This window comes from Euphorbia lathyris, chromosome 10, assembly GCF_963576675.1.
Source record: "Euphorbia lathyris chromosome 10, ddEupLath1.1, whole genome shotgun sequence".
Classification (NCBI taxonomy): domain Eukaryota; kingdom Viridiplantae; phylum Streptophyta; class Magnoliopsida; order Malpighiales; family Euphorbiaceae; genus Euphorbia; species Euphorbia lathyris.
The window spans coordinates 8,944,641-9,016,729 of NC_088919.1; the positions used below are offsets into that span (position 1 = coordinate 8,944,641).

Below are 72,089 nucleotides of genomic sequence, written 5' to 3' on the forward strand. Positions count from 1 at the left end.
AAAATTTTCCTTGGCTGAAAAACCAGGTAAATAAAATTTTCCTAATTGATTTTCCATGAGAGGAAGCTTCTGTGAATTAATTAAGAACTATATCTAATACCCTAACATATAAAACTTCAAATATAACACAGAACATATAAAACTTCAAATCTACACAATGTACACAACACAGAGTTTAGAAATTGAAATATAAAAGTTCAGAGTTTAGAAAACTTACCAGAGTTTAGATCGGTAAAAGGTGGAGGTGGCGCTGTGCAAGGTGGAGGTGGCGGCGTGCGAGGTGGTAGCAGCGGTGTGCGAGGTGGTAGCGGCGATGGAGTGCAGTGGAGGAGATAGAACCCTAGAAAAAAATCGAAGCAGAGAGAATAGGTAAAAGAAGCACGAGATTCTATTTTATAAAATGTTTAAAAATTTTAATATTTAAAACTTCTAATCTTTGTTACTTAATTAAATTAAATGGTTAACAAGAAGTAGAATTGGTTCAGATGGTTAAGGCGATTAACAATATTTCATTTGGTTAGGTGTTGATTCTCTATGTCTACATTTTTAGGTAAATATTTTTTATTTCATTTTATAAACGGGAATTAATCGGGATAATTTATATGACTATATAATAATGTTATACCTTATTAATAAATTATAAATTTATATTATTGTAATTAGTTTACCAAACCTTACAAAATATATAACTATATATTATATAATATTTCTCTTTATATAAAGTTAATGTATGAAATATACATTTATTATTGCTAAACTTTCGGTTATTTCAGTTCGGTCCAATCCAATCCAATCCAATCCGGTTATCGGTTCGGTCCTGGATAAATTTCGATCCAGTTCGGTCCAGTTCTTTGACGAAAAGTCAACGGTCCAATCAAGTTCGGTTCTCCAAAAAAAGTCAACGGTCCGGTCCAATTCCGGAGTTTTTTCCTCGGATATTCGGTCCGGTCCAGTATCTGCACCCAGCCCTACATCCAACACCTGTAACAAGAAATAATAACTTCCGTATATAAAAATTACAAATACCTTCATTCAGGAGGACAAAAGAAGAATATATATAATCAACCAATTCAATATAAGACAATGTCGAAAACCTAATTAAAACTTGGGAACTTCTATTCTATTAATCAACCAATCCCGGCATTACAAATCCCTTCATTCAGGAAGTCAAAAGAAGAATATATATAATCAACCAATCCCTGCATTAATGGAGGTAATTTAAGTTCATTTTGAATTCACGTATTTATATTGAGGCTCTAATTTTGAATTTGGAGACGATGATCTAACAACATTGTGGTTATCGTCGGGTTATGATCAACTCAACATCACAGGTATTTAGCACCTTATTAATTTTTACTCCTCTTTAATAGTGTTTCTGCATTTTATGTTTGTGTTTATTTTCATTTGAAACTATTTTATGAAGGTTATATTTTAGAAAGATTGTTTCCCTTTCTAGATTTGTGTCGGTGTTTGTACAATATATAATTTTTATTTTTGTTTCTCTAATCAATTAATATGCTTATATATTTCTAATTTATTTTTCTTAATTTTACTATTTGTCCTTTAATTTATTCTTTCTTTACATTCGTTGAGATGAAGATCACGACGATCTGGCAATAGCGACGAGTGAGACTGTGGATGATCTAACAACATTATCAGAGTATGACCAGCTATGCTTACAAGGTAATTTATTCATGTTAGAAATGGAAGATCGAAGTTGAATTTAATTTGTTAAATTACAAGTATTTATCCAATATCAGTCATTTAAATTTAATATCGTACCCAATTTTATCCAAAGTTAACATATTTCATATAAAGTGAAACTGGGATTAGTGTGCAATTGTAATTAGTTAATCTTTTATTTAATTTTTAATTTTTAATTTTTTTCTCAAAAAAATCTTAAATCAGAATGCATTACAAGTAATAAAAAATAGTTGATATTCATGGAAAATTTATAGTTTCTTATATGGGGTAATAAAAAGAAGGTTTAATATATTGGTTGCCACGTATATTTGATCTAAAATTTCAACTGTCTCATTAATTTTTAATAGTTGCAAATAACTTTATATTTTTGTCTCTAATAACGTTCAATAGCCTCTTATTCTTATCTAATTACTTCAATAACCCTCTATATTTACCGAGTGACATTTAATAACCCTTAATTTGTCTAATTACATTCAATAACTCAAAAACTAATCTTAAAACATTACTTGTATGAAATTAAAAAGGATTACACGACTTGAATTATCGACTTGCAATGGAAAGACTAATTCATTACATTTTTGCACTTACTAGGACACTGATACTCGTACTAGCTATATTTTCTAAAAATAAACTAAATTCTTACAGATTGGAGGGAATATTCTCACGAGAGAAAAAACTATTTACGCTGAATACAATCGGTAAACCGCTGCAAGATCAATTATCACATTAAATACGAATAGAGTACTTTGTCATTATAACAAAACTAAGGTGGAATTTAGTTTTAGCTACGTATCCGAGACAACATAACATAATTGAGTACTCAAGTCCAGGAATAAGCTAACATAGCATAGGATTGTTCCCTTTTTCTTTTCTATCAATTTTCAAGAGTTGATCTCGACTGAATTTAACACCAGCGGCTGATTCTTCGTTCCTCTAGATCGATAACCTGTAACCTAAGAAATAACTGGTCATACTTCCACTGGTAAAAAGACAATGCATCATCATTATCTCGTCAAACTAAGAGATAACTAAAGAAGCCGAGGCCTGACAGCGCCCGCCTCTGTCATCCAATACAGTGGTGCGTCTTTAATAACTATGATTAGTACGGATCTTAGTTTACCAAATGCAAATTACAAATAAGTTCCCAAATTGGCTGAAAGTAGTTTCCAAATGCAAAACAACTTCAGATAGGAGAAATAGAAAACCATAATACAGCTATAAATAATCGTAGTCTCATAGAAATTTCAGGAACAAAGTACAAACAAAGTACAAACCAGACCATCGAGGTCAGCAATAAAGTCCACATATAAAAGAGAGAGGTAGGAGATTTATTCAAATTAGCTACAAGCCTATGTCTGGTTTAAAACGAATGGCAATTTATTCTCTAGGGTGCCGCCGTGGAAGGCTCCAGATGCATCAGTTTCTCCAGGGTGCCGTTGTGGAAGGCTCTACTTGCAGGTTTCTCTAGGTGCCGCCGTCGAAAGCTTCCAAGTAGTCCAGGAAGAGGCAGAGAGTTAAGAGAAGGATGAGATGGTTTTGCTCCTCGGATATTGGTATTGTTGGGGTTTATGAACAAGTCTTCTTCAGTTTAGGTTCTGTGGTTGCAAGAGAGGAACAGAGAAAAAGTTTAGGATCAACTTAGTTAGGCTAATATAGAATCCATTTAATCTAAAATGAAACATAGTTATTATTTAGAAGCAAATCGGTACATAATATAAAAAATTATATTTTGGGCAGCATCATGGGTTCTCTATCCAAGAGAGAAACCAACTTTCAAGATAGAAAGAAAGTTCTGTATTCTCCATAAATTCAATACAATCAAATTTTTCTCCATTTGACCTCAAAAGCTTTGAACTAAGGTTTTTATTTCTAGTTTATGGAAATGGTGATTAAAAGCATTCACATTGCTTTTAAAATGATCTAATTTTTTATAAACTAAAAATAAAAATTCATTAGTTCCTAGCTCATCTAAATGTTTTTACTTACTGCAATACAAATATGTGCTACTAATTATTCACTAACCTTACTAACATTAAACGCATATTATTTGCTTACTATTGTGTTTCATATTTTCTTTTTTAAAATTTTTACTAACCATTTCAGTTCTAACTTTGTATATCTATTCTAACAAATTACATAAGTTGACATTTTGTAAATTCTGAATTCTCCATTCAAATTGAACCTAACAAACATATGTAATTACTTTATGAAAATTGTCTATAAAGTTTCATTTCTTTCCCAAACTTTCTTCAAGCCTAACTGAACTTAATGGACTTCCTTTTATATAGATTAAACCAATGTAAAGTAAACAAAAACATCAAAGAAAAGACAAAAAAAAAATGAACAAATGAAAAGACAATAGCCATACATGAATAGCATGTCAATTACAATGTAAAAAGTCTTTTAAAAAAATGTACAGTATTTAGAAGAATAAAAGACCCATAAAAATAGGATACTTTAGGAATATCTAATAGGGAAAATTACACAGAAATTCATTTTTTAAAAACTATTTACAACTATGTCAAGTTATAATTTTGGATTATGTCAAACTAGTAAAATTAGTGCGTTTAATATATTTTAAGGATTATAATTTATAAATTAATAAAAATCTAAAATATATTTTCTAGGGTTTATAATTTATGAATTGGAGTCTAGAATTTTTAAGTTATGATATAAAATCATAATATATAGAGAATAATGACATATTAAGAATTAAGTTTGATGATATGACTTAGTTGTAATTTTGTATTTAATTATGATATTCATGTATTTGACCCTATCCAATACATATAAGTATGATTATGAATTTTATGAACGAAGCCCAATCCATAGGCTTTGAATACTTAATTGGGCTTTTTTCTTCTTCTAAAAATGTAAATAAATTTTAAAATGTGAATTTCTGTGTAAATTCCCCTTCTGAAAATGCTTAATCGGGCCTTGAAACATAAGTGTATGTTTTTATGGGCTTTTATGTAAATATCATAATTAATTATAAAATTACAATTAGATCAGATGATAAAAGTACACATGATCCGATTACATGATATGAAATCGACACACAATTTTAATATTTGGATTTAGCTTAATAAGTAATATGTCATTTTTGGATTGACACGAATATTTAAAATTATTGTTATATTTTCTCATGTTTTTACATGTCACTTTATTAATAAAAATAATAAAATTATAATTCTTATTTGTAAATATAATTCGAACCTTCTAAATTGTTACAAACACATTATATGACCCCTTAACATGATATTAGCAGACTTTTGGATAATTAGTGTTGACATATTAATCTAAAATACCATAAAGTATTTAAAAATATTACCATATCTTTTTATATTTTTAAAATTCATCATTAATATATGCATAACATAATTATATAACCCAAAAACATGACATGAAATCGACACTAATCCAAACAGGGTTAACACGATCGTGACGCAAATTGGGAAGAAAGTTTGTTAAATAATTTCTCAAATTTATCTAATTTGTCAATGTTAGGGGTAAATTGCTCTTAGCTGCCAATGTTAGGGGTAAAATTGTAGCATTTAAGGCGTTAGGGATAAAATTGCTCCTGACTATAAATATTATAGAGTATTTTTGCACTTTATCCTCTTAATTTATAAACATAGGTCCTTTAAAATATATTGACAATAACGTAAATGACCTCAAAATTAAAAAGTTGGAGAATTAAAATGGATTAAAATATACTTTATTTTTGAAAATTTTTAGTTTTGATATCATCAACGGTCAAATTGGTAGTATCAATCCAAAAGTTTTTTATTTTACAAACGGCGACAAGTATATAGTAGTCATTTCGATAAAAAAAACTAATAGTCATTAATCTGCAAATTAACCACAATAGTTTTTTTTGGAATTAACTCATGTTCAAATTGAGTTACAGTAAATCCTGGATAAATAAATATTCGAGTAATAATGTTCTCTGGTCTCACTGGGGCCAGTGGGATAAAATAATAACCTTGCTAAATGCATAAGCTGATAATTTAAAAAAATCCTTGAAGCCCAGTGAAAATATAGAATAATAATTCATTAAATAGGTATAAAAATTACATCTATAATTCATAAAATAAAGCACTTGCTTGATAAATTTTATTTTATGTTTTCCTAAAATATGTATCTATAATCAATTGATTTTCTTTTCATACGAAATGAATTCAATTTCATCTTTAACTTTTTGGAGGGCATAAATTACATTTAACATATTCTTCCCATTTTGAAGTAAGTAATTTTTCAAAATCTTTACGACAACAAAAACTTCTTTTGGAGAAACATGTGATATTTTGATTATATTCATCTTCCATAACCGTAAGTGATTATATTAAAGCTTCATTTTCACTAGAATAATTTAGAGTCTACTCTATATTCATGTCCTTTTTATCACGTAGATTAGAAATAATTTGAGAAATATAAAATATGGACTAAAAATTATTCTATAAAATAATAAAATATTTATTTTTCGAAAAATTAATAACCTCATATAAGATAATAATTTTCAGATTCAAAAATATTTATTTATAGAGGTTTTACTGTATATCTCAACTTATTCCAAACCAATTTTATTCTATTACATAATTTAAAAAATTAATCATGTGACAATAAAACAAAATAAAAGAAATTTCAAATTCAATGTTATTGATATATTAAGGGAATAAAGTGCAAATGGTGTAATTTTACTTTTAACGTTGGCAGTTAATAACAATTTTATTCTTAATATTATCAAATTAGGTCAATTTCAAATATTATTATAAAACACATATATTTTATTCCTCATTCTGTACCAATTGCATATCAATTTGTTTTAAAAAAAAAATCATATTTCCCGTAATTTTATAATAAAATTGGAGATTAATATTTATAAATTCGGTGAAATATTTTAATTTTTTTTGCCCAACTCGTACAAAAAGACAATATATTTTTTTTAAAAAAATCATGTCTAATCATGTAATTATGATCTGTTACTAATTAGTGATAAAATGACTCACATGTGAAGTGTAGATGACAAGATTCATAGCCGAGGAGATAGTTTGATAAATTATTTTTTAAATTGATACAATTTGACAATGTTATGAGTAAAATTACTACTCACTACTAATATTAGAAATAAAATTGCACCTCATAATAAACATTAGAGGTATTTTTATACCTCATACTTTTATTAAGCTAAAAATAATTTGCTCAATAACAACAAAAATGTAATCTTGCCGATGAAGCTAAGTAGCCACCGGTTTTAAAAAGTGTAAAGTTCAGTGGTCATACCGTTAAAATTGAAGTTTAATGACCATAATGTTAAAAAAGAGTAAAGTTTAGTGGCCATAGGTGTAAGTTATCCAACCAAAATGTAATCTTGACGGTGAAACTGAAAATGCTTTTGTCACGTAAGAATCCAATCAAACGGTCTCAACGGTCCAAGCTCGTCGATCGAGGAGGTCCAATGGCATTATGGTAATTTTACATTAAAACATTTCCTTTTCCTTAACTTATTTTTGCCACTTCTCTTACATGCAGCCTAGGTTGTTGGTGTGGCTTAGGGTGAGCAGAATAACCGGTAACCATTAATCGAACCAAAATTTTAATTTGATTTGGTTATTTTCACATTCTGGTTTGGTTCGGTTTTAATTTTAGTTTAGTTTGGTAATCAGCTATCGGTTCGGTTATTGAAAAAATATATCGGTATAACCAATAACCGAACCGAACTTATTATATAAATATAAAAAATATAATTTTATTTTTATATATATAAATAACTTATAAAATATAAAATCCAACCCCTAAAAAAATATTTTTATCTTTATATATAAAAATTTTGGTTCATTAGTATTTAATTTCTTCAATTGTAACTTTTATACGAGAGCATTATTTGAAAACCAATTAAACAAACATTAAATATTATGAGTTTTCGGTTATTTAGTCGGTAACCGAACCGAATTGAAAATTTTCGGTTAAATAAAATTCGATTACCAATCTTATTCGGTTCAGTTCGGTTATGAAAATAGCACGAACTTCGGTTCGGTTAACCGAAAATTTGATTCGGTTAGTAACCAAACCGAACCGATGCTCACCCCTAGTGTGGCTTTCCTGAGCATATCATATTTCCTCTTTGGACCTAAATACCCCTCTTTCACATATCATATGGTCCTAATCGCAATATTCTATAGAAAGAAATAGAAGAATTTATCTTAGTGATTAAAGATTGGTTGAGTCCCGTTTTTATTATGAATTACAGGCTTAAATCACTATTTGGACATCGATTAATCCAAGAAATCTTATCATTTGGCGCTTGATCTATCCAAAATTTTATCATCTTGCAACTAAACTATCCCAATTGGTAACATTTCATCCAATTTGGATGAACTTAATAGAATTATTGACATATGATGATATTTTGATAACTAGACTTGATAAATTTTAGTTTAGAGATTTATTTTCTTATTTTAACCTCATTGATTATTTGGGTAAATAAATTTTAAAACGTACGGAATGTCAAGTCCATATGTCAAAATATCACCAATATCATAAGGAAAAGATTTTATCAAGACTTCGTCAAAATTAAGTGAAATTTCATCAATTTGAATAGTTTATGGTCTAAATGTGACCAAGTAATAAATTAGTAGCCAAATATTAAAATTTTAAATAAATCAGAGTCTAAATAACATTTTACACCAAATTACAAATTGTAATTCATAAGTGCATTTGGTCTTGTAATTTATAAAAAATAAAAAATATAAAAATCACTATAATAACAAAATAATAGTTTATACATGGTTTCCGATTTCCAAATATGAAAAAAAGTTCAGAAAAAATCAGTACAAGTGTTGTCAAAAGAAAAAAAAGAAGAAATAAGAGAAAATGCGAACAAAAAAAACACTGATCCAAGGAATCGTCAAAATTGAGTGAAATTTCATCAATTTAAATAGTTTATGGTCTAAATGTAACCAAATAATAAATTAATGGTCAAATATTAAAATTTTAAATAAATCAGAGTCTAAATAACATTTTACACCAAATTACAAATTGTAAATCATAAGTGAATTTCGTCTTATAATTTATAAAAAATTAAAAAAATTAAAAATCACTAAAAATAAGAGAAAATATGCAAATGCTAATCAGAGTCTAATTTATAATTTGAATAATTTATGGTCTAAATGTGACCAAATACTCTCTCTGGTCCACAATAGAAGTTTTTTAAGGTTAATGCACACTAATTAAGAAATGCAATTAATTTTAAGTAAAAGACTTTGTTACCCTTGTAATAATTGCATCCACTAGTAACTTTATCTATTCCCAAGATAAAAAGTCAACTTAAATAGGGGTGTATTTGGTAAAAGTAAATTAATGTGCATAGATTTAAGACTCTCTAGAAAGACTTCTATTGTGGACCAGAGGGAGTAATAAATTAGCGGCCAAATATTAAAATTTTAAATAAATCAGAGTCTAAATAACATTTTACATCAAATTACAAATTGAATTCATAAATGCATTTCGTCTTTGTAATTTATAAAAAATAAAAAATTTAAAAATCACTATAGTAACAAAATAATAGTTTATACATAGTTTCCAATTTTCAAATATGAAAAAAAGTTCAGAAAAAATCAGTACAAGTGTTGTCAAAAGAAAGAAAGAAGAAATAAGAGAAAATGTGAACAAAAAAATACTGATCCAAGGAATAGTCAAAATTGAGTGAAATTTCATCAATTTAAATAGTTTATGGTCTAAATGTGATCAAATAATAAATAAGTGGTCAAATATTAAAATTTTAAATAAATCAAAGTCTAAATAACATTTTACACCAAAATACAAATTGTAAATCATAAGTGAATTTCGTCTTATAATTTATAAAAAATAAAAAAATTACAAATCACTAAAAATAAGAGAAAAAATGCACAAAAAAGTGCTAATCTAAGGAACTGAACTCTCACCCTTACAAACACATTCACTATACCTTTACCATCCAACCTATCACTATTTTTTGTTATAAATTTAAGTCTATATACTTTTTAACCATAGAAATATTAATAATTATCAAATTTAAAATAAATTACGATTGGAGACCCCCGTAAATCGGAGGCCCTAGGCGGCCGCCTGTGCAGCCTCCCCCTAGAGTCGGCTCTGACGGTCAAATTGGTAGTGTCAATCCAAAAGTCTTTGATTTTACAAATGGTGACAAGTATAGTCCTTGTTTCGACAAAAAAAAAAAAAAAACTAGCAGTCATTAATCTGCAAACCAGTGTAACCACAAGAGTTTTTTTTTGGATTTAATTCACGTTCAAATTGAATTATAGTAAAACTTGGATAAATGAATATTCGATAAATTAATAACATCATTAAATGATATATATTTTTCCAACCCTGATTTAGGCCAGTTAAATACATATGAAAATTACATATGTAATTCATAAAATAAAGCACTTCCCAAATAATTTTTGTTTCAAATTTTATATATTTTTAAAACATGTATCTATAGTCAATTGTCTTTTCTTTTTATGCGAAACGAACTCAATTTCATCTTCAATTTGTTGGAGGGCATAAAATACATCAACATATTCTTCTCATTTTGAAGTAAGTAATTTATCGATAAATTAATAAAATATTTATTTATCGAAAAATTCATAACCCGTATAAGATAATATTTTCCATATCCTAAAGATATTTATTTATAGAGGTTTTACTGTATATTTAATTTATCCAAAACCAATTTTATTATATTACATGAATTATATTACATGAATTTAGAAAATTAATCATGTGAAAATAAAATAAATTTCAAATTCAATGTTATTAATTTATGGAATAAAGTGTAAAAATACCCTTAATATTTACACCAAGAGCGATTTTACCATTAACGTCTAAAATGGTGAAATTTTATCCCTAACGTTAGCATCCGAGAGTAATGTTATACCTAATATTGGCAAGTTGGGTCAATGCCGGACATTATTATAAAACAAATATATTTTGTTTCTTATTCTGCACCAATTGCATATCAATTTATCTTTTAAAAAATTCATATTTTCAATGATTTAATAATAGAATTGGAGATTAATATTTATAAATTCGGTGAAATATTTTGAATTTTTTTTGTCCAACTCGTATAAAAGACAATATATTTTTAATTCTTTTTCTAAGTCTAATCATATATTTATGATATGTTACTAATGAGTGATAAAATGACTCATATGTGAAGTGTAAATGAAAAGATTCGTGATCGAAAAGATAATTTGATGAACTATTTGTCAAATTGATCCAACTTGATAATATTAAGGGTAAAATTGCTATTGATTATCAATGTTAAGGATAAAATTGCTCCTAACGGTAAACATTAGGGATATTTTTGCACCTTATCCTTTTATTAAGCTAAAATAACAAAAAAAAATGTAATCTTGCCGATGAAGCTAAATGGCAACCGGTTTTGAAAACTGTAAAGTTCAGTAGTTATATCGTTAAGAATTGAAGTTTAGTGGCCACAATATTAAAAAGGCAAAGTTTAGTGGCCATGGGTGTAATTTACCCAACAAAAATGTAATCTTGACGGTGAAGCTGAAAATGCTTTTGTCACGTAAGAATCCAATCCAACGGTCTCAACGGTCCAAGCTCGTCAATCGAGGAGTTCAAGGGCATTCTCGTAATTTTACATTAATACATTTCCTTTTTCTTAACTTCTTTTTGCCACTTCTCTTACATGCGGACTAGGTTGTTTGTGTGGCTTTCGTGAGCATATCATATTTCCTTTTTGGACCTAAATACCCCTCTCTCACTTATCATATGCTTTTATAATCTCACGTAGTTTAGGGGCTCAAATAAGGGCATTTTGGTCAATATTTAATCCAATGGCATAATTGGCATTTTGTTGTGTTGTGGTCAAATTGTGAAGTAAGAAGAAGAGTGAGTCCAAAATAATAGAGTGACGATATGCATGCATTATATTATCAATTTATGATAGAAAAAAAAACATTTTTAGCTCCATAATCTTTCATTGTTTCATGTATTAAGTCCGTGATTTTTTATTTTGATACATTAAGTCTCTGATCTTTTATTTACTGTCACATTAAACTCATGATTAAGAATGAGCATAATTCAATTCGGGGGATTTGTAAATTTCTAGAATTGTATCTAATAAAGTCAATGATACAAGAATAAGCAACATGGCGATGGTAGAAAAACAGAGGAATACCCAATAAAGAAGAAGGTGAGTTAAACAATTTTGATTAAAAGAGTAATTTGAAGTTCTCTCATCTCTACTGTTGTTCAACGGATACGAGTCTTGTTATCTGACAAGCTTGATTTTGTCTTATCCTTTGACAAGTTTCTTTTTTTCTTTTCAATTATAGTATCAAAAGTTCTTTTTCCATCTATGACATCATCAAGAAATCACTCTAGATAATGCATTCTAGTTAAGATGAGAGCTTTTCAAGAAAATCTCACTCCTCAGCTAGCCGAGGTCGTAACTATCAAATAAGCTTTAAGTTAGATTAAGATGCATCGCTCACTCCAGTGAGAAAATTCAAATTCAATCGAATTGTCTCATCACAATCAAGGCAATTCAAATGGGTTTAGAAGGTATTTCGTATGTAGTTGACATTATTTCTGATTGTATTAATTTATTACGAGATTTAGAGATATGCTCTATCTCCTTTATTAAGCGTTCAGTGAATTGGGTTGCCCATACTCTAGCAAAATCGGTCAATTCTGTGTCTGTTCGGGCGAGTGATTATGTCCACCACCATTTCTTATGATTTAAGTTAATAAAATTTTGTATTATTTCAAAAAAAAAAAAAGTTAATGATACAATTTGGTTTTGTCCTAAAGAAAAAAATCAACGGTTCAATCAGATTTCAGATCCTTTTTTTCAGATATCCGATCTGATTCTAAAATCTCAAACATATTTACTTAATAATATTAGAAATTTGAAAATCTCCAGAATCATACATAATTAAGTCAACGGTACAATTTGATTCAATCCTAAAAAAATTCTCCAATTATGGATCTTTTTATTCAGACATTTGGTCTAATGGATCTCCAAGATCCAAACTTAGCCCTACTCATGATTACCATAAAAGTTAGCTTTAAATATAAAACTCGGTTAATATAGTGTTATTAATTTTAACTGCATTCAAATTTTTTATTTTTAACAGGCCAAAACATAGAAACTCTAAAAACTTTATTTCGAATTATAAAAAATATAATTTCAAACACAAATGAAATGAATAATGTTTTGTAATGGAATTGGATATTCACAACTACTTCCTCTATCCCATTATATAAGTCGTTTTAGAAAGTGATTTTTTTTGTAAAATATAAGTCGTTTTGGTTTTCCAATAACTTTTAGTTTGTTTTTTTGGTCCAAACATTAAATATTTTATCTTGATCTATGTGTTTTTTAACATTCCAATGTTTATTGCCCAATAATTACATCAGAGAGATTTTTTTAAGTTAACCAATGCAAATTTATTAATTTGACTCAACATTAATTGTATTTCTTAATTTGTGTGAAAATCTCTAGAATGACTTATATTATGGGATGGAGGTAGTAACTAATTTGACAAATAATCGTTTAATATTACAAAAAAATAAACGACGACCATATACTTAATGTGTTTAAATAAAAAATCAATGGTTCAATTTACTAAAAAATTAAAGATCGAGAGTCCTATGATGTTTTTTCTTTTAACATAGACAAACATTTTTTAATTCTAGGTTCTCATTTTTTTTATCGATACTTTGAGGTGAATTCTTTTCTAATTTTTTTTTTGTTGTGTTGCTTTTAAAAAAAAAGTTTTTTTCATACATTAAAATTCAAACTCTTTACTTAAACGACTTGAGATTCTTAATATTCAAACTAACATTAGTTGTTCTAAGATTTTCTTCTAAAACTTAGCTCAAATAAATGAATAGCTTAAATAGAATATTAGGTATGAGTCTTTAAAATTATAAATAATAGGGATAAGATATAAAAATATCTCTAATGTTGACAACTATGAGCAATTTTACCTATAACGTCTAAAATGATACGATTTTTCCCTTTATATTGGCAAGTTGAGTCAATGAATTCAAGAGAAACTTACCATGAGTCGCTAAAGCATAATCATTGGCATGATTTATCAATCTGATAACTGAGGGACTTGGTTCTGGTGTACCCCAGTTTCAGTCGATTCCTCCTCTTACTTCCCTTATCTCTCCTCATGTCTCCTCTTCTCCCGGTTAAACAAAAAAGATAAATTGGATGTGTAGCCTGTAAATATGTCTTATTATATAATCATTGATTAGAGGCGTTTATCGTCTCAAATTAAACAGTAATAAACTACTAATAATAATGTGCAAATATGTTACTAAATAAGAGAGTGAATGAAAAGAGAATAAAAATCATATAAGTATTGATTAATTAGAGGCGTTTATTAACTCAAATTAAACAGTTTAAAGTACTAACAATATAGAGCAGGTTACAAAATGTCAAAGTAAATGAAAAGAGAACAAAAACTATATAAGCATTGATCGGAAGCGTTTATTAATCTCAAATTAAACAGTAATAAATTACTAATACTGTGCGAATATGTTACTGGATAAGTGAGTGGATGAAAAGAGAATAAAAATTATATAAGGCGTTTATTAACTCAAATTAAACAGTTTAAAGAATAATAATATAGAATATGTTATGAAATGTCAGAGTAAATGAAAACAGAATAAAAACTATATAAGCATTATCAGTTTATTTGCTCAAATTAAATACTAATAAAGTTTTAATAATGTCAAAATAGGTTATGAAATTGAAGAGTAAATGAAAAAAGAATAAAAATTGTACATGCTAAAAAAAGAGAGAAAACATTCTTATGTTTAGTAACGATGTTTGAGTTAAGTTATCGTAAATAATCTATTATCCTTTACATTTTTATCGAACACATTGTTTAATCCTCGTATTTTAGTAATACACTGCTTAATCTTTAATTTTTATTCTATTCAATAATTTAATCCTTTATAGATGAACTAAAATGCTTAACAGTTCAAATATTCGATGAACTAAACTGTTAATACATCATTAAAATACAAATACTAAAGAGTTTGTTATATTTACCTTTTATACATATAACTTACAAAAAAAACTTAAAATGCTTATAAATCAACCTAATTCAAATATAACAAATGCTTAAATTTCAAAGTCAATTAAGACTTTAAACTATCAAAATTATCAATCAAGTCTTTAAATTAAGTAAAAATGATCAATTGAGTCTCTATTCTGCGCAAAAATCATCAATTCAGTCATCATCGAGAATAATTCGATTGAACAGTTTCATACCCTTTTCCTCAAATCCATTTTAAGCTAACACATAGATCATTATAGTTCATATCGAATAGTCACATTTTACGATTTTAGGATAGAATGACAATTCAATTAATGATTTTTGCTTAGTTCATAGATTTACTTGATAAATTTAATAGTTTAAGATCCTAATTGAAGAAATTTTAATTTCAAACTAATGCCTAGATTTAACTTAAAAAACCTTAAATGCTTATAAATAATATACTTCCTTCGTTCCACAATACATGTTTTTCTAGAGAAGTTTTTTTTTGTTCCATAATACATGACATTTTGCTTCAATCTATGCACATTAATTTACTTTTACCAAATATATCCCTATTTAAGTTGACAGTTTGCATTGGGAATAGATAAAGTTACTAGTGGATGCAATTAATACAAGAGTAATAAAGTTTTTTACTTAAAATTAATTGCATTTCTCAATTAGTGTACATTATCTTAAAAGACATATATTGCGGAACAAATGAAGTAATAAATAAGAGTAAATAAATTCATAACACGGGTCTATTCGAACTTCAAAGAAGCATTAATAGGATAAAGACGTAATTGATGATTAACATGCTTGATGAATTTAATAGTTTAAGATCGTAGTTGACTTTTAAGCTTTAGTTCGGATACCCAAATAAATGTAATGCCTAGATTTAACTTAAAAACCCTTAAATGCTTATAAATAATCTAATAAATAAGAGTAAATAAATTCATAATACCGGTCAAACTTCAAAGAAGCATTGAATTAGTTATAGTTTTCAAACTAGTTTCTCATCCATATTCGTCATCAAATGTTTTTATTAAAAAACCCCCAAAAAAATATTTAAAAAGTGGCCTTTATAAATTAAATCCAAATAAAAAAATTACTCAATTTGGGTTGGCTGGACTCTGCAATTCTCAGCAGTAAAAAACAAATAAAAAGAATAAAAACCTCATGCAAACTTCTTAATTTTGCCTCCACCAATTCAATTTTCTCCATCTACCCATTTTCCCCATTTCTTCTATTTCTTCTTCAATCATGATTTCTTCTCCACCATGGATTTCTCTGATCACCATCATCAAGAATACCCTTTAACAGCTCTCTGGGTTTTTGAAAACACCATTAACAAAGGTACTCTTTTTACACTGTTCTTCATTGAAAAAGGTGAAATCTTTATCAAAATTTGGGGTTGATTTACCTGTTTTTGAGGTGGGTTTTTGTTGTTTTTTTGGGGGGTTTTTGTTGCAGAGTTGATTAGGAGTTTGCATGTGTATAGATTGAAAAATGGGGAGGTTAAGGAAGTTGAAAGAGAGTTCCTTTTCTCTTTGGATTTTTCTTATGTTGAACTGCCTGCAAACCCAGTTTTGAAGATTGGAAAATTTGGGGGTTTTGTTGAAGGAAAAGTGTTTGGTTTATGGAGATGTGTTTTTGCATTTTGTTCTGGGAATTCTTCTGTTTTCACTCAGTTTCCTTGTTTACTTGAGATTTCTAGGTACCCCTTTTGTCTCTGATCTTTTCTTTTCCCCCAAATGGTGTTTTGTTGATCATAGAAAGTATCAAAATGGGTAATGTGTTTGAGAAATGTCAATTTAACCCCGGTTTAATGTTTGTTTGTGAAATGGTACTAATTTAGTCGCGGATAATATAACTTGATGGTGACCCAATGTTTGTGAAATTGTACCAAGCTACGGTATAGTTCCGTTGTCTACAGCTAAATTGATACAAATGGTGTTATTTGGTAAGTTAAGGTTAAATTGGTAATTTTCAAAAAAATTGAGGCCATTTTGATACCTTATTTGTCCTAAAAAGAAAATTGGGGTCTGAGAGAGCGTGATGGAATGAATTAGGCTAAAGTTCTGTTATCTAGAACTAAATTGGTACACAAATGGTGTTATTTTGTAAGTTAAGGTTAAATTGGTAATTTTCAAAAACTTTAAGGTCATTTTGGTACTTTATTCATAGTAAAAGAAGTAAAAAAATGGGGTCAGAGAGAGTGATGGAATGAGTTGGTAGCTAAACTTTACTTATTTTGAGGGGGATGAGGTACAAAAATACCCCTAACGTTTACTAGCAAGAGCAATCTTATCATTTAACGTTTAAAATGATATAATTTTACCCCTAATATTAATAGGCAAAAACAATTTTACCCATAATGTTGGCAAGTTGGGTGAATTTCAAACACTAGAAGTAAAATTGACCCAACTTGTCAACGTTAGGAGTGAAATTGCTCTTGTCGGCCAACTTTAAGAGTAAAATTGCTTTTAGGCCTAAATATTGAGGGTATTTTTGCACCATATCCCTATTTTTACGGTATGATAACTAAACTTCAAAATACAACACAAAAATCAACATTATGGTCATTAAACTTTAATTAACGGCTTAAAATGACATGACAGTTGATGATCTCAAATAAACATTTTAAGAATTGACTATACTCTAATCAACTTTAAATCTTCAAAATTTCCATTTTGAGGCCTTCAACCGTCATTTTGAAGCGTTAATTCAAATTTAGTGGTCCTAATGTTAAAATGTGTAAATTTAAGTGACTTTTATGTTACATTTCAGTGGCCGCCTGTTTTACCTTTGAACAATAACAGCAGATTAATAAGCAACTTTTAATGATTTCAAATGGTTTCTTTTGTGACTAAGAATTTTCAAATCCCAAAGGACTGAAAAGGGTATTTTAGAATTTGCATTTGTCAATGACACAATACCTTATTTCTCAATGATTGTTGAAAAAATTGAGTTGATTAGGATTTTTTTCTAGTAGCAGAATTATATTATATAGAGGGCGAGCCTTGGCACAACAGTAAACACTGTTGTCGTATGACCGAGAGGTCACGAGTTCAAGTCTTCGGAACGGCCTCTTGTCAAAAAATTGATAGGGGAACGCTTGCCTCCTATACACCCTCCCTGGACCCTCGCTTAGCAGGGACGCATAGCGCATCTTTTTTTTAGCAGAATTGTCTTATATCATAGATTTTCTGACTCTGATTTTACTTTGTCATCTTCAGTAACCCCAAACTGATGTCTATCCCAAGTTTGAGCTATGATCTCCAAATGATGTATAAGCTAAGTTGCAGAACATCAGAACCAGAAGAAAAGCAATTTTTATTTGGAGAAAAAGGTGAAAGTGAAAGAAAGGATTTGAATCAATCTAAGAGAAGTGTTCAACATGTGTTGGATCAAGATCTAAATTGTCTTCCTTTTTCAGTTGCTTCATCCAACAACAATCAAACAAAAGAATTCACTGCACCTCGAGGTACGAGTTCTACTTCGAGTTCGAGTTCAATCTGCTTTTGACGGATCCAGTATTCACTTTCTTGCTTGATTTATAGATGCTAAATTTATATTTTTGGTGTTTTTACATAAAAATTAAAGGACTAATTATAAGTAGATACCTTGTGGTTATACCGATTTGCAGATGGGTACTTGTGGTATTTTGTTTTACAAACACCACCCGGTGGGTTTGCAAAATTTTGTATTTGGGTTCAGTTTGCCATAATTTGGTCGATAACGACCTCAAAATTAAATTTTCAAGAGTTAAAGTTGTTTAGTATCATATTTACTATGCAAACAGGTTGCGTTTGCAAAACAAAATAACACAGATACCCATCTGCAAATCGGCAAACCCATAGGGCATCTATATGTAATTAACCCAAAATTAAAAACCCATACTCAATTTTCATAGAATTTTGGCAAAAAGCATGATTAGGCTTTGATCTTTCATTCTTTGGTTCATTAAGCTCTTGATTTTTATTTGGATACATTAAGCTCGTGATCTTTTATTTTTGATCTCGTTAAGCACTTGATGACCAAATTAGTATGTAATTCAGTTAAAAAGACATTATTAACTTCATATGTATTTGAAATTATTAAAAAAAAGTACTTTACAGTTTGAACTAAGGTTTTTACGGTTTTCATTGAACATTCAAAACTGCTTTCAAACAGTGAAAAAATACAAATTTCGAATGCAGTTGCAATGAATAACAGTCTGTCTGTTAACCGAATTTTATGTTCAAAATTACTTTTTTAAGGGCTTAATGAACCAAAAAATGAAAGATCATGGCCTAATCATGTTTTTTGCCTTGGAATTTTTAACGTTTTCTGGCAACCAGCGAGCGCTCAAACCCCCCTTTGGATCCGTCCATGCGCTTTTTAATCATATAGGAATGAGGAAGATGAAAACTCAAAGACATTTGATTTCTCAAATGAATATGTGTTTGTTTGTTTCTAAGAATTGTTCTTTTGTTTAGTAGATTGGACTGAACTGTTGGAGAATCCGAACAAGAGAAAAAGAGCGGCGACGGAAGACATAGCTAGAATTGCTAAGGAAGATCTTGTTAAATACTTTGATCTTCCAATTGCTGAAGCTTCAAAGAATCTGAAAGTTGGAGTTACAGTGTTGAAGAGGAAATGTAGAGAATTCGGGATTCCTCGTTGGCCGCATAGGAAGATCAAATCTCTCGACAATCTTATTCGTAACCTCCAGGTCATTTCTAGTCCCTTATGATTGAATCTCATCATTTGAATATCCTACATAATATTGCATAAGAGTTTAGGATCATTGCATATTTTGATTCGGTGCGCCTTTCGTTATTTGAAAACGGAATAAAGCATCTTGAGGGTTTCAACATATAAGTTTATAAATGATCAATGACTCAATATGTAAGAATACTGAAGTTCAGTAATATCAAGATGCTTTAATCTCGATGAATGGTTGATTATATGTGTAAATTTGTGAAAGACACATATATATGCTAGGTTGTCGGTTTCAACGAATAAGTTTATAAATGATAAACGACTTGGGTCTGTTTGGCTACTTGCTGTTTGCTGTTTGCCTTTTGAAAAAGCTGTTTTTCTAGAAAGCAGAGATTCCTGTGTTTGTAGAAAATTACCTTTTACAAAGTCTAACCAAACACCTAAAACTCTGTCTTTTAAAGTGAAAAGGCAAACTGGAGGTGAAAAGTAGGTAAGCAAACACCCTCTTAATGTGTAAGAATAGCAAAGTTTAGAGACATCACGATGCTTTAATCTCGACGAATGGTTGATTATACGTGTAAATTTGATATGCTTGGTTGCCGGTTTCAACGAATAAGTTTATAAATGATGAACGACTTAATGTGTAAGAATAACAAAGTTCACGGACATCAGGATGCTTTAATCTTGATGAATGGTTGATTATACGTCTCAATTTGTTCGAGTGAAAAACACACACACATATATATATATATGCTTGGTTGTTAATTTCAATATATAATCAATGGCTCAATGTGTAAGAGTAGTAAATTTCACGGACATAAAGATGCTTTAATCTGGATGAATTGTTGATTGTACATGTAAATTCGTGAAAGAAGCATATATATGCTTCATTGTTGGTTTCAACATATAAGTTTATAAATGATCAACGACTCAATATGTAAGAATAGCAACGTTCACGGACATAAAGATGCTTTGATCTCGATGGAAGACACATATATATGCTTCGTTGTTGGTTTCAACATATAAGTTTATAAATGGTCAACGAATCAATGTGTAAGAATAGCAAAGTTCACGGACATCATGATGCTTTAATCTCGATGAATGATTGATTGTTCGTGTAAATTCGTGAAAGACATATATATATGCTTGGTTGTTGGTTTCAACATATACGCTCAATGTGTAAGAATAGCAAAGTTCACCGACATAAAAACCCTTTAATCTCGATGAATGCTTGATTATACTTCTCAATTCGCTCGAGTAAAAGATATATATATAGTCAAACCTTCATAAATTAATACTCGATAAATTAATAACTTCTTTAAAATAATAATTTCGTCTGGTCCCAACTTGGACCAGATCACTAATTTTATACTCGATAAATTAATAACCTCTATAAATTAATAAAATTTCATGTTCCCAACATTATTAATTTATAGAGGTTTTACTGTATATATACATGCTTTATTGTTGACAGAATAAATTGTTACATATACAGGAAGAGGCAGAATGCCAAAAGCAAGAGAATGAAGAAGCAGCAAAAGCAGTAGCAAAGAGGCAGAAAATGTTGGAGAGAGAAAAGGAGAGTATAGAGAGAAAACCATTCATGGAATTACAAAGTGAAACTAAGAGATTCAGGCAAGATGTTTTCAAGAGAAGGCATAGAGCTAAAGTATTTAAAAAACAAGCACCCGAGCCCAACTGCTGACGTGTCATCATCTGAGTGGTTTATGATTAGTTGATCTCAGGCCATTCTAGAAATTTTGGACTATGCTAAAGCTTATAGAAACCAAGCCTGCGTGACTCAACTGCTGACGTGTCACCATCTGAGTGGTTCAGGACCAGTTGATTGATCTCGGACCATTCTAGAAATTTTGGAGCATAGGCAAGCATAATATTAGAAGCTTTTGAACAATCAATATAATACCTAATCTTATACATATATGAAAGTGTGCTTCTAATTATAAGAGTTATGGATATTTTGTGGGTTTAATCAATGTTTTAAAAACCGGACCGGATGTCGAGCCGGATTGACAACTGGGTCAATGGTTAATTGGTTCAACCGATTAACTCGGATTGGGTGAACCGGATGACATCATAAATAATATATATTAATTTTATTTGAATTATAAAATTTATTAAGAGTTTAAAATTTTATTTTATGTATATTTAAAATTTAAATACTAAATTAACTTTGTTATTATTGCAAAGATTAATTAAGTTTTTAATAATATTTATCAAAATATATAAAAAGTAAATACTAAGTAAAATTTTAAATTTTAAGTATCAATATAATATGTAAGTATATAGTGTTGTTTTAATCACAATTGACTGCTAGCTTAATGATAAGATACACCTAGTGGTTCCTAAGGGCTTAAGTTTGAATCCCACCTTCAACATATTCATTTTTTTTAAGTTAAACATGTGTGAAAGGATAATCGGACCAAACTGCTCAACCGGACCGGTTTGTTGAACATAATAAGAACCAGCATCGACTGGTCCGATCCGGTTTTCATAACATTGGGTTTAATACATCATGCATCCTCTGAACTTGTTCCAAAACGCTAACTGAATTTTGAACTTTAAAAATGTTCTATTGACCTTTTATATTTATTTAAAGTGAACAGTTAACCTCTTAAAATTCATGTGCCGCTTATGGATTATTTCTACAGGTTGAATCAGGTCCGAAGTTTAGACTTGTTCATGATTGGATGGAGTTTGGGCCGAACTTAATTGGATTTTATACTAAACTATTTTGTTCAAACTCAACTCAACCTGCATTATATTTATATTGGGTTCGACTCGGGTTGAGTTAAAGTAAGAAAATTAATTCTCAAACCCAATCCATCCAACTAATATATATTTATGTTGGCTAGTTAGTCTGAGAGTTAGGCGAACTTGGAATAGGCTATGAACCCGTTAGAAAAAACAGTAGCAGCAAAAAATTAATTAAAAATTAAGATAAAATTTAAATATGGATAATGACTATACAACAAATTAAAATTTTAGTTAATTAATTCAAGAAAACTCAACAAATATAATTTTATGTAAGTAAAAAAATCAAATAGAGGTAATAAAAATATTTAATAAAGTAATAAAAATCAAATAGAGATTATATATATATATGGGTGGGGCGGGCTGAGTTTGAGTTCGAATTCGGGCTTGGCAAATTCTAAATTCAATCCATATGTGGGTTTGAACGGGTTCAGACTGGATCGGACCAATTTTCAAATATAAATGTCCAAACCTAATATATGAGAGACGGATTTGGGCGAGCTAAACGGGCAAACTGACTCTTAAACATGTCTAGAGTTATGTAATACAGGCTGAAACATTAGAAAATGAATATTGGGCTAAAACTGGCCTAGTAAATAGCATAATCCTCTAGTAGATTAATCCAAGGGTTTGAGACACATACATTTTTTTATGGGTAAATTTCAAATAAAACCCATATGGTTTCATTAATTTTCAGATAAAATACTGTGGTTTACTTTTTTTATCAAAACGAGGATTGAGGTTTCGCATTTGGATTAATGCTATTAAAACCATCTTTAACGTCCTGAAAATGAAAAATTTCAAGAATTAAAGTTGTTTAATGTCATTTTTTATGGAACTACATTTTCGATTTTTGAAAATGATCTTTTTTTGGAACTTTCTCTCTCGAAACATTAACTTTCTCTCTCTTTATCAAACATCATCTAAATAATCTTAAAATAAAAAAGTTGAAGAATTAAAGTTTCTTACAATATCATTAGTTCTTAAAATATATCATTTTTGAAGTCGTCAAGGGTGATTTTAATAGTATCAATCGAAAAAGTCCTTATTTTGCTAAAGTAGAAAACCTCAATCCTCGTTTTGACAAAAAGTAAACCACAGTCTTTTATCTGAAAATTAGTGAAACCACTGAGGTTTTATTTGAAATTTACCCTTTTTTATTATATTATGCTACTACATTTGGAAGGTAATTATGAAAATAATGGAAACGTTTTCTAAAAAATATGATTTTATGGATTTATAAGTATAAAAAATTGATGTTTTTGTTGTAAAAAAGTTATAGGTTACCGTTAGTAAAAAAATCACTAATATTTTTTTTTTTTTTTTTTTTTTTTTTGTAATAGAGGAGGGTTAAAACCTGAGAACAAAGCAATTAAATCAGTCTATCAAAGTTAATCCTATATAAATCGTTGTGTAATATGTCCTGCATGCTTGCAGGAGGCACATCACACTCCTGATGATCCAAGTGAAGTTTTCCTACAAATCTCGCAATCCAATATGCCGCTCGATTATCTTCTTTGTAGGTGTATACAAACTTCAATCTCCATCCTTGATCCCGTAATTTCTAGCATTGCATGGTTATCCAAGAGAGGGGGTGGCAAGGGGATACGAGTTTACTTATAAGCATAAGGGCTGCTTGTGAATCCATCTTGACAACAACCTGTCCGAGTCCTCTCTTTTAGGACAATTCTAAACCAAACATGAGACCCCAAAGTTCTCCTAGGAGCGGTGAACAAATCCTCACATTTGCCGCAAAACCTCCTATCCAACTGTCTTCTGGTCACGAATTAAACCGCTTGCTGAGGCCGCACCTCAGCCAGTGCATGCACCGTCTGTATTTAGTTTTGACCAGTTCCGTTCTGGAGGCAGCCACCGAATCCAATTGGTCTAGTAATAGCTATCAGCCTCATCATTTCCGTCGAAGATCTTGAAGTTAGCTATGGAAATGAGGCTTACTAGGTAAATAAAGGAAATTAAAAGTGCGATATTAACACGAGATTTAGTAAAAATTGGTATTTATTGATATAAATGTTGATGAGTACATGTGTTTAAAGGAAATAATAAAATTGATTACAATTGAATTAATTTTATATTAACATGTAGCTAAATTAATTGAATTGAGAAAAATATATCAATACATATGAATTGAAATGCAATAATAAGAAAAAGTTGAAATTCAACGACAAACTCGGAGCCACAATAGCTATCTCGGCGAGGCGTTGAATTTGGTGTCGGCTTGAGATCCACGAGCACCGCAGTCGGTTGGCAAGGATGTAATTGATCTAGCAAATTTCTGATTGTAGTAGGCAAGTATTGGACAGATTTGATCTTGACTTTGGAGGACTCGTATGAGAGCTCATAAACACGGAATCAAGTAAAGTAAAAGGCTAAAATCAAGTTCATGGAATTTAGAATAAGGTCATGTAAAAATCTGGGACAAAAACGCGCATGAGGTGCTTAGGAATGTGAAAATGAAAAACGGGACAGATTGTATGGAAAGCTGGAAACAGAAACTATAAAAAAAATTAGGTGCAAAGATTGGTACGTAAAATTGGGTTTCGGGACACGAAATTAAGAAAAACAAAAGGCTAAATTTAACTTCAGGAAGTCAGAAACAAATGTTTAGAAGGGATCAAACCAAAACGGGCTTGGAAAATAAATACGCAGATTATGGTAAAAGCTGGAAAAATTAATTTGGAATGTGATTCTAGCTAATGAATTCATCATTATAGGCTTAGAAATGATAAATTAAATGGAAAGAACTTAAAAAGAGACTACTAAGAACTTGAATTGAAACTAAAATAAGGTAGAAAAAGGAAATTGGAATTAAGAACTAGGAAGAACAACTAAGAGCTAAGAACAAAGCATTGGAAGAGAACTTTTGGGAAGGAGGTTTTGATGTGTTGAATGAGTGAGTTAGAATGAAGAATTAGAGTTCTATTTATAGCATTTTGGTGAAAGTAAGTTGAGTAATTAGACACCTGTTGCAGAAACGACTAGCAAATTCAAAGCTAAAACATAAAACAAATAGAAAAGACACCAGAATTTTAATGAGGTTTTGCCAATATTTCCTACGTCCTCGGACACTACTAAATAATATTTCAAATGAGCAAATATTATTGGGCTGGTTACATGAAAATCACATTGGGTATAAAAATTACAATTACAATATATCACAAAACTTAATTGTTAATATGTCATTATTTATTATATATTTCACAAAATAAATATGATTTTATACTCTTATTTGTAAATTTTAGACCCCAATCATAAATTGTAATCCTAAAAAATATATCCTAGACTCGTAGTTTATAAATCTTAGTCCTTAAAATATATTAAAAATGATGATTTTCTTAGTTTGACATCATTTAAATAATCATTTGACATAATTGTAAATAATTTTTGAAAAATGTATTTCTATGTAAATTTCTCAATATTATAATAGAGAAAGGAGAAGAAAACAACTAAGCCTTAGAAATTAGAGGAGGCTAGTTGTGGGGTTCCTTAAGCCTAAAACCCAAGCCCAAATATACAGCCTTTCAAACTCCCCCAAAAAGTCTAGCTTTCAAATGTGGAATTTTGAACAACTAATATACACTTTTTCCTCTTCTTCCCTTTTGACATATTAGATTCTTAAAAAGAGAGTCATATTTCTACAACACCCCACTACCCCTTATTTTTCTCTCGGACTTTAATCACAAGTTGACACCTCATTAACTTCGCTAATCTCCATAACTTCCCCTAACTCCTTTCTAACTTCCCTAACTTCCATACCACCTCATCCAACCAATTTGTGGTTAGAGATAGTTTAGAGTTAGACAAGAGTGTGAGTAGGGCGTTAGGTTTTGATACCGTTCGGTGTGCATTGAAGAAGTCGGGTGAGTTGAACCGAACTCCTGGAAAATAGTTCCAGGAGTAGTAGGTCTTGGCGAGACGTGTATAGGTCTCGCTGAGACCTACATGAAATTAATTTTTTTTATTGTATTTATTATTTACAATCTTACTCTAAAACTTAACTATATGCTTTTTATTTACATAAAAATAAAATTTATTTATTTTGGATCAACAATTATGTCCTTATTTGTCATTTTACACAAATAAATATTAACAATCAGCTAAGTTTTACCAAACAAATTCGCACAATAAGCTAGTCAAATCAGCTAAAAAGATAGATAATAAGCTAACAATTAATGTAGGGTCCGTTTGACTACTTGCTATTTACTGTTCCTATGTTGTTTGCTTTTACGATTTGCTGTTTACCTTTCAAAAAAAGCTGCTTTTTTTTTCCAAAAAGCAGAGATTCTTTGCTTTTATAAAAAACTACTTATCAGCTGTAAAAAAAATAAACATGAGGTGTCTAACTAAACACTTAAAACTCTGTCTTTAAAGTGAAAAGATAAATATAAAGTGAAAAGTATGTAACCAAACCATCCCTATAATCAGCTAACCGCTAAATGCTAACAGTTATTTATCAAATATGATCAAAATTGGTCCACGTGTCTATGTGTCCAGCTTTTTGCAGGTATTTATTTAGTATGGTATCAGTTTTATTTATTTAATTTGCTTCACTATGCATTTAATGGCTTGAAATGAAAGTCATTCTCGTTCTTTAACTTTGACTTCTTTCAATTTCCATTTCTCATAAATTTGAAGTCCTGCATAAAACGTACGTATATAGTGAATTCATATTATTATGTATAAAATATATATATTTTTTCGTAATTTTTTTTATAAAGAAAAGAAAAAGTCAATGGAAACTCATACTTCTCCACGTGCTACAAGAAAACTCGGTCTTTCGAAAGGTTTATTGCAAGTTTGATTTTATTCCAAAAAATATATATTTTTTTAATTCTTGATTATAAAATATGATATATTTGTTTTTTATAATTTAGTTCCTAATCTCAATCATATAGTCGGATTCTAAATATACACTCCTAATTTCTAAAGAACGTTTTAACTTACGGAAATGGAAGATAGATACAAAGCATATAGATATATGGACCAAACATGTACATAGTGGTTGTATCTTTCACCTATTTCTATAAATGGTTACTTTCAAAGAAGCACAGTATACATAATCATTCTGACTTCACTCTGATTTCTAAGTCATTCTTACTTCACTATCAGCATCGGAGGAGGGACGTTGTACACCGACCCATCTCTAACAGTTTGTTGATTCATTCTTAGGTGAATCAGATTCAGTCTATCAAGCATACGTCATAGATTGAGAGACATCAAGTGGTGTCGTGAGCATGGATCGAACTTCCCGATATGACTCAGATGAATAACTTCGCGCTTCAACCTGTTATTCAGCCGGGTTCAAATATTCCAAGTACTTTAGCCACTCAAACGAGAAAACATGGCCTCATTCATGTTGATGATAACTTGCCGGAGCCATTGCATATCGCTCCAATATTAGACCAGAAAATCGAAACATGCTTAGGATCTCTAGATCACGAGCAACGTAGGTTTATGGACGAGATGATAAAAAAATCCTATATACAACATGAGCTTTGTTCAAGAATCTATGAACATTCTAAGGGCATAGGACGCTATGCAAATGGAGGTAATGCAAGCTGAGCTAAAGGAAGCAAAAGAGGCAAGTAAACATGTAGACAAACATAACTCCATGGCATGTTCTACAGAACATCATAGTGTCTGAACCTATCCATAAAAATAAATGCATCGTAAGAATCTCAACATGGAATGGACAAAGGTCGATCAAAGGAAAGGACCGTTAGTCCTATACACCGAAGGCATCATCATTCGCCAACACATCCTAAACAGCCTCATCGAATGGAAAATTCAAGATCTCCAAAGAGACATATATGTGTTCATCATGATTCCACCAAATCTATGTTGCGGAGATGTGAGGCATAGTTGATCTTCTCAGTATAAAGTCAAATTGGTTTTCTGAGATCTTCATCGTCCTCCTTAGCCTTTGTTTGATCACTCGCTCCCAAAGTTTCATAGTGTGACTCATTAATTTGATTCCTCGATAGTTGGCACAATCTTGGACATTGCCTTTGTTTTTATACAAAGGGATCAAAATACTGTTCCTCTATTCTGATGACATCTTATTGTTTCTCCAAATCTTATTGAAGAACGTCGTCAACCATTCAATTCATCTCTCTCCCAAACATCTCCAAATCTCAATAGGGATGCCATCTGATCCTACTGATTTCTTCAATCTCTCATCTTACTTAATGCCATTTTGACTTCACCATTTTGAATTCTCCGCATGCAGTCACGATTTATCACATTGTGAAGGATACTTATATCTCCAACATCTTGTCCACGATCTCCATTATACAACTCATCAAAATAGGACCTCCATTATTCCTTGATATTCTTATCTCCAACTAGGACTTTTTGGTCCACATTCTTCACACATTTAACTTTTTCGAAATCTCGCGTCTTCCTATCTCTCATCCGCGCAATTCTATATATGTCTCTTTCCCCTTTCTTCGTATCCAATCTTGTATACAGATCCCGATTCACCTTCGCTTTAACATCTCGTATGACCTTCTTTGTTTCCATTTTAGCCTCTTTGTATTTTTCGTAGTTTTTATTACTCCTGCATTTCCCCAATAGTTTATAGGATTCTCGCTTACTCTTTATTGTTTGCCGTACTTCTTCTGTCCACTAAGATGTGTCCTTACCCGGTGGCATGCTACCTTTAGATTCCCCTTTAAAGTCCAAATATCTTTTGTGGTCATCTCGTCTGCAAAATTTTGTTGGTTCTCCCCTTGCAAATTCCAACACTTAATCTTAGTCTCCACTTGTGGTATTCGTTTTCTTAGACATCTCCTACTTCGAAAATCAAGCACCACAACTCTATGTTGGGTTGTCGTACTCTCACCAGGGATTACCTTACAATCAATATAACTCTTTCTCCAAGCATTCCTTACTAGGAAGAAGTCAATTTGGCTCGCATTACCGCCACTCCGATAAGTCACTAAGTGGGAGGTTCTTTTCGTAAACCAAGTGTTCATGATACTCAAGTCATAAGCTGATGCGAATTCCAGAGTATCATTTCCTGCTTCATTTCTATCTCCAAAACCAAAACCTCCATGAACACTCTCAAACTCATCTCGCCTAGAACCCACATGTCCATTAAGATCACCACCCAATATCATCTTCTCATCCCTAGGAACCTATTGTACCACTTCCTCCAAGTCCTCCCAAAAATCTTGTCTTATAGAGGAATCTAATCCTATTTGTGGTGCATATGCACTTATGACATTCACAACCTCATCCCCTATCACAATCTTAATACTCATAATTCTATCGCTCTTTCTAGACACCGTTACTACATCATTAATATACCCCCTATCAATAAGAATACCTACCCCATTTCTACCATTATCCTTTTCTGAGTACCAAAGCTTATAAACCCAAGGAGCTATCTCTCTAGTCTTGGCTCCAACCCACTTGGTTTCTTTTAGGCACATTATATTTATTCTTCTCCTCTTCATAACATCTACAATTTCAACTAATCTTCCTGTCAAAGAGCCTATGTTCCATGTCCCAAAGCGTAACCTACTATCCCTACCCGTATTATTACCGTTACTGTGGACTAGCTCATTTACCCGCATGTGCCCATCATGTGGGAACCCTTGCACATTTGACACTACCCCCGGGCCTCAGGATGGCGCACCGCTTCAGGACGATGACCTACCAACCCTTGCACATTTTTCACTACACCCGGGTCTATGAAGTGTAGCGCATCGCTGAGTAGGCAACGCCCACATGGTATTCATATTTTGGTTCATGTCCATAAGATGTGGCTAAGTTTTACGCTGGCCACCACAAACCTACTGCAACCCTCCTCCTTTGTCCGGACTTGGGACCGACCGTAAAATGCCACCAAGTGACTCTCACAGGCGGAGTTCTAAATATTATTAATGCAAAAAATATTAATTAAATTAAAGTAAATAAAATTTATATATAGGATCCACTCAAATAAAGTGTAAACTAAAGATGATTTTTGTTGGAAGTGTTTTGTAATTGGAGAGTTTTTTTTTTTTTTTTTTCCGCTTAACACATCATTTGTAATTAAGTTTTTTTTAGGTGGTATGGTCCAACCATTAAGGTGCTCTTGTCCCATTTCAAATACTTAGTTGAGGAGCACTTTGGTCTACTACTTAAATAGCAATAACAATGGAGAATTTACAGAGCAATGCTCTAAACCCACGCCTTGTTGACTTATTTATGTCTACACCAACACACGTTGTCTTTTGCTACATATAATAACGGCAGCGACAATTCACCTCAAAGTTCATCCTTTTTTCCCCCTTTTCTCTTGGATTCATCCTATAAATTGGGGAGAAAAAAAACCCCAAATCAAAACAAGACAAAAAAATATGTTACAAAACGAGTGAATTCATGGTAACTGCGAGGAAAAAGAGTTCAGCTTCTCCATCCACACAAAGTTAGAAAATTTTCATGTTCATATTAGCAAAAACAAAACCCCCTTTTTCTTTCCTCAACTTTTCCCCCTTTTTTTCTTCATTGGTTCCTTAAAGCTTCAACCTTTAGCATATAATTCTCCCTTACCAACATGTTTTAGCATCATCTAAGAGAGGAAAAAGTACTAAAGTCAATATGGGTAATTGTTTTGGGTTTGGGTTTAGGATTCCTTCTGATGATGCTAATCCTAGCTCAAGAATCAGTACAAATAACCCTCCAACCCCAGGTATGTGATGTGATTTTCCTTAATTCTGCTTAATTTGGGGGTTTTGGGGGATTTGGGGGGTTTTTAATTGATCTGATCTGTGTTTTTATTGTGTTAATTTAAAAGGGTCATCAGGTAATTATTACAATACAACAACAACTATGGATTTCTCTGCAACTACAAATAGTACAAGAAGTCAATTTTCAGCAGCTGCAAGTGAAGGAAATGATGAAGGAAACCCTAATGGTCAAATATTAGAAGCACCCAATATGAAAGAATTCACCTTTGCTGATCTGAAAAGTGCTACTAAGGGTTTTAAAGCAGATACTTTGTTGGGTGAAGGTGGGTTTGGTAAAGTTTATAGAGGATGGATTGATGAAAGGACTTTTGCACCTTCAAAAAGTGGAATTGGAATGGTGGTTGCTATCAAAAAATTGAACTCAGAAAGTATGCAAGGGTTTCAGGAGTGGCAGGTAGGTATTCTTTCTTTCTTTCTTACTTCAATTATGCAAGTGGAAATTGTTTGTTTTTGTTTAAATTGGGAATATTGTTTGTTTCTCATTAAATGAAAGTAACCAGATTCAAAAATTCATCATTAAATGCTGGGTCCAATGGTACAGTTAGGGTCATAATTGAATGAAAATGCCATTCTAACTAAGTCACTTGTGTAGAGCCATATACTGGGGTGGATACAGTGGGCCTGGGGTCCATCCCTTCGCCTCCGTCAATGTGTAATCCGTTCCACTGGGTTGCCCTGTGATTAAATCTCGCCCTAAAAGGGACACATGGGCTAACTCAAGAGCCAATAGTGTCCATAAAGTTCCACCCTATGGAGACATTCGAATGCCTGATTCTCCTAGTTCCTAGTGTACTAGGGTGGATCGCTTAAGCTAATGCCGACTGAACAGGGGTGGCGGAGATCCAATGCCGGAGTAGTCCCTGACCCCTATAGGTGTTGCTTATACCAACTCGGGCTCTACCATCAGTGTATGTTGATATATCCCATTTGCCACTCTATGTCGAAGCCTTCTCCTAGTTCCTAGTGGACTAGGGTGGACCGTTGAAGCCACTGCCGACGGGGTGGCGGAGATCCAACACCAGCATGGTCCCTGCCCATATAGTGTTGCTTATACCAACTCAGAATCTACCATTAGCGTATGTTGATATGTCCCATTCGCCACTCCATGCCAAAGCCTTCTTGTAGCTTTGCCCATACTTGGGGTTGAGTTTGCCTATGGTCAAACTCTCCCTACACTGGGGCAGGCTCCTCCGGCAGGAGCCTCCGGAACCACCCTGATAAGTTATGGTAAATTAGTTTGATACCTTTAATTTATTGGGGATTTGATAAATTAGTTTGATACCTTTAATTTGATTAGGGATTTGATAAATTAGGAATTGTTATATTATATAATTGTTTGATTAAACACAATTTTTTGGTTGTAGTATAAACGGTTAAGGTTCGGGTGGTTAATTAACTCATTGAGTTTGTATTTAGTTACAAAATTCAATATATGATAAACGATAAATTTCCCAAGTTTGTTCAAAATGACTCAATTTTACTTTTATAGTCTTAATCTAGCTTAATCTTGAGAAGTTTTATACGATAAATTGGTTCTTGACTACTGAGGTGATAATATGTATATATACGGGAAAAAAACATTTTGGGCGTGTTTGATTTAGCAATTTTTTTTTTTTATGCACACGTGTAAATTTGACCCCCCAGCCGACCAATCTTGTATTCGCTATATAGTTAGTTATTGCAATCAGATATTGTTTAGGTAAAATTTTCATAACTTCAATGCTTTTCATTTTCAATCAAGTTCTTGAATTTCAGGGCTGGTTCTTGATCATTTGGCTAGTGGCTGAATGTCTGATCAGGTTCTAAGCTATGTTGCACGGACACTTCTCGTTAATAGCGTTTCCGCGATTCATGTTATGGTTATGTTTTAGAAATAATGTTTCGGGTGTCCGTTTCAGTGTGATTATCTGTGCAACATAGGTTCTAAGTTGCACATTTAGCATTCTAAATTAATTCTGTATAATGTCTCTGTAACTTATGTTACCTAAATTCAGTTTTTATTCTGATAATGCAGTCGGAGCAGAGCCGCATAGTTAGTTATTGAAATCCGAAATAGATAAAATTTGCATAACATCAATGCTTTTCATTTTAAATCAATTCCTGAATTTCAGGGCTGGTTCTTGATCATTTGGCTAGTGGCTGAATGTCCGAATAGGTCCTAAGCTATGTTGCTCGGACAGTTCTCGTTAGTAGCGTTCCCTCTTGTCCGTGTCCATTTTTGTTTGAAGGTTATTTTATGACGGTTATGTTTTACAAATAACGTGTCCTGTGTCCGTTTCCATGCCTGTGTTCATTTTCGTTTGAAGGCTATTTTATGATGGGTTTGTTTTAGAAATAACGAGGGCGAGCCTTGGTGCAATGATCGTGTGACCGAGAGGTCACGGGTTCGAGTCTTAGGAGCGGCCTTTTGCCAAATAAATTGGCAAGGAAAGGCTTGCCCCAACACACCCTTGTGGTGGGACCCCTCCCCGGACCCTCGCTTAGCGGGGACGCGTAGTGCACCAGGCCGCCCTTTATGTTTTAGAAAAATAACGTTTCCCGTACCCGTTCCCGTACCCGTTTCCTAAACTATGCTGTAGCATTATAAATTATAACTTATGAATTTCAGCGCTGGTTCTTGATCATTTGGCGAGTGGCTGAATGTCTGAATAGGTCCTAAGCTATGTTGCACTTACACTTCTCGTTACTAGTGTTTCCGCGTTTTGAGTCCGTGTTTTATGAAAGTTATGTATTAGAAATAACGTTTGCCGTGTCCGTTTTCGTTCCAGTATCCGTGCAACATTGGTCCTAATTTGCACATTTTGAATTCTAAATTAATGCTTTGTATAATGTCTCTATAACTTACGTTACCTAAATTGAATTTTTAATCTGATAATGCAGTCGGAAGTGAACTTTCTCGGAAGGCTATCGCATCCGAACTTGGTTAAATTGTTAGGATATTGTTGGGAAGATAAAGAGTTGCTTCTCGTGTATGAATTTATGCAGCGGGGAAGCTTGGAGAATCATCTTTTCCGAAGTAAGAATGATAAGGAATAAGGGCTAACTAGTGTTAGCTTATTCTTGGTAACTTTGGTTAATTATCGGGTTCGTTTTTTGTTCAGGAAATGGTGGAGTTGAACCGTTATCTTGGGAGTTACGGCTCAAGATAGCCATTGGAGCAGCTCGGGGTCTTGCTTTTCTGCATACTTCAGATAAGAAAGTTATTTACAGAGATTTCAAGGCTTCAAATATACTGCTTGATGGGGTAAGTTTTACCGCAATATACTGTTTGATTGAACTGCTAAACGATTTACGGTTATGTATAGCTCTTATTGAGTCGTAACTACTACTCTACTTAAAACGAGCTCAATGCTGAAAAAGTTTAGCGAATACCGGTTCTTCGAATAGGGTTTTCACGTTTTCCTTTATGCATATTAGATGGGAAATCGGGCTAAGTTCGATTGATAATTCATATTAGATGGAAAACCGTGCTAAACCGAGCTGAATTCTATGTTGTCGTTTCTTTTTCATTGAACCTAAATATATCTTCGAGTTGATAATAAAGCTCGAAATCGATTTTTATATCTTATTGCTTGGCGCAACGGTAAACGTTGTTGTCGTGTGACCAAGAGGTCACGGGTTCGAGTCTTAAAATTGGCAGGGGAAGGCTTGCCCCCAGTACACCCTTGTGGTGGGACCCCTCCCCCGACCCTCGCTTAGCGAGGACGCGTAGTGCACCGGGCCACCCTTTATTGCTAGCTAACACCAAATTTTTGGACCTCCAATTTCCAAATAGGAGTGGCACTGGCAAGTCGGGTTGGTGTGTCATAATCGTGTTATGTTATCCACAATGTGCCATGTAATTATAACGATATAAATGCACTAAAAATGATAACCATGTTAAACAAGTCGGGTTGTCGTTGTAAATCGCGTCATTGTATCAGAAATTGCCCGCCTACCGATATGGCAATGCCTTATTTAGTTTCTACTTGCAATATATGTTACTCTTATATTGTATTTTCCGGCATTCATAAAGCGTTTAATTACTTCATCTTCCTTAACTTTTCAGAGTTACAATGCAAAGATATCGGATTTCGGGTTGGCAAAATTGGGGCCTTCGGGTGGTGACTCACATGTGACAACCAGGGTTATGGGAACTTATGGTTATGCTGCTCCTGAGTATATTGCAACAGGTAACGCCGTAAGTTGCAAAATTTGAATCATTGTGTCCATTTTCCGACAACTTAGTCGCAAAATGTTTCAAAGATCAAGTTAGTTGAAAGAATGAAATGATTTCCGATGAACTAAATACTGGTCCGGGAAGTCATTTCAGCTATCGATGCGTTAGTTTATGACCAATTTCACCCATTTTTTATAAAGATATAGCAGATTAAACGTCAATTTGACGCATCAATTGCAACCGCAGGGGCTGTGTAGCCCTTGAAGTAGACACACGTGTCAATCTCGCTGTTGAAGCGAAAAACACAGCTGTTTTACAGTAAAGAAGTAGGGGTGTAAGCTAGCCGAGCCGAGCCCGAACCTATGTAGGCTCGGTATTGGCTCATTAATATCTCGAGTCGAACCCTCTCGAATCGAGCTTTGATGAGCCGAGCTTTGTCCGATTTTATTGTCGGATTGAAAGTAGGATGAATTCTCATTGTGTACTAGAATATTGTATCAAATTGTTCTTAGGGTAAATAATTTATTAGTCCCCACATTTTTACGTAACACACTATTTAATCCCCTATTTTGAAAAACACATTATAAGATCCGTATATTTTGTCAATATTAACCCTGTGGTCCTTTTATCAAATTTTTTTTTAGATTTTTATCCGAACATATCTTAGTTTTCATAGTATAATACAAAATGACCATGTTACCTTGTTATTTTCTATTTATCTGTTTATACCAATATAACGATTAAAAATCTAAAAAAAATAGACAAAAGGATCAAAGGATTAATATTGACAAAAGATAGGAACCTTATAATGTGTTTTTCAAAATATGGGGACTAAACAGTATGTTAGGTAAAAAGTGGGGGATTAATAAATTATTTACCCTTGTTCTTATAGCTATATGAATCAGCTGACATAGTGTTTTCCTATCGTAATCAGGTCATTTATACATAAAGAGCGATGTATATGGCTTCGGGGTGGTGCTGCTTGAATTGATGACAGGCTTAAGGGCACTTGATACAAAGCGTCCAAACGGACAGCAAAACCTTGTTGATTGGTTGAAGCCGATTCTCTCGAACAAAAAAAAGTTGAAAAACGTTATGGACTTAAGAATAGAAGGACAATACACATCGAAAGCGATGTTACTAGCCGCACAACTTTCCTTAAAATGTATTGGATTGGATCCTAAAAGCCGTCCGGCTATGAAAGAAGTTCTCGAGGCACTAGAACAAATAGATGCAATCAAAGAAAAGCCGAAGGGGAATAAAAGTACCAGTTCCTCAAGTTCCAAAACTTCTTCTTACCGTAGTCAACGGCGAACTCCTCCCTGTTCCCCACGCGGTGGAAGGTTGTAAAACACTCCGACACGAGCTGGAGTACATTAGAGGAGGAATTGAAAGAGAAGGTGAGTCGAAGTCGTCGTGTTTTGTCCGACGAATTCAATGTTATTGAGGTGATATATCATTAACATGATTTATTTTTTATTTATTTGAATTGATGATTAAATGATCATATATTTTTTAGTGATTTATTGTAGTTTTTGGCAGATTTTGTTATAGTTTTTTTTTGTAAAGAATGTATTATTTTCTAATTTAATTGTGGATATAGCAAGGATAATGTCTTGATTTCAGCTTGTTTGATAATTAAGTTATCCTTTTGAAATTTTTTATTTTATTTTAATAGCAGTTATCAGTAGTGTTCGTATGGATCTTGAATGATAAAACACCTTTTCTTTTATGAGAATGCTAAAATTTCATTAAGTAATAAGATTGATAGTACAACATGAAAATAGTAAGGAGTGAAACCTCACATATATATAGGCAAAGCCTATTACATGATCCACAAAGGCAGGAAAAAGACTATAAAAAACAAAAAAACCATAAAAAGTACATCTAAAATAGAAGACCGTTGAAAAATATATTTATCGTAACTCCAGATTCGCAACGGAGCAACGGTAGTCAAATCTTCATCATTTGAACCATTCTGAAACTTCGGATCTAAGTCTTGATGACTTATGGAGAATTTCTGTTCAGCTTCCGTCCCTATGGGGGGCGTCGTTGGGTTCGACGGGAGGAAGCTCCGATGCCAAAGTCAGTATAAAGTATGAAAGAGTAAACTGAATTGACAAAGTAAGGTTTCTAGGATTGTGTGTATGTGTACCTTGATAGCTTTGAGATGCAAACTATATATAGTAGTGAAGTTGTAACCATTAGTAACTAGAAAGTCTCCATTAATGCTTCATTAATGGCGGTTACTGGTTTCCTTTAAGTATGCCCGTTAGCTTATTAATAGCTTATTCATGGTATTTATTGCGGGATCGGCTCAGCTGTTCCGCTGGCGGATTGAGAGGTTATGGCGATTCGCCACATAGGTTCGTCCGCGGATCCCTTGTGGTGAGGTCTTGGTGATCCGCCTATCGGATCCCCTTGCTTGATACGCCGTAACATTCCGGTATCAGGCGGTCAATACGTGGCCGTTCTAGGCGAATATCTCCTTTGATCCTTTGGATAATATCCCAATGTTATCAGAAGCCCCCCTAAAGTTCCTTTAAAGTCCTTTAGGGCTTTTGAGCTTCTTCGCGCGCCGTCATGATGACTTGCATTAATGGTCACTCTGTTCGATGCCAATCGACGGATGACACGTGTCATGGGCGCGCCGCCCGAGGGGATAGAAATCGTCTTCTTCTTTCCTCTCTTTCTCTTTCTATTGCATTTGCATTCTTCTCCCATTTTCGTCGAGTTCCTTTGCCCAGAGTTCTTCCAGAGTTCGAAATCTTGCAGAGCTTTTAACTCACATGTAAGTGGATTTTTGCTTTGATTGCTGAATGTTTAGGAGTTCCTCTTCATCTTCTGGGTCTACTTTTGAGCCTTTTAATTTGACTACTTCTTCCGAAACCGTAGTTAGCTGGACTTCTTCCTCTTTGGAGAATTCTAATTCTTCCGAAGGTACTGTTAGTTGAGATTTAGCTGAGTTGCGTAACTCAGCGTGTAATAGTGGTCGAACTCGTTCAGGTAGGATTCGGAACCGTCCCGGCGCCGTTGCTCGTCTTGCTCCGGCGATAGATTCTAGGTGGTTTTCGGGGATGGAGGCATCTTCTTCAGCCCCGTCTAGGAAAAAGGCGCCTCGTGCGGAGTCCACTTCCTCTCGTATGAGCGCCGCGGATCTAGCGAGTCTGGCGGATCGTTTTCCTTGGATAAAGGAATATGAGTCTATGTTGGTGGAAGCTCATCAGCGACCCGCCTGTCCGCCAACGGGGTATTTATCTGTATATAGTTGTCACGTAGAAAGAGGGTTCCGGCTTCCTCTTCCTAAGATGATGGCGGACATCTTAGCTTACTTTGACATCACTGTCAGCCAGCGGCATCCAAATGGCTGGTTAGATGTAGCTCTGGATTGTTACTTAGCTTCAAATTTAGGGGTAGTTTGTAACCCTCGTGTCTTCCGAACTCTTCACAAACCGACGAAACGAAAAGCCGAGTCTTTTTACACCTTTGCTAAGTTTGGAACCTATTCGCCGTTTAGCGGCAAGATGTCCAATGTCCATCTTTGGGATGAAAAGTTCTTCTATGTAAAGATAAAGGAGGGCGAATCTCTAGGCTTTCCGTCGGTTTGGGGTGCCAGGCCCTTGCATATGGCTGGAGACATGCGAATATTGACAGACAGGGATGAGCAAGTGGCGAATGTCATGAAAAGTGTCAAGGCGGAGGCTTGGACATACGCCGATGCCTTGGACTTGAATGGCATCCCTTTGATCCGCCAGGAAGGGAACGAGATCACTTATGTGAAGTTTACACAACTTGATGAAGGTAACTTTGTTTTTCCTTGAACCTTGATTATTTTACGGTTCTTTTGTCAGGGGTTTGTCTAAGGCCAGTCACGCTCTTGTAGAGATACACAAGAAACAGAATGAGGAGGCGGCTCGAAAGAAGGAGCAGGCAGCGGATCCCCAGAAGGGCGCAGGAAAGCGTCCTGCTGATACAATGGCTGATCTTCCTCTGCAGAAGAAAAAGAAGCATGCAGTGTCCGACGGATGAAAGTTTATGGCGGATGCCATGAGAGCCGCGATACCCACCGTGGAGAAAGAACAGGTAAGATGTTTTGATGTTTCTTCTTTCCACATTGTGAGTCTAAGTTTTGACCTTCCAATCTTTGTGCAGATGGTGAAGCCTGATCTAGGCGGTTACTGGTCCGCCAAATATGGTGACGAGGGATCTTTGAGGAATGAATCCGTCATCAATGACCTGGACGAAGCTCTTGGTCAATTAGGCGAGGTGCGGAAGAGTCAAAACGAGATCCCATGACCAGCCCATGTTCAGATGGGAAAAACGGAGCTTCTCACGGTAAATTCATATAGGCATCGTGATCAAAGGTCCCCAATATATAAAGCTACACTACGCAGCAAAATTGAATTTCCTCGCAACCAACAATGCAGCTGAGTATGAGGCCTTAATATTGGGACTACGCCTGCTAAAGGAAATCACTCCCGAGCGGATCGTGATCTACAGCGATTCCAAATTAATGGTCAACCAGGTGATCAAAAATTTCGAGGTCAAAGATGACATTCTTGCCAAATATGTTGAAGAGGTCAAGAAACTGCTAAATCACCTCGAAGCCAAAGACACCAAGTGGGAATTGATCCATGTACCCCGAGGATCCAACACAGAGGCTGATCACCTAGCCAAAATGGCTTCAAGCAAGGAGCATTGGGCGGATCTGCAATGCCCGTTCGAGGTTAAGACAGCACCGGCATTCGCCTCAGAGACAGTATCCTTACTCATGTCTGTGGAGAATGATTGGAGATCACCAATCCGCCAGTATCTAACAGATGGAGCATTGCCTTTGGACAAGGAAGAAGCTCGGCGGATCGTAAGAAAGGCGGCCTATTTCTCCGTGATAAATGATTGCCTATACAGGAAGTCTTTTAGCCACCCCTGGCTGAAATGCATCGTGCCGGAAGAGGGACAACAGATCCTCAAAGAGTTACACATGAAGGCGCATGTGGAGCTCATGAGGCATCTGCCTCCATTTTGAAGCAATCCAGGTTAGCAGGATTTTATTAGCCTACGGCGGAACTTGATGCTCAAAAGTTTGTGGAGTCTTGCCATAATTGTCAGATTCATGCAAATGAATCACACACTGCTAAGCACCTTCAAAAGCCCACCTGCACCTTCTGCCGAAGAAGCCTCATCTGTGTACATCGTCCATTCCTCAACTTTGGATTTGGGGAGATTCATCCCCTCTTCAGTGAATTCATTCACAAAGTCTGCCAAGACTTGACTTTTCAGGGCTGATCGGCTTTCATAACGAACATCGAACTCTCCTAGGCGGATTGCCCATTCCATCAACCTTCCTGAAGTTTCTGGCTTTTGCAACACTTTCCTCATTGGTATACTTGTACGAACTATGACAGTATGAGCTTGAAAATAAGGCCTGAGGCGTATTGACGTGGTGACGACGGCCAGTGCCATTTTATCCAGTTTGGAATATCGGGTCTCAGCATCCTTTAATACTTTGCTCACGTAATAGATAGGATATTGCTGGTGTTGGGGTTTAGTGTCCTATAGACAATTGTTGCAGGATACAAACTTAATGTAAATGAATTGTTCTTTATAACATTTGTTTTAATGAGATATATGTTTTATAACTATATAAAGGCAATCCCTTTTAAGCACTAAATAAAGTCTAATAAAAGGAAATCCGTAAGTTTGTTTAAAGTGATTATAAAGTGTTCATACAAGCATGAAGTGAGACAAAACTTTATAATAAACTAATAAACTTAAAACCACCCCAAGTCAAGTGATATGTTTAGGATTGATATATCACGGTTGAGACTTGTATGTAACAATGTCTTCTGCACAACAGAAAGCTGATCTCACAAGCTTCATATATATAGATATCTGGACAGTTACATAGATCTGATGAAACATCGTTCATTAGGATTGGGGATCCGATTTGAGATAACAGGATGGGTAGATTCATCCTTGTCACCTGTTCATCTCATTGGTATTAATAGGTATAACTAATCCTCAGACTCAAAGGAATGTTAATTGGTCATCCTGAATTACTGAATGTGAGACTTTGATCCTGCGGTCCCACGATCCTTAACAGAGATGACTCTGGGGTGTGAACTGCAAAGGTTGGGTGTCACAGGAGGTAATTTCAGGGTAGTTATACATTGGATTGAGCATTTATCACTCCCGATTAATGGGAGATACATCCAAAGATCACTTGTGGAAGAATCGACTCTAAATCCTTGCAAGGTGATAGCTTAAGAGTAAGAAATACAGATTTCACTTAACCTATCTATTTGAGTTGACTTGGCCTATACAAGTAAAACGAACGTCTCGCTATATGTGACTTGACATCACCCATAGTCATAAGATTCAGTTCAAGGATGTAGTTGATAAAAGATCGAATTATACCGTAACTAATACAGAAGGGTTAACGATAGAATCAACCTGTCTTCTTAACGGACTCTGGGGGAATGATTACAGACTTGCCAATAACATACTCAGTACATCATTCCGTTATGCAAGGATTAAATATAATTCTTGAAGAAATTAATTTAATAGTTGCATACGGCCAGAAGTAGTAAGAACCTAATGGATCACACATAAGACTTGGAACCAAAAGAGAGATGGATGTCATTAATAGATGGAAGCCCAATTGAGCCCAGTAAGACCCATTTAAATAGAAGGGGGGCCGAAATTTATATATAATAAATAAGGAATTATTTTAATTCCATTAATCCTAATTTGATTAGATTTGTGAATTAAATTAATTAAGAGATAATTAACTTAGGAGTTTTAATTAGATTAATATACTCCTATTATTATCCAATTAGGTTATTTATTATTATCCTAGATATATTAGATATATAATAAGATAATAATTGGGAATCCTATTCCGAATTGAATTCCTATTAAGTAACCTATTCCTATCTAACTAGGGTTTAGATACAAGTTATTATATATACCCCTACTACATGAATTTCGACTAAGCCATACACTTTCCCCTTTGTGATTTTCGAAATCCCTAGCTAGAGAGAGAAAGAGAATTCGACTCCCCCAGTTCGTGGACAAGAATTCATACGGCTTCCATCGATCGATTAATTTCATCTATCTTTCTTTCTCTTTGATCTTGTGTTGGTTAATTAGAGGCAATCTATTTTGGTTGCATCTCATATGGTTGATTCTAACTTAATCTCACTGTGTTCATGAAAGAAGGAAAAACAAACAAAAAGGAGAAATTCGTTTTTCTTCACCTACATCAGGTCAGTTCACTATTTCGCGGATTCCCGGAGATTGAACCGTCGGATCGTCATGATTTTTGGACAGTAGCTTCTAGACATATTCTTCCACATTTCCACCGAAGGGATTGTCGTTCAGAGGTCTGGAAGGTCTATTTCGGATAGGGGAAGATTGGTAAACAGTTTCCATCTCTTTTGAAGTTGTGGGCACTTCGTTTGCAACGGTAGATTGATCATCGAAAGGTATTTCTTCTTATCCCTCTTTATATGAAATAACGATTAACGGATCCTATGGTTAAAAGGAAGTAGGCTAAAATTTTTATATTTCCGCTGCTATACCTTAGCCTTATTTCCTTCAGCTGGCCCTCTTCTTCCCTTATCATGACCGTGCAAACGACTTTATCTGTAACTGAGACATACATGTAGAGATTCTCACCTTTCAAGGGTCGACTCATTAGGGGTGGTTCCGTGAGAAACCGTTTGATCCCCTGGAAGGCTTTCTCACAATCCTCGCTCCATTCAAACGCCTTTTGCTTCTTGATTACTTCATAAAAGGGTTGGCATCGTCGGGATGAACATGAGATAAACCTGCCCAAGGCTATGATACGCCCATTAAGACGTTGCACTTCCCTAATATTCTGCGGCGCTTTCATCTCCAAGACTGCTTTGATCTTGTCAGGGTTTGGGCTTACTCCCTTCTGGCTAATCATGAATCCCAAGAACTTTCCATATGTTGCTCCAAAAGTACATTTCTCCGGGTTCAATTTAATGTTGTGGTGCTGGAGTACGCCCAGTACCTCATTTATATCATCCGCATGCTTCTCTACAGTGGTACTTTTGATGATCATATCGTCCACATAGACAGAAAAGTTATCACCTTTGCTTCCATCGAATATTTTGTTCATCATCCATTGATAGGTTGCACCCGCGTTCTTAAGTCCAAAGGGCATGACTTTGAAGCAATAGGTGGCTTGGTGAGTCACGAATGAAGTTTTGATTCTATCCGAAGGCTCCATTGGGATCTGGTGATAACTCGACTTCACGTCGGTGAAGGAGTACATGGCGTGTCCCGCAGTTCCATCTACTAGGATATCAATACATGGCAGGGGGTAGTTGTCTTTGGGACAAGCTTTGTTGAGATCTGTGAAGTCAATACACATGCGGTATGATCCGCCTGCTTTCTTGACTAGAACCACATTCGCCAGCCACTGTGTATAAAGTACCTCTTCGATGGCATCCGCCCGTTTGAGCTTGGTGATCTCCTCTTCTATCACCTTCTGCCTCTCAGGGCCATGGTTTCTCCGTTTTTGTTCCACCGGTACCGCGTCTTTGTCGATGTTGAGTTTGTGAGTGATCACATCTGGACTAATCTCGGGAAGAATCTCATCTTTCCACGCAAAGACATCTTCTGACTCATGGAGAACCTTGGTGATAGCTTCCTTAATTTCTCCCTTTAGCCCTTTAGCCATCCGTACCTGTTTTTCATCCGCCATGAGGTACATCTCTGTTTCACCCAAGGCCATTGTGACAAGTTCTTCCTCGTCTTCATCTTTAGACTGTGGGCGAATCATTAACGATGCCGAATACGTCTCCTAAGCCACTTTTTGGCTTCCTTTGATCATTATACCTCTCTTGGCTGTGGGGATGTAAAGAGTTAAGTGGCGTATGGAGATAAGGGCTGCAGCTTCGGAGATAAAGGGTCGCCCAAGGATGATATTGTAAGCTAATTGGCCATCTAGGATGGAAAATTCCAGATCTCCTTTCCAAATTTGATCTTCATCTGCTAACTCACAATCTAATGTTACCTGGCCCTTTGTTTGGATGGTGTTCCCTGTTACTTCCAGAATGTCCACTATGGTGGTTTCCACTTGGATTGGGTCGACCATGAGCTTGGCGAATGCTCCTCTTGTGATGACATTGCATGAACTTCCGGTATCAATCATCACTCTTTTCATCTCCCAGCCTTCCACCATCATAGTAATGACCAAGGCGTCCGCATGAGGAGAGATCTCTGGGCCGGCATCTGCAAAAGGGCGATTAAGTGATGCCCTATCCAGAGCAGTGGTTTTTGCCTTTTTCAACACAGGTTGGTACCCAGGTCCGCCTGCTATGACATTGATGGTCCCTTTTGCCTTCTTCTTCTGATCATCCCTGGAACTATCACCATCTCCCTTCTTGCTATCATTTTGGACGAACCTGTCCAACTTTCCTCTTTCGATAAGCCTTTCTATCTCTCTGGCTAACTCCCAGCATGCGTCCGTGTCATGGCCATTCTTCCTGTGGTATTTGCAATAATTTTTAGGATTTTTCCCGGTGTTGGTGTACTCCCCCCCTTTTGGTTCGGGGGTATGAAATGCTCCGCTTGTGCTAGCTGTTCTCAATCCATATTAGCACTTTGCTTTTAGAGGCATTGAGCGGCGTAAATGACGACACAAATGCCGATTTGTTCTTAGAGCCCCTTCGCCGACCTCTAGAGGATGAATCCTAGTGCTTGTCTTTCTCCTTATCTCGATGGCGAGATTTGCCTCTGTCCTTCTTGGGCGGAGACAATGACTCTCTGCGGATGTCATCTACCTCCATGAAGTCCTTGCATCTTTCAATTAATTCTGCCATATTTCTGGGCTTCTTCCGAATTAAATCTTCCTGCAAGCTTTTACACGTGGTGTTTTTCGCTAGAGCTTCCGCTGCCATGGAGACATCCACATCGACAATTCGTATACACAATTTGTTGAAATTGTCTACATATTCTTGAAGGGGTTCATTCGCCTTCTGCTTTAATTCAAAAAGCTTCCGTGACTTGACCACTGGAGGGATACATCCGGCGAATTTAGCGCAAAACTCCCTACTCAACTGATCCCAGCTGTCTATCGATCCGGGAGGTAAAGATTGGAACCAATCATAAGCGGTGCCTCCTAATGTGGTGATAAACATCCGACATAATACCGCCTCACTTGCACGGTTAAGGCTGAGCAACATTCGGTACTTTCTGGCATGGGCCTCGGGGTTGTCTACACCCATGTACACCGGGATATTAGGTATTTTGAAATGCCTGTCTGTTTCCTCAGCTTCGATCCATGCCATAAAGGGCGAATCATGATTGGCGAATGGGTTATGTCTGGCATTCTCTTCATTTATGCGGAGCACCGCAGCTCTAACGCGATCATCAAAATTTTCCGGACCCGCCCTGGGGCGTCCCCTACGTGGCGATCTACTCGGAGAAGATGAGGAGCTAGAGCCGGACGACAGATCTGATGGCGAATGCCCACCTCCACCACCAGGTCCCCCAGGAGGAGCTTGTCCATCATCACCTCTGTGGTCTCCTGGAAGAGCGTGTCTATCATCTCCTTGGTTTGGCGGGGGTGGTGGCCTATCCGGACGTGGTGTCTCTACTGGCCTCTTGCTCTGTCTATGACTGAAGGACGGGGGTGATCTACCCCGATGGGAAGATCTTTGTCTTGGGGGCGAAGGTGATTTTGGTCGCCTGCTTTTCCCCTTTCTCCGCTTTTTGTGTCTTCGACCTTCTGATCCGCCTTCTGGGAGACTCGACCGCGGGCGACTTGGGACACCTGATCCGCCCAGAATCATCCCATGGCTTGCTGACCTCTCTGGGAGAGTTTGGTTATTCCTTCGACTCCCCTCCGCTCCCTCAGAAAATAATTGCCGATTGAGTGGCGGGTTATTACCTGCTACGGTAGTAGTTGTTGGTCCCTTATAACGTTACAAGTATAGTTCCAAGGGGGGGGTTAGGAACTATTTAAAAATTTTAAGCTAGGGAAGACTTCTTTTTCGTGAGAAAAAGGTTTGGACAGCGGCGCAGAGTGAACAGCAAGATACTGGCTTAGTCAACTAGTGACTAGGTCAGTTTCTTTACTTGAGTCAGGAGATAGCACGTAGAGTCTATTCCTGAGCTAGTATATTCAACGTGCACAACTCAGCTTGACCTCTTTACTTGGTCAGTTTTGTTTAAGCAAGCAATAAATATATAAAGGAGTTAAAGGTTAGAAATATGTTACTCAGCAGATTTATCCAGGTTCGGCCTCCAAGCCTACGTCCTGTCCCCGGAACACGTTCCGAGATTTCGAATTCTCTACTGAGCTCTTTAACGGTAGAGCATCAAACCTTTTACAATCTTAGCAACTGAGTATAATAAGAGTACCTTCCTCTATACCTCTACTCAATCCTAATCTCTCGCTGAGTACTATAACCGAGTACTCAGCCTCTCTTTTCTAATCTCTAGAAATGATAAGTGTTTGTCCTAAACAATGATTGCTAAGACACCTTAGATGATTGAATAATCACTCTAGACTTTTACACAAAAGATATGAAATATAGTGTACGATTGCTTTGCTTTTGCTTGGAGAACTTTGCGTAGAAATTTGGTCAGCGTAATGGCTTGATCAAGTTCTCTTTTTGAATGAAGCAACTGATGGCATTATTTATAGAGACGTCTGAGGCATCGGTTCATTTCGAATTTTGAAATAACCGTTGGAGGGAAATGGCTTCCTGTCGTTGTCATCCTGACTTGCTCAGAGCTCTCGGCCAATCAGATTTGAGTATCTTCTGTCCTCGGTCAGCTTTTGGTCAGCTCGGCAGAATGTCTCTCCATTTATGGTAATGTCAACTAGACAACATACTGTGTCTTCTGAACTTTACCCAAAGTGGAAACACTTTGTCTGGAAGTTGTTCTTAGCCAGCTGCTGTCTTGTACTGTTTGTCGAATCAACTCAGCAGCTTCGTCCCGAAGTTGTTCCTTGAAGGTCTTCTAGATCCTTCTCTTGCTGAGCTGCGTTTTGTACATAACGACAGCGTGTTGACATACATGGGCCGAGTTGCCTTAAACTGTTTGACTTGGGCTTTGACTTCCGTATTTGGCTTGGGCCTTTTAATCTCGTGTCTTATAAACAATTTAACTCAACATTGAACAAACACATTAGTAGAATAAATCAAAACATTTAAACTTAGTGTGTTTAGAATATATTTTAATTATACTTAAACAATTTTGTCAAATCAAAATTATGTGGAAAGGTGTTTCAACAAACTCCCCCATTTTGATGTTGGCAAAACTATTCAGCGAAGAACTCAGTATTGAGCTCCCCCATGATAGTTGACCTAATATAACTTAGCAAACTCCCCCGTAAGGGTTGAGCTACTGACTTAGTTTTACTCTAAACATTTGAAGGTTTAATCGAGTAAGTCTAAGGTTAGTTTACAGATATAGGCCAGCTTATGGAACATATTCTATTTTACTCAGTGTTTAAGCGGAAGTTATACCATTTAGAGAGCGCTGAGTAATTTGTTGTTCAATGAGTTTTATAAGACAATGTTATATAAACATATAAGTCAATGTCAAACATGTTATCAGCATTAGGTACAATCAACAAGTTTTATAAGCATTTAAACATGGTTGATGTTATTGAAGATACATAATAATTTAATACTCAACATCATAGATAATAACTCATAACTCAGTTTTTGGATAAACAGATGCAAGTATTGATATTACTAGAAGTAGTCAGTGTTTACAGCAAAAGATAAAAAAAAAACATAACATATAGAGACTACAAACACATAGCATAACTGAGCTAGCCTAATTTCTATTTCTTTCTCTTTTGCTTAGACTGACTATGCTCATGCTGTGTTCTAGCTTGTACTTTCTCCCCCGTTTTGTCAGCATCAGGAGGAGGTATCCTAAAGGCGTCGGTAAGGACGGCTTTTGTCAGCTCTGTGGACAACGCCTTAAGTCTATCGGCGCTTTCATTGACACCATCAAAAATTGCAACTCCATCACCTGATACCTCGGCAGGTATATTGAGTTCAGCAGCGCTGATCATGCTTACTATGAAAGCTTGAGATTTACCTATCCAGGTAAGTGCATCAGTTAGACCAGCAATGACTTGATGAAAAGTCTTCAGTAAGGATGTGTCATAATATTGACGCTGAATATTTATGTGACGTATGTGATTGAAGGTTTGTCTGGTGATAGACAGCATTTCATTTTGCTTCATAGCGTCAGTATCCATCTCTTGCTTGTTCAAGTTCAGCAATCGAACGGCCTCACCAATTTGCTCCACTGAGCACTGAGAATAGGAGACCATTTGCTCGTTGGTTTTGATTTGCTCGGTGTGAAGCTGAGCAAAGAGCATTTTTACTTCATCAGAAGTTGCATAGCGTGTGTTCGCAGCTGAAAACGTCTGAACTTGTTCTTGAAGAGCGTTGAGATGTTGAACTATTGTCAGCTGGATCTCAGCCAGCTTTGCGATGGAATCCTACTTAGCTTGCTGTGCTTGAAAGGTAACGATGACACTCAGCAAGTCCTTGAATCCTTTAACTTCGTTGAGAAGCTGGGTTACATGGGAGAGCTGAGTTGTCTCAGCAGTAGAAGATCCAGCAGCAGGTTGAGTGGTTAAATGAAGGTCTTTGATCAGTGTTTGCACCGAATCGATGATTCTTTTTCCAGACTCGGTGGCATGCAAGTAGCTAAGAGAGCCTTCATTAACTTGTCTTGTTTCCTCAGTATGACCGGTTGGGAGAGGAGTTAGAGAAATGATGTGGTTAGTGACTGGAAGTGTGTTTCCAATCTGCACTTGAGTTTCAGGTAGAACTGATTGATCGGCAGAGGTGTTGATTGGAGAAGAGGTAATTCTAATGCTGTATGTGCTGACTGGTGCATGAATGTTGTGAGTCAGCACAATGCTCGCATTGACAGCATTTACAGGAATTGACTCAACTTGACTTGTTGAGTTGGCGGAAGCATTCAAGTCGGCATGTTCCTTTGGTGAAGAAACAGAGGCTTGCTTTTCAAGGGAAGCCGATGGAGTAGTGGTTGGTTGTTTTCTGAAAAATTTCAGCTTCAGTTTAGAAGGGTCTTGGGTCGGCTTCTGAATGACAAAGTCAGGGACAGTTGGTGGTTAAACAGGAATGTCAATTACTGACTTCTGACTTGCCTTAACTAGTCTTCTTCTGCGAGGAGGAGGAGTATCAGCTTGAATAGACTCTCCTGAGTGAGAGGGAGAAGTTTCCTCTTGATCAGCATTAAGCTGGTCAGCTTGTTCTTGTCCTTGATCAACATTGTGTTGGTCAGGTTCTTGTTCATCTCCAGCAGCCAACCCAGTATTGGTTGGCTCAGCATCAACCTCACTAGCTGTTTCCTCAGTATCCTCAGCATCATCCTGACCGCTGGCTTCTTCTTATTCTTCATCTTCTTCACTATCGCCATCTAACTCTTCCTCAACTTGTGCAATGAACTGATCGTCCAGATGCACCTCATCTTCTTGATGCTCAGCTACCGTTCCTAGACACTGTGTGTAGTGAGAGTCTCCAGGGACAACTAAATCAGTAGGAATAGCATCAATAGGAGTCAGTGTAGAAGACTTCTGCTTCTTTTGAGGCTGCACATCAGCATCTATTCTTTCCTCAGTTTCAGGCTCATCTTGCCTGCTCCTTTTCTCAGCTGACTTAGATCTCTCCTGACCTGGTTCAGCAGCTAACTTAGACTTCTTGGCCTGAGGCTCAGCCTTCTTTGAAGGAGTCCCAACAGCTTTCCTCTTTCGGGCAGCTGGAGCCTTTGTCCTCTTGCTTTGCTTTGGAGCTGTTTCCTCAGCTTGTTGTTTAGCAGCTTTTCCTTTCTTTAGGGGCTGATTGAACTTCAAAGCCCTCAGCGAAGCGGCTGTTAGACAAGGTGCCGAACGGCCTCGCTCGGGCGGATCGGGGGGTGGACACCTCATGGCGACGTAAGCGGTGATTGGCGCCGAAAGCAACCAATCGTGGAATCAAGCTGCTCGGCAGGACCGGAGCTCGGAGTATGGAAGAGTCGCGACCCACGAATGGGAAAATGAACACCGATCCCTTGCGGGAGACCGATGAGGGTTTGGGAAACTTAGGTACGAGCCGAGAAGGCTAGCTCCTTTCCGGAGAAAGGCTACTAGACAGCCCGACATCGCCCGGTTATGAACCACCGGCCTCCTACTCAGCGTGTTAGGCGATAACGGACTAATCGCATATTTCTTTAAGTTTAAAATTCATTTGAAACCTTTTCTTTCTCGTTTTGAAAACCGTTTTGAGCATGTTATTGAAAGCCATTTTAGTAAAGAATCACCCATTTTGCATAAATTTAAAGTATACAGGAGAGAGAGGGGGAGAAGAGAGAATTGATTTTTTTACAGTGTGATTTTATGCTTTAGACCATACACTAACTCTAAGCTAATCTCATTTCCCAAAAACGAGCTCATTTACATGGTTCGTACCTTAATCGTCGTTGGAACGATTTAGGTACGTTTCAAAACCCCGTTGAACGATTCGAGTGTTTGAAAACGTGAGATAAGAAGTTTTAACAAAAACGTGATTAAGCATACAAGTTCATTTATTTTTGTACAAAATCATTTAAACAAGAAAACAATTCAAAACTCTATTATTTACAAATAGAAAACGACTGTAATTACAAGATTCGCTTAATCCGCCGTTGGAACGAATTAAGGTTTCAACACATGATATTTTGAAAACGATTTAAAATGACAAAAATCTTTTATTTACACTTGAAGAATATCTAGAAAAACTTTAATTTAAACAAACAACTTGAAATCTCTTTTTGTCTTTTATTTTTCCCTTTTTCACTCAATTAGCCCTTACTTGAACATCATTACAATAATTAACAAATCAAGGCCAAATTTACTCAATAATAAGATAGAAATATATATGTATACATAGTTTTATCTAAAAATAAGGATATATCTATAGATAAAAATGAGTAAGGAATACTATATGATATAATAAAGAAAATGAGAAAAAGTACTAAACAAAATACCTTTTTATCCTAATTATAACTATGTAAAAATAACTAAAACTATACAAATTTAAAAGAAACGGAAAGTAATTTGGATCCCAAGATAGTTTATGAATATATAGGAAATATCCCATCCTCAATAATAGCTAAATCCATTTAAATAAACCAAAAAACTATATATACATATACAAATAATTCCATAAAAACCAAAACAATGAAAATTGTAATCGAATATACAAAGTAAGTAAGTATATAGATAATTATTGGGTGAATGCCTCAAAAATAATTTTAACTAACATATTACATAACTATACATATATATATAAGAGATTGAATATCAAAAAAATTGAAGAAATGGGTTTAAAAGGGTAGTTTCGGATTCCAGCAGATTACCGACGGAAAATCCGTCGCTAATCTGCTGTTAGTGACAGAAAAGGCAGAATTACAGATTTCGTCCAACAGTTTCCAGATTTATTCAAAAGCTTTAGATTAGATCTATTCTATCGTTTTTGGGTCCCCGGACTACCAAATTTGGATCATAGTCTATATCGGAGATTCCTAAAGCGATGTTTTATTTCAAAACGTTATTTAGAAATATTTTCAAAACTTATAATTACAACGTTTTTTAATCCCGAACTACCTTCGAATTGGATCACGGTTCGTATTGGGATATTAAAACGAGGTTTTTTATTTCAAAACAAAAACGAACGTTTATTTAATACGAGACAAAAACAAATAAATACGGGAAATTAAATAAGACGTGACAAATAAATAAATAAAAATAAAGACTAAAAATAAAAATAAATAATTAAAATAAATAACACGAGTCTAGTCCTCGGATAATACCTCAAGTTCGGTATTGACAGTTGAAGTCGGTTGATTCCACAAGTTGCCTTTTTGTGTTTTTTCGATTTTTTAGTAAAAATTTAACTTTTAGGAAATTCGGACTTTTTGAGAAAAAAAAATATTTTCCTCAAAAAAATTCACTTTCTCTCTCTAAAAATGTCTAGAGTGAGAAAGCTCTCCAAAATCCTCCCTCTTTTTTGCATGGGGATCCGTGCTTTATATAGGCGAGGATCCCCGGAAACTTTGGGCGACGCCCGATTAAAGTTGGGCGTCGCCCAACATTAGTTGGGCGAATGCCCAACTTGGTTGGGCGGATGCCCAACTCTTGTTGGGCGCACGCCCAACTATTGTTGGGCACGCGCCCAACAAGCGTTGGGCGTTCGCCCAACGGCGCGTGCGCCCAGCGGACATCGGGCGTGCGCCTTGCGCTGTCGGGTGCGCGCGCCCAGCGGACGTCGGGCGTGTACCCCGCGCTGTCGGGCGCGCGTCCAACTGTCATCGGACGCGCGTCAATTATCGCTAGGCGCTCGCACCACGTCGCCGAGCACTCGCGAGCCGTCCATTCGACGACCGCAACTCCAACTGACCTCACGTCTTTTTATTATATATTTTTGCTTTAAAACTTCCGGAATCAACCACTCCAACCGTCTTGTTACAGGTTTTCGTCACATGTCCTCCAACTCGGCGTCTACAGTTGCCCCTACTTTTCTATTTTGATAGTGATGTGTGTGTTTTGAAAACGTTTTTTGCTAACACGGCACATGCAATGGAAATATATTAAAGTAAAAGACACATATAGAGTAGGAGGAAGAATACCTGATCTCTGCACTGCGCGCTCCAGCTTCGTCTTCAATCCTCTCCGTCTTTGCCTTCGAATCGGCTGCCGGCGGACGTTTTTCTTAAGGATCCTAGCCTAAATCGACCGCGGGTAAACAGCTCTTTCTAGCGACCCTAGTCTCTAAATCAATCGCGGGTAAAAATGGCTCAAAAGCAACCTCGGTCGTGGACCAAAGGTAAGAAGGCTCAAAAGCAACCTCGGTCGTGGACCGTAGGTAGGATGGCTCAAAAGCAACCTTGGTCGTGGACCGAAGGTGAGATGGCTCAAAAGCTACATCGGTTGTGGACCGTAGGTAAGATGGCTCAAAAGCAACCTTGATCGTGGATCGAAGGTAAGATGGCTCAAAAGCAACCTCGGTCGTGGACCGTAGGTAAGATGGCTCAAAAGCAACCTCGGTCGTGGACCGTAGGTAAGATGGCTCAAAAGCAACCTCGGTCGTGGACCGTAGGTAAGATGGCTTAAAAGCAAAAAGGCTCTTTCTAGCAATTCTGAATTCTAAGATACTATCGTCTGTATTTTCACTGGAGCTATCGTCTCGGGTATTTGAGTTGTTTAATAGGAACGTCCTTATCTTTTCGTCTAGAACACTTCAGACTAAGAATTATTTTTCTGTTGACTGTTGTCTGTATTTTGACTGGCGCCACTGTTCTGTAAAATTTCGACTGTCGTCAGGAGTCATATTCTTGGGGTATTGGTCACCTCCTGGCAGAAACGCAGGCTGAAACGGACTGCAAATCGGAGGTCTGTGCACCTGGTAATTAATTATTTACTTTTCACCTTTATGTCACGTCGTACCTTTTTCGCTATTTACGGGAATGTCATTCCCTTCTTCTATATAAGGTGGTGGGGTTTCATTTCAACCCCACACCTTCTCTCTCTTCTCTCTCTCTCTAGCTCTAACCTTTGAGCATTCTTGTGATGGGTTCGGACAGATACGATGGCACGAAAGGCATGGAAGTGGGTTTTGCGAACTTGACGGGAGTGGCTCCCTTTCAGGATCCTGATTCTCATCTGAGCCGGACCAACATTAATCAGGTAGGTACCCCTCTACTCTTTTATCTTTTGACTAGACTTCTAGGCTTTAGTAGCCCTACTTTGAACATCATTTCCATGCTAACCTCTAAGCCGCTTAGAAGACCTTTAGTTAGAAAACGCGAATTTCTATGCACGTAAGCAATGCTTTATTTATTTTTTGAAAGAATTTGACCTATATGCATGTGAATAGTAAAAATACGAACAATGCCTGCCAATAGTAAAAACGTGAATAGTAAAAACGTGAATAGTGCACATGAATAGTAAAAACATGAATGATGCATGTTAACCGCAAAAACATGAATAGTGCACGTGAATAGTACAAACGTGAATATTGCACGTGAATAGTAAATACATTGAATAATGCATGCTAACCGCAAAGTACAAACATGAATAGCACACGTGAATAGTAAAACGTGAATAGTAAAAACGTGAATAGTGCACGTGAATATTAAAAACGTGAATAGTGCAAATGTGAATAGTGCACGTGAATAGTAAACATGAATGATGCATGACAATCGTAAAAACGTAAATAGTGCACGTGAATAGTAAAACGTGAATAGTGCACGTGAATAGTAAAAAACATAAATGACTAAATCAAATGCTTTTAACCTACGTTAGAATTGGATCAATCTCTTTGCAAACACGCGGGAGAGTGGAACACCAAAGAATAATGAATTAATCAAATCTTATACAAATGACCCTAAGAACGAAATCTCATAACGTGACGGTCCTAACTGACAGAGAGCTCTAGGTTAGATTTAAACATAACCGAAAGAATAACTAGGTTAACAAACCTTTATTAGACGTGAGCCTAGAAGCGAGATTTAAACTTACCCGTTCCGTTCCTTCCAGATTATTGGCATTTCCGGGACCACAGAGGATATCCATGCTTGGCATGCCTTGCTTAGCCCGGCGGCCAAAGCCCGGGTACGAGAGTTGGGCTTCGAGCCTTTTGTCCTGGCGCTGCCTCGCGTCAACGGGGTATGCGACCGATACGGCCTGCGCGCTTTGTGCGAGAGATGGGTGGACTCGACCCATACTTTTCACTTCTCATTCGGGGAGATGACGATATCGCCCCGCGACTTCTCCTTCTTGACTAGGTTGCGAGGTAGCGGTATCCCGGTCCTCTTCTTTTTTGATATGGTGCTTCCCCGGGTTGATCGCGCCGAGTTATCTGCTTTGATTGGACCTGGAGTCTACACGGGTGTCAAGGCCACCCCGGCGAAGTTCATTACCACATTTGGACTATTGAGTCGCAGGGACTCCTGTCACCGAGATGACACGGATCAGGCTACACGCAGCTTCCTTTTGTATACCTTGGGCGAGACGATCTTCCGCACTAAGAGCGGAAGCATACACGCGGGTCTTATTCAGGCTTTCTGTGACTTGGATGCGGTATCATCTTATGATTGGGCAGGAGCCGGCTTAGCTTTTCTGTACAAGTTTTTGGATTTGACTTGCCGGAAGTGCAAGGATTTCGGTGGTTACACCTTTGCTCTCTTGGTACGTCGTTCATCCTTGGCTTGTTTCTTTATTCTTTTCGCGATTTCTGCTTTTAACCTTCGTTTCGACGAGCAGGTTTGGGCCTACGAGAGGAGGATTCTTCCGTGCATGCGCAGGAGCAGGCCTCGGGTGGTTAGGCTTCCACTTATGGCTCGGTGGGGTGATATTGATTTAGGCACCGAGGAGAGGCGGACAGTGGCGCGATTCCCGGCGTGGATTGACTCGCGGACCTTGGGGCAGGTGAACATCTTCTAACTATACCGGATTTTCGCTTGATTAGACCTGACTTTTCTCTTTTTTTTTTCAGATTCGATTCAGATGGGACGACCTCGACTTTGGTCCCGATTACGCTTATGTTACCCGCATCCAGGGGCAGCAGTGCGTACTTACAGGCCCCTGCGTGCGGGCATGGTACTTGGGCGACCGGGGCATCACCGGGGTTAGCGCCTCGCATTGGACACCCGGCGAGATCCCAGTGTCCATGTTTGCAGTGAGGACCATGCTTCTATAGGACATTCGTCGTGACTTGACCCGCCGATTTGCCCCTCGAGATGTGTGGGACCATGCAAGGGGCCGTGCTCGCTATTTATCGACGCTGTTGACTCCGGTGGATGCTCCCGAGGTCGCGATGGACGTGGATCCCCGGACGGACGTGTTTTCAGCGGAGGCTGTCGCTGCGGTTTTTGGTCGAGAGGAGATCCCGGTGAGTGCTCGACCCCTTTTTATTCTTTATTTGCGAGGTGGTTAGGGATGTTTATTGTGTCTTTATATGCAGGAGGGTTCCTTGAGTAGCGCTCGGATGTCTGACTTTTTCGACGGTGCTCGGGCCCGGACGCCTGCGAGCGAGCCTTCTTACTATGCGGGTGAGTCCTCAGGCACTGCCCGGCCAGAGCAGCCCCACTTAGGCGTACCTATCCCTGACTTTGGGTGGGATTTCTCGGTAGTTCATTATGACGAGACAGGAGTGGCCTATGCCGGCATTGAGATAGCTCCTCCCGTTTTCACATCGAGGGTGCCGTTTGATCCCCCGGATGCCCTCCATACTTTGAGGGAGACATGCACTGATTACGTGGGGTTGTCTGGTTATCTCAGAGAGCGGCTCAGCCTGCGTTGTACCAGCCACCTGGTGAGTATTCTTATTTTATTTTAGTGTAGTGGAATGTATGCACATATGTATGTATGACTTATGTTGTTGTCTGTTCTTCTTTTTTTTCTTATATATATATATATATTTTTTTACAGAGCGATCTCCATGAAAATGAGCAGAGGCGGAGCGAGTCACAGCGGGTGCCGATACCAGGGTCGGCCAGGTCTATCGGGAGAGGAACGCTCATTGGTCGGGGATGATGCGAGCGGAGACCGAGGGGCGTCTTGCTGCCGAGGAGAGGACGCGAGTGGAGACCGCGGGGCGCCTTGCCGCCGAAGAGGGTCGTCGGGTTGCCGAGGAGGCCTTATCTGCGGAGCGGGCTTCTCGTCTGAGGGACTTTGAGGACTTCTGGGATGTTCCTCCTTATTAGGCTCATTATTTGCAGTTTCTTCATTAGTATTACCCCGATGTATAGTTTGTATATAGGGAGAGGGGTGGATAGGACGTAGGTTTTTTTATGTGAAAGAGGTAGGAAATGTATAACTCATGATTCATAATACAATGCATTCAGTAGATTGTAATGATTCCAATCATCCTCTTCAAATATATTCATGCATTTATTTATTTACAAACAATAGAAATACTTAGACGCTTATACATTATTTTCATAATTGCTCAAAATATAACTACTGTTACCAAGACCCGCCTTTTTTCGGTTTTCAGATCCCAGCGATTTTTCATCTCTCCTTTTACTATCCCGGAATTTTCAAATGAGTGCCCTTTCGGGTTTTCACCCATTGGGATGTCCCTTATTGTTGCATAGGTCGCCCTTTGCGGGGTTTCAACCTATCGGGAATTTTCATTTCTTTTTTTTTTTTTTTTTTTTTACGAAAAGTATTTCTTAAGCCTATCCAGATTGGTAGGTTCGGAGAACTCCATGCCGTCCATAGTAGTAAGCTTAACCGCCCCTTTGCTTAGGATTTTCTTCACGAGGAATGGCCCTTCCCAGTTTGGCCTGAACTTGCCCCTAGGGTCGGTGTGCGTCACTCGGATCTGTTTCAGCACCATATCCCCTTCTTTGATAGGGCTGACCTTGACCTTTTTGTTGAAGGCTCGGGCCATCCTTCTCTGATATAACTGCACATGGTAAAAAGCATCCATCCTCTTCTCGTCCACCAATGCCAACTGCTCACATCGCTTCTTCACCCATTCCGTCTCAGGAATCTCTGCTTCTACTGTGATTCTCAACGATCGCTTTTCAATCTCAATTGGGAGAACGGCTTTCGCACCATACACTAAGGAGAACGGCGTTGCCCCGGTAGATGTTCTAATGGTGGTGCGATAGGCCCACAAAGCAAGTGGAAGCTGCTCGTGCCAATTCCGATGCGACTCCACTGTCTTTACAAGGATCCTCTTAAGGTTCTTATTTGCCGCTTCTACTGCCCCGTTAGCTTGCGGCCGATATGGAGAAGACTTATGATGCTCAATACCGTATTCTTGGAATAGACTTTTCACTTCTCCTTGAAACTGGACCCCATTATCCGTGATCATGTGATGATGCACTCCGAACCTGGTGATCAAGTACTTTTCAATGAACTTCCTCATCTGTTTAGACCCCAACTTGCTAAATGATTCTGCCTCTACCCACTTGGTGAAGTAATCAATGGCGACTGCAATGAATTTGTGTCCGTTTGACGCATTAGGCCTCACCTCCCCGATGATATCAATGCCCCAAGCTGTAAACGGCCAAATGGGCGCTAACACCTGCAATTCCATAGCTGGTAAGTGATTGTAATCTCCGTGGATTTGACAATCATGGCATTTCTTCGCATACTCGTGACAATCTCTTTCCATGGTGAGCCAATAGAAGCCTTGCCTTATGATTTTCTTTGCCAATACTGCTCCTCCCATATGGGCTCCACAAATTCCCGAGTGTATTGACTCCATTGCCTCACGGGCTTCTCCCGCATCCAAGCACCTCAGTTGTAAAACATCGGTGTGCCTTTTGTAAAGCAAGTCGTTGTGGATGACGAACTGCTGAGCTAACCTTCTAATCACAGCCTGATCCCTAAGTTCTGATTCCACCGGGTATGTCCCACTTTTCATGAAGTTTACGATATCGAAATACCAAGGATTTTCATCTGCTCCCAACAGCATTATGTCTTCATAGCACGGTTTGTGGGACCTCCTCAATACCAAAGACTTTGAGGCAAGGTTCCGGGGATTATCCCATACCGACACCAAAGTGGCTAAAACATCCGTTGCCTGATTCTGTGCTCGAGGAATGTGATAAAACGACACTCGCTGAATCTCTACGCCAGTCCCTACAATTGGTCTAGGTATGGGCGCAACCTTTCTTCCCTTACTTCCCAGTTTCCATGTGCTTGTTCGATAATCAGTTTTGAGTCGCCCCAGATTTCAACATATGATGCTCCTAGTGCTGCTAACGACTCTAACCCGTAGATGCACGCTTCATACTCGGCCATATTATTGGTTAGAGGGAAGGATAACTTCTTTGCCATTGGGACCCTTTCTCCTTCTGGTGAGATAAGTAGCACTCCTACCCCGGCTCCATTTGAGTTAACCGCTCCATCGAAGAACATTTTCCACGGTATGACTTCTATCGCGTTCAAGTGCTCATCGGGGAAATCATAGTTTACCTCTTCCTCTTCCGCATTTAGAGGCTGATTGGCCAAAAATTCCGCTACGACTCTCCCCTTAATAACCTTTTTCGTTACATATTCGATGTCAAATTCGGACAAGAGCAACAACCATCGGGCCAGCTTCCCTGTTAGAGACGGAGTTCGGTACAGATACTTCACGGGATCCATCCGAGAAATAATGATCACCTTGTAGGATTGAAAATAGTGCCGTAGTTTCTTTGTTAGCCATACTACTGCCACGCACGTCTTTTCGATCATGTTATACTTAAGCTCGTATTCCAGGAACTTCTTACTCAGATAATACACTGCGTGCTCCACACCGGTGTCCCCTTCTTGGGCCAACATTGCCCTAATAGATCGCTCCTCAATCGCTACATAGAAGAGAAGCGGTTTTCCAAGTTTAGGCGGTCTCAGAACCGGTGGATTAGACAGATAGTTCCGGACACTCTCCAATGCTTGCTGGCACCTATCATTCCAAACCGTGGGTTGATCTTTCCGTAACAGCTTAAAGATCGGCTCGCAGATCGCAGTGAGTCGTGCTATGAACCGACTGATATATTGAACCTGCCCCAGGAATCCTCTCACTTCTTTCTCATTCTTGGGTGCTGGCATTTCCTGTATGGCCTTTACCTTGTCGGGATCCACCTTAATCCCTTGGTTACTGATCACATAGCCTAAGATCTTCCCCGATGAAACGCCAAAGAAGCACTTCTTCGAGTTCAACCTTAGCTTGAATTCTGCAATTCGGGCCAAAAACTTCTCAAGTGCAGCGAAATGCCCCTCTCTCGTCTCCGACTTGACCATCATATCGTCCATATAAACTTCCACTTCTTTGTGTATCATATCATGGAACAGTGCCGTAGCCATCCGTTGATAAGTTGCCCCAGCATTTTTCAAACCAAACGGCATTACCCTATAGCAGTACGTTCCCCACTCAGTTGTGAACGAGGTCTTTGCTTTGTACTTTTCTGCCATCTGAACTTGCATGTAGCCCATGAAGCCGTCAACATTCGTGTGCAAGACGCTCGATGCAGCACTGTCGATTAATACGTCGATGTGAGGCAATGCGAATTCATCTTTGGGGCACGCCTTGTTAAGATCTCTATAATCGACGCACATTCTCACTTTGCCGTCCTTCTTTACGATGGGCACTACATTTGCGACCCAAGGGGGATAGTTGATTACTTCGATGAACCCCGCTTCTAACTGTTTCTTCACTTCCTCTTTGATCTTATCTGCCCATTCCGGCCTCATGCATCGGAGTTTCTGTTTCACGGGCTTAGCATCGGGGTATGTTGGGATACAGTGAGTTACGATTGATTGATCGATTCCTGGCATGTCTTCGTATGTCCAAGCAAACACTATTTTATATTTTTTAATTATTCTCTCAAATTCTTTCCTCTCTTCAGTAGTTAATTCTTGAGCAATTTGTATAAGTTTAGGATTTTCATCCGTGCCAAGATTGAAAGTTGACATTTCTATTGTATTGATTTCAAATGTAGGCATGTTATATGAATGAGAATGCATGGAATGATCAGAATCAACATCAAGCAAGTAAGCAAAATCAGAATTCATTTCATTGATAGTGTTGGCGAGTACATCATCGGATTCAAATAAAGCGGTAATACAATTTTCATCATCGGGGTTCTCGGGTTTCTCATAAGCCTCGGAGGTGTTGGGCTCGTCCACCGCTCCCACAGTTGCCTCAATAGTAATGACCTGCTCCTCGGCATTCAGACCTAACATCATAATCTCCTCGATTAAGCAGCTTGCCTCTCCTTTGCCCTAGTTGGTGACATCATTGAAAATATCAAAGCCTGGCAGAATCTTTCCTTCGGTGCTAGTCCATGACTCGGGAGTCCCAGAATAAACTTTCACGTGCCCCTCGTTCACAAAATACTTCTTTAGGCCCACCTTTCCTTCACCACCTGTGTTGGACGGACCTCCTAGCTCATATCCCAAACCCCTACGGGTTTTCTGACTCTTGAAGTCCGGAGATTCTGACAACCCTTGATGGTGTGCTCCCAAGCCCATACCGGGGATGAAACCTCCTTTCATCATCTTCACCACATCAGTGGTCATGCTAGTCTCGTAGATCCCAGAAACTTAGAATCCGGAGAAAAGCTGAGGCTCAATTCCCAGTGCCACCACTAAACTCAATTTCTCAGCTCTGATCGTCACTATCTCCTCCCCGAAAGGGAATTTGATCATTTGGTGGAGCGTGGAGGGCACACCTCCTAGCTTATGGAACTATGGGCGTCCCAACAACACAGCAAAGGTCACTGGTATATCCAACACAGTGAACTTAGTTTCTTCCTCATGCGGCCCTACCTTCAGCTTGGCCTTAAAGACTCCTTCAATGTGCCTGCGGCTATCATCGTAGGCTCTGATCACGGTTTCCGAGGCAGTCAAGTCTCCTCTTTCCACTCCCAACTTGGACAAAAGTTTCAGCGGGCAAACATTAATGGCCGATCCATCATCAACCATCACACAGCTAGTCTTTTTCCCATTAATTTCAGCTCGGATGTATAAAGGCTTGTTGTGAGCCTTACCCTCTTCCGGGAGATCTTCGTCGGTGAAAGTGATTTCAGTCTTCTTCCGGGCCATAATCGCCCCTACTAGCGCTGTCGGCTCAGTATCGGTAGAAATGACCAAATTCTGCAGCTCCTTCATCAGATTCTCACGGTGGTACTTAGAATGACATAGGACTTCCCACACCGTAGACTTAGCTTGTGTTTTCTTCAACTGCTCGAGGACCTGGTCATCTGGCTTGGGAGCCGATCCTTCTCCCGCCTCAGTTTCCACCATTGGTGCCTTCCCCTCGGCCACTCGACCTGATCTTGTCATAACGGCAATTTTCGGCTCATCATCAGATTCATCCCAAATATTGATAGGAATTCTCCGATCAGCGTCCTCCTCGTCCGAGGAACTTTCCTAAATGTCCACAACCATTAGGTCCATCACGTGAGGGACATTTGGATTTAAATACTAGGGATCTGCCGATCCATACATAGCCCAGCCTATCAATTCATCATAGTTCTGGAGAAACACCTTGTTCATTCTTCTTGCCGCTAACGGAATAATGCCTCTCTGTATGCACATGAGCTGCACCTTATCGCTCATCGTTTCATGACATAACTCGTAGCGGTACCTCCACCTCCTAACATAATCCACGAATGGTTCCTCGGGGAATTGCCTGATCCTATCCAGATCTTCCAAGGATCCCGTCCATGGAACGTACATCTCATATCTCGACACAAAAGCATCCCTAAGAGGTATCCAATGACCCATTTCTTCCTCTGATAGGCCTTGGTGCCACAACAAGGCTTCTCCCATGAGAGTTTCCGGGAAGTGTTCATGTAACTCACATTGAGGGAACCCATCGTCGTACATATGGTTGCGGAATAACTTTGCGTGTTCAGCAGGATCCCGGTATCCGCCATACTTGGGCATTGCCAACACCACTTCAGGTGTTTCATAAGAGGGTGAGTCCGGGGTTTGCTCCGCAAGCATCCATACTGTATATTCCTTAATGAACCTCTTGGTCATTGCGGCCCAATCGCACTTGATATGCATCGGGAGAGACATATACCACATCAGCGGCTCCCCCATCAGTGAATTGCAAAACAGACTGGTGATCTCTTCTTCCTTAAAACCCAAAGGCCCCATGGCCGATAAGTAGAAGTGAAGGTGTTCCATTGGATCCTTGTTGCCATTATACTTACTGACCATCAGCAACGGGCGTTTGATATGCCCAATCTGCAACGCGAAGTGCTCTGACATCCTGTTCTTAGTGTTCTTGTACTTTTCAAGGAATAGATCGGACAATTGTTCCCAATCATGCTTGCAAGAGTTGGGTAATGAGTGGAACCACCCCAAAGGCTCGCCTATTAGCGAATGGTGGAACCACTGAGCAATCTCGTCCACCCCGAAGGATTCAACAAACATATCATGCATATACTCACGCAAGTGCACATCGAGATTCTCTCCTCCACTGAATAGACTCAACTCTGGCACAATAGTTCGAGACGACCCTTCCCCAGTCTCTTCAGCACTATCTTCATCATACGGTGCTCCGCCGTCTAACCCTTAATCCGTCGGTTCAACCTCCTGCTCCTTGCCAATGAAGGACACATATAAACCATTTCCAACATTACTCTTCTCATCGGAGTCCAACAACTCCTCTTCATTTTCCTCGAAGGATTACATGACTAATCTTGCTCCGAGTCCAGACCCGATCACGCTTACCCTATGGTTAGGCAATGGATTATGCCTAGTGGAAGGGTTCGCTAACGAAGGATCAGCTATCTTCTTTTCCTCAATCAAATCTTGAATCTTATGTTTCAGTCTCTCGCAGTTCTCAATAGTGTGCCTATAATTACTGTGGAACTCGCAGTATCCCCTAGCTTGTATCTGCGGAGCAGGCGGTGCCTTGTTATAAGGAGTGAGGGCTTTCAACAACCCCTTTTTCTGCAATCGTTCGAAAACTTTTGCGTAGGTCTGATCAAACTTGGCGAACTGCCTCTTCTCGATAGCATTAAGATCAAGCACTTTCACTGCGGCCGATTCTGCACTCGCGCTTGGCCCTCCGGCACTATATCCAGACTTCGTCCACTTGGTATAAGCTTTCTTCGGCTCACCATCCCCCTCTACTGTTAAGGCGCAGCTATACATCTGATTGAAATCGGTAAAAGGCATATATCACAGCTCATTCTTAATATACGGCAACGTGTTGCCAATTACCATTCGGATCTGATCCTGCTCAAGCGGCTTTTGCTTCATAACGGCCGGCTTGGCTCTCCACCTCCTCACAAAATTGGAAAAAGACTCACCAGTTTGTTGCTTAGTGCTTTCCAGCTCCTTTAGAGTAACCTCAAGCATGGTGTTGAAGCTATACTGAGCGATGAATGACTTCGCTAACTCCTTCCAATCTCTCTTCGTAACCATCGGCAATGCATGGAACCATACGAGGGCAGCCCCATCCAGATAAGTATTAAACAGCCCCAGGACTTGATCCTCAGTCAGGATCGTGTGCTTCATTACTGCAACATACTGATTCATGTGGGCAGTAGGATCCCTAGTTCCATCGAACTTCTTCATGTCGGGGAGCCGGAATTTCAAAGGCAAAGCCGTTGCCGACAAGCAGTTCTTCAAATTATAAAAGTCCTGACTTCTGGAGCTTCCCCCTCGCAGATCCTGCACCTCCTGAGTAATGTGCTGCTTCCATTCCTCTTCCTTAGCTTTCTCCTTCTCAAGCTGTTTCTGGATATAATCCTAATAGTCATCCTCGTTCCCAAAGCGGGGACCAGTGTTTACCTCATTCTCTGCACGCTTACTACCACTCTTGTTATCCTTCAATGCCAGCTCAGCTAGTTGGGCCAAAATTGCGGCCAACTGGTCGTTAATGTTGTTCACAGAGTTTTCCAATTCGGCCACCTTTTCGTCGGTCGCAGACATACTGACAGAAGACTGAGTATACTCGGACGAAGATGATTCAGAAGCCACAACTGCCGATTCGGAATTGTCAATTTGTAGCTGATCAAACTGCCTGACTAGCCGGTTACTCTCACGAAACCACAACCGCTTAATGATGAAGTCTGCGTGAACGGTATCCATTAGTATGTATGCATGATTTTATATGCATGATTCGTGGTGTGTGCGTTTATTTATTTACGGATATATAAGATCAGAAGAACAAACGTCAGTCTAATTACACGTATCACAACATCTCTCTTCCACCCTTATTCCTCCACGCACTCGATGGTCCAAGTCTCTTTCCTAGGATTTTGGTTTGGGGCTCACATTGTGATCCAGGGGACGCGTGATGCTGTCGATTATTGCGGAAAAAGTAAATCATCCATCAGACAATACAGTTCGTTTTGATGTATCCACATCCAGCGACTAAGATATCGACCAAATGGATTGTCCTTTCGAATAACTCATCTTTTGTCCTTTCGCGAGATGCATTAGTTCGGGTTTTGATTCCCTTTTGAGCGTATCTCGGATTTAGACGTGGTACGAGTTATTCTTCTGGTTCAATCGTTCGTTATTGACAATGACTCGTTCCCTTTTATTCGCATGGGTTCGTGTCTCGATTTTTGGATTACAACGGGATCTTTTGGATCTATCGAGAGACGTAACCACGTGTTTATTTAGTGATGAACGCACTTTTAAGGAACGGACTCATCGCGTAACGTGTTTGTTTTTAGCGTTAAGAATCCGTTTACTCGTTTTTGCTACGTGAAAAGACGACGAGTCTTATTTGAGCGCACGATAATCTTTTGGCTAATAACAACTCTTATTTCTTCCAATTTATGGGATATATCATCCTAGCGTGGTTATAGAAAATCAACGTTTCGTTTAATCGCATGCTTATTCGAAGCATGGATATTACCGTTCTTTTTCATTTAGGGGTGAGTTAAGCAAACATGCAGATCGGGCCATATTTCTTGTAGTTTTGGTAACGGTCGAAATGATCGAGCCATTAGTCAAATCCCCAGTCTCGTCCATATGGTGCAATCATGCGGTTTAGCTTAATTCGGCTTTATGATTTTAAACGGCGTACATACCGGCTCGAGGCACGTATTTAACGGCATTGGTTTATTTTCTTTAACTACCCTCGGGATGGATATATATCGTAGATACAGAATGACTTTGGTCGTTTGTTTATTTTTGCTTTTCTTTTATTTTCTTAGTCACTTTTGCGGATACGTCCATTTCTCTTTAGAACAACGCAAGGCATAACGTAAGAGCTCGTCTTTTATTCGGAAGGGACGGGCCACGTTTATGAAACTCTTTACGTTACAACGGGGTCGTTCAAAACAGAAATGTTCTTCGTTTTCGTTTTGTCATAATCTCGTTTTATCCCAACCTATTTAAAGAATGTGAATAACAGCTACTGTTAATATAGTTTTTGAATCGAGCTATAACTATCCTTAATATCAAACCGATTTGAACTAATATGTGCTTACGTCACAACGTACTTCCCGAACATGTGCCTTCTTCGGGACACGGAAAGGGACCAGGCGGGTCGCACAAGTTCATTTATACGAGATGACTAAGTCATCTTTAGTTCGAATTGTTTCGATGTTTTGGGGTAGTTTGTATATCGGTTTAAGAGTATATATTAACGTATCGTTTCATTTCCTTTACATATTTTAGGATTTAGACACGTATCATGGCAATTTGAAAACACGAACTGATTCATTCATCACATAAAAAATGGTAACGGGTAATCCTATGGCAACTTCTAAGGCTACTATATGCTGACACGGCTGATCGCGGGACCTCACAGGACAGCACAAATTCGCCCCTAACGAATGGATGGGGACCCTTTGGTGCCTTACTGCAAGGGGGAACTTACACTAGCCTCTTTCGAGCGACGAATGGACTCTCGCTAGAGGTTTTGCGGAAATTACCCAAAAGGTTTGCAATAATGCTTATGAATGCATACGAAAAGAAATAATACGATCCGTCCCCGTTAAGGGCTTAATACACGCCTTTCGGAATCAAATTTCTCGCTTCCCCAGCAGAGTCGCCACTTGTTAGACAATGTGTCGAACGGCCTCGCCCGGGCGGATCGGGGGGTGGACACCTCATGGCGACTTAAGCGGTGATTGGCGCCGAAAGCAACTAATCGTGGAATCAAGCTGCTCGGTAGGACCGGAGCTCGGAGTATGGAAGAGTCGCCACCCACGAATGGGAAAATGAACACCGATCCCTTGCGGGAGACCGGTGAGGGTTCGGGAAACTTAGGTACGAGCAGAGAAGGCTAGCTCCTTTCTGGAAAAAGGCTACTAGGCAGTCCGACATCGCCCGGTTATGAACCACCGGCCTCCTACTCAGCGTGTTAGGCGATAACGGACTAATCGCATATTTCTTTAAGTTTAAAATTCATTTGAAACCTTTTCTTTCTCGCTTTGAAAACCGTTTTGAGCATGTTATTGAAAGCCATTTTAGTAAAGAATCACCCATTTTGCATAAATTTAAAGTATACAGGAGAGAGAGGGGGAGAAGAGAGAATTGATTTTTTTTACAGTGTGATTTTATGCTTTAGACCATACACTAACTCTAAGCTAATCTCATTTCCCAAAAATGAGCTCATTTACATGGTTCGTACCTTAATCGCCGTTGGAACGATTTAGGTACGTTTCAAAACCCCGTTGATTAACATGATATCGACTCGAATCGCCGTTGGAACGATTCAAGTGTTTGAAAACGTGAGATAAGAAGTTTTAACAAAAACGTGATTAAGCATACAAGTTCATTTATTTTTGTACAAAATCATTTAAACAAGAAAACAATTCGAAACTCTATTATTTACAAATAGAAAACGACTTTAATTACAAGATTCGCTTAATCCGCCGTTGGAACGAATTAAGGTTTCAACACATGATATTTTGGAAACGATTTAAAATGACAAAAATCTTTTATTTACACTTGAAGAATATCTAGAAAAACTTTAATTTAAACAAACAACTTGAAATCTCTTTTTGTCTTTTATTTTTCCCTTTTTCACTCAATTAGCCCTTACTTGAACATCATTACAATAATTAACAAATCAAGGCCAAATTTACCCAATCAAATATGTTTAAAATATATACATATATACAAAAATAAGATAGAAATATATATGTATACATAGTTTTATCTAAAAATAAGGATATATCTATAGATAAAAATGAGTAAGGAATACTATATGATATAATAAAGAAAATGAGAAAAAGTACTAAACAAAATACATTTTTATCCTAATTATAACTATGTAAAAATAATTAAAACTATACAAATTTAAAAGAAAAGGAAAGTAATTTGGATCCCAAGATAGTTTATGAATATATAGGAAATATCCCATCCTCAATAATAGCTAAATCCATTTAAATAAACCAAAAAACTATATATACATATACAAATAATTCCATAAAAACCAAAACAATGAAAATTGTAATCGAATATACAAAGTAAGTAAGTATATAGATAATTATTGGGTGAATGCCTCAAAAATAATTTTAACTAACATATTACATAACTATACATATATATATATAAGAGATTGAATATCAAAAAAATTGAAGAAATGGGTTTAAAAGGGTATTTTCGGATTCCAGCAAATTACCGATGGAAAATTCGTCGCTAATCTGCTGTTAGTGACAGAAAAGGCAGAATTACAGATTTAGTCCAACAGTTTCCAGATTTATTCAAAAGCTTTAGATTAGATCTATTCTATCGTTTTGGGTCCCCGGACTACCAAATTTGGATCATAGTCTATATCGGAGGTTCCTAAAGCGATGTTTTATTTCAAAACGTTATTTAGAAATATTTTCAAAACTTATAATTATAACGTTTTTTAATCCCGAACTACCATCGAATCGGATCACGGTTCGTATTGGGATATTAAAACGAGGTTTTTTCTTTCAAAATAAAAACGAACGTTTATTTAATACGAGACAAAAACAAATAAATACGGGAAATTAAATAAGACGTGATAAATAAATAAATAAAAATAAAGACTAAAAATAAAAATAAATAATTAAAATAAATAACACGAGTCTAGTCCTCGGATAACACCTCAAGTTCGGTATTGACAGTTGAAGTCGGTTGATTCCACGAGTTGCCTTTTTGTGTTTTTTCGGTTTTTTAGTAAAAATTTAACTTTTAGGAAATTCGGACTTTTTGAGAAAAAAAATATTTTCCTCAAAAAAATTCACTTTCTCTTTCTAAAAATGTCTAGAGTGAGAAAGCTCTCCAAAATCCTCCATCTTTTTTGCATGGGGATCCGTGCCTTATATAGGCGAGGATCCCCGGAAACTTTGGGCGACGCCCGAATAAAGTTGGGCGTCGCCCAACATTAGTTGGGCGAACGCCCAACTTGGTTGGGCGGATGCCCAACTATTGTTGGGCGCACGCCCAACTTCTGTTGGGCGCGCGCCCAACAGGCGTTGGGCGTTCGTCCAACGGCGCGTGCGCCCAGCGGACATCGGGCGTGCGCCCTTTGCTGTCGGGCGCGCGCGCCCAGCGGACGTCGGGCGTGCACCCCGCGCTGTCGGAAGCGCGTCCACCTGTCGTCGGGCGCGCGCCGATTATCGCTAGGCGCTCGCACCACGTCGCCGAGCACTCGCGAGCCGTCCATTCGACGACCGCAACTCCAACTGACCTCAAGCCTTTTTATTATATATTTTTGCTTTAAAACTTCCGGAATCAACCACTCCAACCGTCTTGTTATAGGTTTTCGTCACAGGTCCTCCAACTCGGCGTCTACAGTTGCCCCTACTTTTCTATTTTGATAGTGATGTGTGTGTTTTGAAAACGTTTTTTGCTAACACGGCACATGCAATGGAAATATATTAAAGTAAAAGACACATATAGAGTAGGAGGAAGAATACCTGATCTCTGCACTGCGCGCTCCAGCTTCGTCTTCAATCCTCTCCGTCTTTGCCTTCGAATCGGCTGCCGGCGGATGTTTTTCTTAAGGATCCTAGCCTAAATCAACCGCAGGTAAACAGCTCTTTCTAGCGACCCTAGTCTCTAAATCGATCGCGGGTAAAAATGGCTCAAAAGCAACCTCGGTCGTGGACCAAAGGTAAGAAGGCTCAAAAGCAACCTCGGTCGTGGACCGTAGGTAGGATGGCTCAAAAGCAACCTTGGTCGTGGACCGAAGGTGAGATGGCTCAAAAGCTACCTCGGTCATGGACCGTAGGTAAGATGGCTCAAAAGCAACCTTGATCGTGGATCGAAGGTAAGATGGCTCAAAAGCAACCTCGGTCGTGGACCGTAGGTAAGATGGCTCAAAAGCAACCTCGGTCGTGGACCGTAGGTAAGATGGCTCAAAAGCTACCTCGGTCGTGGACCGTAGGTAAGATGGCTCAAAAGCAACCTCGGTCGTGGACCGTAGGTAAGATGGCTCAAAAGCAACCTCGGTCGTGGACCGTAGGTAAGATGGCTCAAAAGCAAAAAGGCTCTTTCTAGCAATTCTGAATTCTAAGATACCATCGTCTGTATTTTCACTAGAGCTATCATCTCGGGTATTTGAGTTGTTTGATAGGAACGTCCTTATCTTTTCGTCTAGAACACTTCAGACTAAGAATTATTTTTCTGTTGTCTGTTGTCTGTATTTTGACTGGCGCCACTGTTCTGTAAAATTTCGACTGTCGTCAGGAGTCATATTCTTGGGGTATTGGTCACCTCCTGGCAGAAACGCAGGCTGAAACGGACTGCAAATCAGAGGTCTGTGCACCTGGTAATTAATTATTTACTTTTCACCTTTATGTCACGTCGTACCTTTTTCGCTATTTACGGGAATGCCATTCCCTTCTTCTATATAAGGTGGTGGGGTTTCATTTCAACCCCACACCTTCTCTCTCTTCTCTCTCTCTCTAGCTCTAACCTTTGAGCATTCTTGTGATGGGTTCAGACAGATACGATGGCATGAAGGGCATGGAAGTGGGTTTTGCGAACTTGACGGGAGTGGCTCCCTTTCAGGATCCTGATTCTCATCTGAGCCGGACCAACATTAATCAGGTAGGTACCCCTCTACTCTTTTATCTTTTGACTAGACTTCTAGGCTTTAGTAGCCCTACTCTGAACATCATTTGCATGCTAACCTCTAAGCCGCTTACAAGACTTTTAGTTAGAAAACGCGAATTTCTATGCACGTAAGCAATGCTTTATTTATTTTTTGAAAGAATTTGACCTATGTGCATGTGAATAGTAAAAATACGAACAATGCCTGCCAATAGTAAAAACGTGAATAGTGAAAACGTGAATAGTGCACGTGAATAGTAAAAACATGAATGATGCATGTTAACCGCAAAAATATGAATAGTGCACGTGAATAGTACAAACGTGAATATTGCACGTGAATAGTAAAAACATTGAATAATGCATGCTAACCGCAAAGTACAAACGTAAATAGCGCACGTGAATAGTAAAACGTGAATAGTGCACGTGAATAGTGCATGTGAATAGTGAAAACGTGAATAGTGCACGTGAATAGTAAAACATGAATGATGCATGACAACCGTAAAAACGTAAATAGTGCACGTGAATAGTGCACGTGAATAGTAAAAAAACATAAATGACTAAATCAAATGCTTTTAACCTACGTTAGAATTGGATCAATCTCTTTGCAAACACGCGGGAGAGTGGAACACCAAAGAATAATGAATTAATCAAATCTTATACAAATGACCCTAAGAACGAAATCTCATAACGTGACGGTCCTAACTGATAGAGAGCTCTAGGTTAGATTTAAACATAACCGAAAGAATAACTAGGTTAACAAACCTTTATTAGATGTGAGCCTAGAAGCGAGATTTAAACTTACCCGTTCCGTTCCTTCCAGATTATTGGCATTTCCGGGACCACAGAGGATATCCATGCTTGGCATGCCTTGCTTAGCCCGGCGGCCAAAGCCCGGGTACGAGAGTTGGGCTTCGAGCCTTTTGTCCTGGCGCTGCCTCGCGTCAACGGGGTATGCGACCGATACGGCCTGCGCGCTTTGTGCGAGAGATGGGTGGACTCGAGCCATACTTTTCACTTCTCATTCGGGGAGATGACGATCTCGCCCCGCGACTTCTCCTTGTTGACTGGGTTGCGAGGTAGCAGTATCCCGGTCCCCTTCTTTTTTGACATGGTGCGTCCCCGGGTTGATCGCGCCGAGTTATCTGCTTTGATTGGACCTGGAGTCTACACGGGTGTCAAGGCCACCCCGGCGAAGTTCATTACCACATCTGGACTATTGAGTCGCAGGGACTCCTGTCACCGAGATGACACGGATCAGGCTACACGCAGCTTCCTTTTGTATGCCTTGGGCGAGACGATCTTCCGCACTAAGAGCGGAACCATACACGCGGGTCTTATTCAGTCTTTCCGTGACTTGGATGCGGTATCATCTTATGATTGGGCAGGAGCCGGCTTAGCTTTTC

At 37.5% G+C, this 72,089-nt stretch overlaps 2 protein-coding genes across 2 annotated transcripts; both read left to right on the plus strand.

Annotated features, from left to right (window-relative positions):
• Positions 1-15,909: 15,909 nt before the first annotated feature.
• On the plus strand, positions 15,910-21,448 carry LOC136209386 (protein RKD5). The gene is made up of 5 exons (XM_066000835.1): positions 15,910-16,133; positions 16,251-16,494; positions 18,017-18,264; positions 19,259-19,494; positions 20,980-21,448. The coding sequence occupies exons 1-5, from the start codon at positions 16,058-16,060 to the stop codon at positions 21,187-21,189; spliced, it is 1,014 nt and encodes a 337-aa protein (XP_065856907.1). The 5' UTR covers positions 15,910-16,057; the 3' UTR covers positions 21,190-21,448.
• Positions 21,449-30,452: 9,004 nt separating this feature from the next.
• LOC136208431 (probable serine/threonine-protein kinase PIX13) lies at positions 30,453-36,796 on the plus strand. The gene is made up of 6 exons (XM_065999294.1): positions 30,453-30,954; positions 31,060-31,406; positions 33,893-34,028; positions 34,114-34,256; positions 35,061-35,184; positions 36,106-36,796. Exons 1-6 carry the CDS (start codon positions 30,864-30,866, stop codon positions 36,519-36,521), a joined length of 1,257 nt encoding a protein of 418 aa, XP_065855366.1. The 5' UTR covers positions 30,453-30,863; the 3' UTR covers positions 36,522-36,796.
• Positions 36,797-72,089: the final 35,293 nt, after the last annotated feature.

Excerpts from the sequence above, each read along its gene's own strand:
- LOC136208431 (XM_065999294.1), top strand. The coding sequence starts at position 30,864 with ATGGGTAATTGTTTTGGGTTTGGGTTTAGGATTCCTTCTGATGATGCT. Across the intron at positions 31,407-33,892 it reads AAGGGTTTCAGGAGTGGCAG|TCGGAAGTGAACTTTCTCGG; the intron begins GTAGGTATTCTT and ends CTGATAATGCAG. Across the intron at positions 34,029-34,113 it reads GGAGAATCATCTTTTCCGAA|GAAATGGTGGAGTTGAACCG; the intron begins GTAAGAATGATA and ends TTTTTTGTTCAG.
- LOC136209386 (XM_066000835.1), top strand. The coding sequence starts at position 16,058 with ATGGATTTCTCTGATCACCATCATCAAGAATACCCTTTAACAGCTCTC. Across the intron at positions 16,134-16,250 it reads TGAAAACACCATTAACAAAG|AGTTGATTAGGAGTTTGCAT; the intron begins GTACTCTTTTTA and ends TTTTTGTTGCAG. Across the intron at positions 18,265-19,258 it reads AGAATTCACTGCACCTCGAG|TAGATTGGACTGAACTGTTG; the intron begins GTACGAGTTCTA and ends TCTTTTGTTTAG.